Source organism: Mesoplodon mirus (genome assembly GCF_964341445.2).
Source record: "Mesoplodon mirus genome assembly, chromosome: 1".
NCBI classification, from domain to species: Eukaryota; Metazoa; Chordata; class Mammalia; order Artiodactyla; family Ziphiidae; genus Mesoplodon; species Mesoplodon mirus.
In genome coordinates this window covers 33263273-33335361 of record NC_138976.1, presented here as the reverse complement: position 1 = coordinate 33335361, position 72089 = coordinate 33263273, and positions in this window count along the sequence as shown.

The following is a 72089-nucleotide window of genomic DNA, read 5'->3' as shown; positions in this document are numbered from 1 at the left end:
ACAATGAGAAGCCCATGCACCGCAACAAAGAGTAGCCCCTGCTCGCTGCAACTAGAGAAAGCCCATACACAGCAACGAAGACCCAACGCAGCCAGAAATAAACAAACTTAAATCTTTAAAAAAAAGAACTTGGGGCAACATTTCTCCCGCAAATGCCATTCTTTCTACTACCACCATTGTTTTTATGTCAGCTATTCTAACACACAGCAAGGACCTCACTTTTAGAAATAGCCAGTAAAGATAGGAAAAGTAAGTTGCTCTATCTCGTTGGTTATCCAGGACTACTAATTAAAATGACAGCAAGACTCCATCTTTCACTCATCAGATGAAAATTGACAAAAATTTAAAAACTAATAATACCTAGTGTCAGTGAGGGAGGGGGAAAGGCATGCTCTTAAATACTGCTTGCAGGAACGCATATCAGTGGACTGTTTTGAGGGCAATTTAGCAGTATCCATAAAAATTTTAAACATGCATTCTCTTTGATCAAGCAATTTGATTTCTTGATACCTACCCCAGGGAAGTACTTTCACATGGCTACAAAGAGGTATACACTGCATTTTCTGGGAACAATGAAACATTGGTAGCACCATGTTACCCATTGGAAGGGAATGGTTAAAAGACCTGGGGTGCATCCAAACTCTAGCATCTGTGAAACCAGCCAAAAGAATGTGGTTGATTTGTATATTCTGACATAGATTGTTTTATTCAGTTAAAAAAAAAAGTAAACTGTGGGATATGTATAGCATAATTCTATTTATGAGACAAAAAAACACACCATAATGTCCACATTGTATGTCTACAAGTATGTAATTTCATTTAAAAAATCAAGGACACATATACATGAGGGGAAAGGGGAGCAAAAACTCTCTTTTGTTGTGAAAAATGTATTGATTGAGATTATACAGACTACATTCACGTTATTGTTTGTATAATTATAATAAAGAAATACATAAATAAAAGCATGGAAAAGAAGGTGCTTTCCTTCACAATGTTTCCTTTTTCCTTCTTCTAAGAATGATCTCGTGGGGTCAACAGGATAGGATGCTTGCCTCAACGTTCTTTTTTTAAAAAAATATTTATTTATTTGGCTGCTCGGGTCTTAGTTGCAGCATGCGGGATCTTTAGTTGCAGCATGTGGGATATTTTAGTTGCAGCATGTGGGATCTAGTTCCCCGACCAGGGATTGAACCCATGCCCCCTGCATTGGGAGCGTGGAGTCTTAACCACTGGACCACCAGGGAAGTCCTGATTGCCTCAACATTCTAAATAAGAGATCAGAGAGCCTGAGGGAAGAGGAACTTGTCTGAGTAACAAGATGTGTTAGTGACAAAGCCGGGACCAGGATCTGGGTCTCTGGACTCCAGTTCCAGTGTTCCAGGGATTATACACCCTCTGCTTCATTCACCTTCCAAAGTCTTCACTCCACCTTGCCCACAATCAAAGGAAGCCGTCTACCCATTCTTTCAAGAGAAACTCCAACTCTTAAAGAGTTAAAAGGCTTCAATACTTTTCTTCTCTCTCTCCTGTTTTTAAAGCACCACTGGGATTGGAGGTAGCATCCTCCAAATCTCTACTTGAAATCGGCAGGTTCAGTGTTGTGAAGGACTCGTCTGATGTTCCCTCCGATTTCCATCCAAGTAAATCTCATTTTGCTGATGTCTGTAAAGTCTGACTTTATAGCAGAGAGCTCTCCCAGAACTCTGTCTTTAATAAAAGGGGAAAGAAGTGGAACTACTAATTTAGTTTCTTTAAAAGGCATGTATTTTCATGCACATTAAGTCCATCTGTTGGTGAAATGGATGCCTTTGCACAGTGTATAATTTGATAAAACCCAAAAGAACTCAGAGCTCCCAGCTTGAAGCAGAAATAGAGAAAGTGGCTGGGAACCTGACTAAAGTGGAGAAATCCACCAAACACTATTTTTAGAACTAAAAACTGATTTTAAAAAAATACCCATCATGGAGACGGATTAGTGTTCTCCGTGTAAGTGTCTCTCAGCACATTTGAACTGCTTTAGGGCCCGAGATCAAAGGGCCCACTGTCTCTGCAGCTCATTTACTGGGGACATCTTGTTCACGGCACCGTGCAATGTCTGAGCACCTCACTTCCTGCCTTCACACCGTCCAGTGGCTCCCCACTGGCTACACAGAGCTTACAAACTAGCAGCCACACGTTATTTTGCTAGTGCACAGTGTTCTAAAATTTGAAATGTTGACAACATTTAAACCTTGGCATTTCACATTAATAATCAGAAATTTCACAGAAAAAAAATCAGAAGACCCAGCCATCTCGGACCCAAATTCCTGCCAAGCGTTAAAGGGCTGAGGCTGAGTAGCAGAGGCGTAATCTTAGACAGAATTCACTTCTTGCCACAATCCCTACCTGTACCTGCCTGGCCCCTATGGACACTTGAAGTTGCAACACCTGGTCTTGAGGATTATTGTCTAAACTTCTTAGAAGGACATTCAAGTTCCTTCACTATTGGCTTCTGGCCACCTCCTCCATCTTCATCCTCTCCCAGTTCTTTACCCATTTATTTAGTCAATAAACCTGCTTTGAGGCTGCCATGCACCAGGCTGTGTGCTAAGTGCGTACAGAGATGAATGAAAAGCACGTATCCGTCAGGGTCCCAGCAGATGGCACACACAAACTAGAAGAGTTCAAGCAGGACTGGTTGAATAGTAGGGGAACCACAAGGAGAGTGTAGCACCCTGAGCTCAGAAACTCTGGGACTGGTGGTACCTCTAGGCCTGAAGTGGGGACTTGCTTACTGGGAGAGAAGCTATGACCTATTGCTAGGAACACAGCCAGCCCAAGATAACCCTGCAGAGCAAGGGCTCAGGGGAAGATCATCTGCTCTCACTCTCCTCTCTACCCCCAGTCTTCTGTGGGGACTCCTCCCTTGGCCAGAGCCAGAAGCAAAGGGCAAGGAGGCCTCTTGATGCAGATCAGCTTCCCTGGACAGAGAACAGACAGAGTGCATCCAAGGGGCAAAGAGAAGACACTGAGCCAGCCCCGTTCTGTCCTTCAAGGAACTCAGTCTAGTGAGAAGAAAGACAAGACCAACAAACAATGCCAGTGAAATGGGGGCAGAACTTTGTTAATGAGAATCATGGCAGGCTATAAGAGCTCAGAGGGGATAACTACCCAGGCAGAGGCAGTCAGGAAGCCGCCCCAAAACAGAGATAGAAATCACTGAAGAACAATGATGTATTGATAGCCAGATAGAGGTGAGGAGGGAGAGGTGGGCTGTCACAGGAGAGGGACAGCCGATTGCTTAGGCTTCATAGCCATCTCATGCTCAGTCCCTGAGTCACCCAATGTTCCCCAAACATCTCTGGCTCTTTTGCACCTTTGTGGCTGTGCATAGACCCTTCCTCGGCTGGGAGAGCTTCCCCTCATCCTTTTTGGAAAGCTTTCTCATCCTCATCCTCTCTAAGCAATTCCACTTCTGTGTGTACCCAATAGAAATGTGAACATAAATGCACCAAAAGACACACATTAAAATGCTCACAACAGCACTATGCATAGTAACCAAAGGTCCATCAGCAGAGAATGGATCACTGAATTATAATATATCCATGGAATAGAATACTATACAGCAAGGGCTTCCCTGGTGGCGCAGTGGTTGAGAGTCCGCCTGCTGATGCAGGGGACACGGGTTCGTGCCCCGGTCCGGGAAGATCCCACATGCCGCAGGGTGGCTAGGCCCGTGAGCCATGCCGCTGAGCCTGCGCGTCCGGAGCCTGTGCTCCGCAGCGGGAGAGGCCACAACAGTGAGAGGCCCATGTACCACAAAAAAAAAAAAAAAAAAAAAAAAAAAGAATACTATACAGCAATGAGAACGTATGACCTATAATTATGTGCAAAAATATGAAACAATACACAAATATAATATTCAGTAAAAGAAATCAGACATAAAAAGAGTACATCTCATAAGATTCCGGTGATACAAAGTTCAAAAACAGGCAAAATCAATCTGTGGTGTTAGAATTCAGGATAGTAGTTACCCCTTAGGGGGTGGAAGTTACTGCAAGGTAGCACAAGATGGAGTGTCCTGTGTTGCTAGTAATGTTTCATGAGCTGTGTGCTGGTCACATGGATTCACAAAAATTCATTGAGCTGTATACACTTACTATATATATACATTTTTCATGTTGTACTTTGTCACCTTTGCTGGGAAGTCTTCCCAAGTTATTGAATAACAAAGTCTTCACGTCCCAAGAGCTCAGAAAACCCTTCTATAAAACTCACCCAAGACTTCTGAAAACCATCGAGGAAAGAGAAATGACTCAGGAGCCCTGGACCTGCCTTGGACAGGTTCTGGATGAATCCTGTCCACTCTCTCGTCTCCATCTACTGCTTTAAAATGACGCAGTGGAGCAGATGTGTTTCCAGTCCTTTCCAGTGATCGGGAGTTTTACAGGCATCAGAGATCAATGGGTCATCCAGCGTTTTCTGAACTCCCTTGCCAATCCCAGACAGCCTCTGCTTGTAAAACAACTCGGAAATGGCTGCAACTCTCAGCTGAGTGGCTCCCAACTTTCTCATCAAGGAGGAAGCCTGTCACTAATTTTCTCCCATGAGCCCCACGTAATGAAAGAGGATGCAATTTTTAAAAGATGTTTATGTAATGACCCATTTGTTTTAATCAAGACATTTATATATAGCTGCCAACCTGACCTTGTGACCAGTGTTAAATAACCAGTATACCTCCAATGGGCTGTGTCATTTCTGCTCAAAGCAGAATAATATGATAGTTTAGTTCACCCGGGAATACCCGTAGCAGGGGCTCAATGTAGGATTTCCATGATTAAGTTTGTGTGATAGACATTCACTCAGAACCCTTATTTCTTTTTCTTAAACCTCTCCAGATGGCACCCCTGAGTCAGCACCACCATATTAGTTCCCCATCCCACAGACAGAAGAGACTCTGGGTTTTGTCTATAGATATTTCTTGGAACTATTTCCTGACTTCTTTTCAATAATGATCTTAAAATGATATGGCCTTTGTGATGCTACATAAGCCAAGTGAAATGAAAGATGATTATTTTAATAATACCAATACTGGCTGCCATGTATGCTTCTTCTCTTACGCGCTGTTACTATCCTAGGCACCTTATATGGGTTCATGTGGGCTGTGAAGTCAGATAGCATGAGTTCAAATCCCACCTCTGATCCTTACTGGCCCAACGACCTTAAGTGAGCAGGTACTTAACCTCTCTGAGTCCCCATTTCCTTATCTATAAGATGGGACTCCTAACATAGGCCACTGACTTATTAGGAAGATCGAATGCATCTCATCCATGAGGATGCATGGCCTAGTGCTTGGCAAATAAGGATGGCTCAAAGAAGTTAGTTACTGATAGAAATTCTACTTTCTTCACAACAGCCCTTTCAAGAGGGCATTGTTATTCCCATGTTATAAAGGAAAAACTGAGGCTCAGAGACTTGCCCAAGATCACACAGCAATTGAATGGCAGATCCAGGATTTTTTTTTTTTTTTTTTGCGGTACACGGGCCTCTCACTGTTGTGGCCTCTCCCATTGCGGAGCACAGGCTCCGGACACGCAGGCTCAGTGGTCATGGCTCACAGGCCCAGCCGCTCCGCGGCATGTGGGATCTTCCCAAACCGGGGCACGAACCCATGTCCCCTGCATTGGCAGACGGACTCTCAACCACTGCGCCACCAGGGAAGCCCCAGATCCAGGATTTTTAACCCTCGTTGTGCTTGACACCAAGGCCTGATCTCTTTCCGCTAGTCAACCTCAGCAGACGTGGCTGAATGCCTCAGTACTTGCTTCTAGTCCCTTATAAACACAGATTATTTTTGAGAGAAAGGATATATTATTTTACTTGATTATTTAAAAGAAAAACAATAAAATTAGGTAAGACCTTTGCCCTTGTCGTAAAAACTTTTTTCCAAGTTCATTGTTTATGGACCCATTCAGGATTGTCAGCCCTAATTTTGTGACTGTTGCCAATCTTGTTTCAGGCTTTAGCCAAGGCCAAGAGAGCCCTGGCCAAGCCGTGTCACCTTGGACACCTCCCTTCCCTCTCAGCTGGGCCTCGGTTTCCCCTTATGTAGAACAAAAGAGGGGACGGAGGCTCCCCCAGTCCCTGCAGCCTTGACAATGGAAACCTCTCTCCTGATACCATCCCAGGGCCTTTTAAGCAGCTGGACTTCAAACTGCCCTATCTGTTTGATTTGTGCCCTGTCTTCCTGAACTATGTCAGAGGGGAAAGAAAAAAAAAAAAAAAAGAACCCAACATCTGTTTTCATACCATGGCTGGGAACTCATTCCTCAAACATTTTTCATACTTGACCAGAAGGGCATTTCGTCACGAGTAATAGGATCCGTCCCTTGCTTCCTGGCTTCCTCTGCACTTTGCTGATAAGACAGTAATGAATGTGCTGATGCGCATTTCCAGGAATCCACGCTTCTCCCTGGCCTAGGCCAGCACTGCTGCCTTCTCAGAGGCAGGTACCAGACCCCAGTGCCCGCAAGGCCTTCCCGGGCAAGCCGGCCAAGCCAATGTCCTTGGGCTCCCTTCCCTCCCCACCAGCACCTCCTCAGGCCCCTGCAGGCAGGGATTGGCCACTGGTGTGGCCATCAATCAAACACCCTTCTCTCTGGCTTCCTTGGTCCCCGGTCCAGTTGGGGGAGAATCGACCCTCCCTGCTAATTTCTGCATATCCCGGCATGGAAAGAGCTAAGCACACCCTCAGTCCCACCAAGTGCCCAGGGGAAGCTATGCCACTCACTCCCGGGGTGACCTGGGACAAGTCTCTTAACCACTCTGGGCCTCCATAATAGCTAATATTTATAGAACACTCACCATACTAGGCATGTTCTAGTGACTTTTTAGAGGAATCAACTCATATTTAAACTGCTCAACAACCTCACGTCATGTGTTATTGGTTTTATTGTTACCTGACTTCACAGGTGAGGAAACTAAGCCACCAAGAAGTCTTCACCTAAGACCAGACACAGTCGGGATTTGAACTCAGGCCACCAGTCTCCTGGGGGCTCACTCTTACCAGTAAGCAAGGACCTGCTTCCCTCCAACACTGTGGTGTCGGGCAGGACACCTTTACAGCTTTCAAAATCATTGAGGATCCCAAAGAGCTTTTGTTTCTGTGGGTTACGTGAATCACCATATTAGAAATTAAAAGTGGAAAAAATTTAAAGCCCAAGAATACACTGCACACATTCTATTAGTCATCAGAGCAACGATCTTTTCACACTCTGAGTGGTCTCCAAAACACTCTACTGTACGCCCATGACAGAATGGGGGTGAGAAAAGCAAATGACATCTTAGTATTATTACAAAATAGTTTTGACCTGGCGGACCCCCTGAAAGGCTGCCGGGGACTCCCAAGCATCCCCAGACCACACCTGAGAATTGACACACTGCACTGCCTCCTTTACCTTATAGAACATGTGCCCAAGAATGTCTCCCCTCCCCCTCACCGGGTTATTGATTCGGTCAATAAATATCAATGGAGCACCAACTGTGTGTGAAGCACGGTGCTAGGCACCGGGATGCAGGGATTAACAAGCACATCCCTGCTCTGTAAAGCTTTCAGTTCACTGGAGGAGACAGACATTAAGCAAAAAGTCCTTCCAATAAGTAATTTTAAACTATCAAAATTATTAGGAAAAAATGGGACACAATGGGACCATAAATCAGAGTCACGACGTAATTTGAGGCATCAGGGAAGAGTTTCCTGAGGAAGCAGCAGATCTTGCTGAGGACTTGGAAACTGGAACTCTGCTTTGCAGGAAGACCCTGCGGGCGGTCTCCCTGGCTGCGACGTAGCCTCCCTCTTCCCAGTCCTTCTGTTAAAGCTTTTCAGTCCAAAGACGCTCGCCCTTGGGCTCCTCTCTATTTCAGCCCAGAAATCCCTCCCTCCCAGCACTGGGGACCAGCACAACTGCTCCCAAGGCTCCTGTCTAGTGGCAGAAAGTGGTGGCCAGGGAGAGAGGTGGTAACTCAGGGAGGGAAAAGATCTCTGGCTTTGGGCTCCTCTCCTGTCTCAGGCTCACCCCTTCCTATTCACGTGACCCCAGTCAAGCCCTGGCTCTGGATTCTCAGCATCCCCAGCTGTACCCACAAAGAATAATAACACCTTCATCATGTGGTTAGGGTGATAACTTGGTGAGTCGGTGTGTGCAAAAACACCTTGTGAATGCACAACATATTCAGAAATTCGCAAACATAAAGTGCCATGTGAGCACAGCAATAATGATATTTAATTAGAATCTGACTGTCAGACACAGTGGACGAAGCAGCTTTATCTCTGTTGCATGTTGAACGCCATGCTTAAATATAGAGCATTTCAAAGAAAGTCTATAATTCAAAATATATATTCTTTGAAGGATGCATAGTGGTTTTTGTTCTTTTTCTAAATGTGGAGCCACAAATGCAAAAGAGTAGCTGTAATTTCTTCAAGACAAAAAAGCCTTGGTGATTCAGAGCTAGTCTTTGCTCATCTTATCTTTTAAAACCGAACTTTCTTACAAGATCCACTGGGGCTTTTGGTAGAAGGCACATCGAGTGGGGAGTCAGGCACTGAGTCTCACCCCAGCTCAACCACTGATCCATCACTGGCCTATTTTTTTTTTTTTTGGCCACGCCTTGCAGCATGCCGGATTTCAGTTCCCTGACCAGGGATGGAACCCACGCCCTCTGGAGTGGAAGCGTGGAATCTTAACCACTGGACCACCAAGAAAGTCCCCACCGTAGGCTTTTGAACAAGTTTCTTCTCTTGTTTGAGCCACAGTTTTCACATCCATGAAATAGGTGGGGAGGCGGTGGGAGACTTTATATCAATATTTCTCAAATATTTCTTTGACTATATCAGTATTTCTTCCCTACAGGGGTTGATTTTAGGAATTGTAGGCTTAAGAGAAAGTAACTCAGCTTGAAAAGAAGAATCACTTTTCAATTCTCGTTTTATCCTTCAGATTAAAGAGAAATTCTCATCTCGTTGCTTGTGTGTCCTCAACAGCTCTCTATACTTGCCACTTTCCTCGTTAACTGACGACATGCCTCAGGACCAGGCTTCAGCAGGAGAGAATGTTTAGCTAGAATTTAATTTCATTATTTGTTATCATCCTGCCTGTGCCATGGTTAACGTCTACTTTAGCAAGTAACTCTGTTGGTTTTCATTTACCATCGTGATATAATGTTTCCTTTGTAAATAAATTCATTTTAGTTTTAAAAAGTGAGTTATTAAAAATGTGGCAGAAAAATATAAAATAAAAAAAGTGGCAGATGTTACAGGAAGCACATGGCTACAGCAGCGATCATGGCCATGTTACCCAAGTTAGGGAACTCTTGTGTGCTGATGTCTGAGGTTAGTTCCCTCACTAGGCTAATCACAGCTCCCACTTGGTGACTGTGAGTGGCTTGGTCATGGGATGTCCCCCTTGTCCTCCATTTCTCTATTATCCAGGCTCCCTGGGTGCTGATCTTGTCCTAAACAGACTCTGGGTGAGGAGTAGAGAGATCCAGGTGGCTCAGAAATTTTGTTCTGTCACAAGTAGAAAAGCAGCAGGTAGATTCTCCAAGAATAATCCTACTTACAGCGAGGGAGGGCTATAGCTGTGGTTTTAGCTGTATTCAGAAGAAATTACCATAATCTTGAGTTCTGCATGGTGTAAGAGCTTACAAGGTGCTTCCTTGCATCTCAGCTCAGGAATTTTCACCACAGTTTAGGGATTATTTCTGACTTCATTTTACAGGATAAGGAAACAGAGGCTCAGAAGCTGAAATGACTTAAGAAGTCACACACCTAGAAAGAAGTGGAGTGAGGACTTTACATCTGCCTCTTTTGTCACCAAAGTTCATGCTCTTTTAACTACAAATGATGCTAAAGAAGGTTTGGAAATAAGTCAGGAAGATGAACCCAGATATTTTTATGGGTATAAATATCCTATTCTATGAATGTGCTATGTAAATAGTCCCCTACTTTGGAACACATATTTTGAATCCAATGAAGAAAAAACCTTGTGGCCAAACCCTGTGTACATCTATAATACATTTATAAGGTAAATTTCGGAAATTCTAACTGCTGTGTCAGAAACTATATGTATGTCTTTAAGGCTCCTGACACATATTGGCACGTATTGTCAAAATGCCCCTTGGAAGGGTTGCACCCTTCAATTCATGGGGCCTCTCATGAATGAGGGTGCCCATTCTCTTGCTTACCCTAATTCTCAGTATTTTAATTAAATTTCTTAAAATTTGAGAGAAATGGCACTCTAAGGTTTTAATTAGTATTTCTTTGATTGTTAGTGAAGTTAAACATCCTTCCATCTCTTCATTGACCATTTGGATTTATATTGGGAAACTTTATGCTCAGGTTCATTGTTGACTTTTTCAACACTTTATACATTCAGGATTCAGGGTAAGGGGGAAGTTCCCAGAAACACTCTGGGCCCCAGTTTTCCTAACTGTAAAGATGGGTTTTGGAGGAAATGCTCTCAAGATCCTTTCAACTCTAATCTTCACTTAAATCGGATCTTAACAACGTCTTAACATTGATGTTGCTGAAAGCCTGAGCACACTTCCTAGGCTTGGGTCTTAGCCCCACAGTCCCTTCCCACTTATCCCAGTAAAGATGGTCCAGGCTGCCAAATGTGCTGGGCAACCGCTGCCAGAATCAACACTATGACTCTGCTTCCCCACAGGGATGCCCCACTCATGATAATTTGTTAAGCCAATGACTATCTTCTGCATCCATGTTAAACAAAATTATTTGTAATTTAAGAAGTGATTTGGTTCTCGTTACCTTCATTTTTAATAACTCCTCCCTCCCCTTACATGCCTGCCCACCCCACCACGGATCCTATCCTTGGGAAAGCAGACATGCAGAAGACTTGACCATCTCCATGGCAACCAGAGGTGATGTTCCTGACATGTTTATAAAAGAACATATCCCCAGCTTATAAGAAGAGAACTGTAAATCTTAAGAGAAACCTCATACCTGTCTTTACCAAAAAAGTCACTGGAAGGATTATTTTCTTATTATAGACTCCCTTTCATGATGATTATTGTAAATTAGAAAAAAAATCTTCATTTTTTCCTCTTGGGTGGATGTCTGGTTAAGATGAATTTCATTTAGCTGAAAAAGAAGGAAGTTGAAATTCCTCCAAACTGATTAGTGCATGAAAATGAATGTGTAAGAACAGAATGGCATTGAGGAAAGTATTGGAAGTGCATGCCTTAATGCACTGGGGAGGCTCATATAATATGTTTTATATCACATGTCTTCCAGCAAAAGGAGGACTTGCACATTTTAACCTTGGCCTCCCTTTACGTCCCACATCCTGTCCTTTCAGAAGGAATGACCCACCCACACATCACGCTCATGATGGTCAATGAAGGTTTGCTGCAGGCAGAGCTGATTTAAGAGTTCGTGGAGGTAGTGTATATATGTCCATGCCACTCTCTCACTTTGTCACAGCTTACCCTCCCCCCTCCCCATATCCTCAAGTCCATTCTCTAGTAGGTCTGTGTCTTTATCCCCGTCTTACCCCTAGGTTCTTCATGACCTTTTTATTTTTCTTAGATTCCATATATAAGTGTTAGCATATGGTATTTGTTTTTCTCTTTCTGACTTACTCCACTCTGTATGACAGACTCTAGGTCCATCCACCTCACTATTGAAGAAACTCAATTTCGTTTCTTTTTATGGCTGAGTAATATTCCATTGTATATATGTGCCACATCTTCTTTATCCATTCATCTGTTGATGGACACTTAGGTTACTACCAAACGAAAATAGCTAGCTAGTGGGAAGCAGCCGCATAGCACAGGGAGATCAGCTCGGTGGTTTGTGACCACCTAGAGGGGTGGGATAGGGAGGGTGGGAGGGAGGGAGACACAAGAGGGAAGAGATATGGGGATATATGTATATGTATAGCTGATTCACTTTGTTATAAAGCAGAAAGCAACACACCATTGTAAAGCAATTATACTCCAATAAAGATGTTAAAAAAAAAAAAAGAGTTCGTGGGGGAGCCCCACCCTCTGTGTGACCGCCACCCGCCCTCTGCCTTTCTGAACTCTGGGCCCCATTCATGGCTCTACCCAGCTGGCCCTCACAGTTGGTGATGTCCTTCCTGACTGCCCACTGCATAGTTTCTAGCTTTACCAATCCCCACGTGCCGACAGCTCTAGATGTCCCGGTCCTCCTAATCCCCACTCCTCAACCCCACCCAAACTCTCAGAAGAGTGAGGATGGGTAGATGTCAACATGTGCCTAGTTCCATCTTTGGAGCAGGGGAAATCTGGCGGAGCTGAGTGTGGGTGTTTCACTAAATCATTGCATATATGCATTTGAAGCAAATTGTAGTTTTGGCCCATGTCTGTTTCAGTTTCCTTCAGAGCATTCTTGATCACAGAGAATTAAAAGTTAAAAACTGAGGGCCTCCCTGGTGGCGCAGTGGTTGAGAGTCCGCCTGCCGATGCAGGGGATACGGGTTCGTGCCCCAGTCTGGGAGGATCCCACATGCCGCGGAGCAGCTGGGCCCGTGAGCCATGGCCGCTGGGCCTGCGCATCCGGAGCCTGTGCTCCGCAACGGGAGAGGCCACAACAGTGAGAGGCCCGCATACCGCAAAAAGAAAAAAAAAAAAAAACTGGGCTTCCCTGGTGGCACAGTGGTTGGGAGTCTGCCTGCCTATGCAGGGGACACGGGTTCGTGCCCTGGTCTGGGAAGATCCCACGTGCCGCGGAGTGGCTGGGCCCGTGAGCCATGGCCGCTGAGCCTGCGCGTCTGGAGCCTGTGCTCTGTAACGGGAGAGGCCACAACAGTGAGAGGCCCGTGTACCGCAAAAAAAAAAAAAAAAGTTAAAAACTATATTTCCCAAACACCCTTGCAACGTAGAGCCTGTCTTCTAGAACTTCCAACATTATTTTTTAAGCTTCTATTTCCCTACTTTAAACTCTTTCTCTGCTTAAACCAGCTAGAATGTTTTCCATTGCCTGCACTGAATCCTGGCCAATACCTCTCCTCTCCAATAACTGACATTTAACGTGTATTTTAGTTTTATAAAGTACTGTCTCAGAATTTTTCTTTCTTCTTTCACTGGAGCTTCATAAGACCCCTAGGATAGACTATGCATGTCACTAGACCCGTTTTTCCATATAATTAAGCTGAGGCTTGAGGTGGTAAAGGGACCCACTCAATATCCCATTGCTAGAAGCAATACAACATTGCAAACCCAGATTCTCTGATTCCAGATCCCAAGCTCCTCCCTCCATATCCCACAACCTCAGAACCCGGCAGTCTCAGACGGGGTATCTTTGATGTAAATGTTCTCCTTTAGATGGAACTGCAGGTGCAATTAACATGTAACAGAGCTGGTTGGCAGCCAAGCCGGCACATGGACTGGAGCCAGGAAGACCATCATGGAAGCCCTGGCTCCGCACTGCCCTGTACTTACTGTGGACCCCTGGTCTGTCCGACTCCAGAACCCAAGCCTGCCATCCACAGGGCCAAGTGACACATTCCTCAGCCTCTTGCTCCATCAGTGCCCAGAGGCCTCACAGGACTTGGCTGCCCACAGGACTCCATTCCATCTTTCCACGGACTTGAGGTCTTTCCACGGACTTGAGGTCTTTCCACGGACTTGAGGCTGGGTGGTCGGCGCAATTCATGAAGGAAAAAAACTGCTTCAGCCAAGGTGTGGATGAGGGGCAGTGGCCACAGGACAGAGGCCAGCCAGGAGCCCAGCACCTCCTGTCCCTTTGCCTTGCCTCCCATGACTGAACTGTCACCCTCACCCGCCCCAGGATCAGGGCAGGAAAGAAGATGCAGGAATTTTGCACATGCTTCTGTGTTGGCCCTGCAGGGAAACATGATTGATCTATCCTTCTGAACCCCAAGTGCATGTCACTTGGGCACCTCCTAAGTGTGGAGAGTTCATTCCTGCCTTTGAAAACATTGGAGGCCATCAGATGAAAGCTGCAAATTCAGAGTCCCTCTAAGAAAAGAAAAGAAAATAAAACACTGATGCACAGACCTGGTAGAAGGAGAATGGAGAGGAAGAAAAGAACCAGATGCTTTTCTTTTAAAACTAAAAATCCCTCAGTAATTCTTTTCCAGGTTTCCCATTCTATCTCCATGGAAAATCACCCAACGACGTTATCTTGGGGAAGTGACTTGACCTCTTCTGTAGAAAGGTGTTGATAACACCTATCACAGGGTGTGGTGGGTTTAACACAGCACCCAATATACAGTAGGCGCTCAATAAATGGTAGCTCCCTTCTCTGTGGAAACAAGGCCTTATCGGAGAGAAGTCATGAAGCCTAAAGGAAGGCCTGGGGATGGGAAAGTTGGAGCCAAAAGGAGGTCGGGTGAGCAGGAGTCCTCTGAGCCTGTAGCCACAACAATGCTAAGAATGGGGAAGATGATGAAGCGATGATACTGACGAGGCATCTCTGCCTGAAGCATCCCCGCATGGAAGGCTTCTGGCCTCTTCCCCCAGACATGGCTCTGTTGCCTGTTGTACTCAATGGGATGGAGGAGTCACCCTGTGACAGGAGGTGGGTGCGAATGAGGAAGCAACCCCCCATCAGTCCCAGCCTATAGCGTAGCAGTAAGAGGGAGGGCTCTGGAGTCAGCCTGGATTCCCATCCCTGCTTTCCTGCCTCCTAAATTAGAACCTCTATAACCTCAGGCAAGTCAGCTCACGTCTCCAAGTCTTAGACGTCCCACCTGAAAAGGGTATAAAAATAATCCCTGACTCAAAATGTCACTGAGATGATTAAGTTGAATGAGAGACTTACGTAAAGTGCTGTGTGTGCTTCCTTAGAAAGCACTCAGAGGTTGCTTTGTTGCCCTTATTTATTTACTTACTTTTTTGGCCGCGTGGCATGTAGGATCTTAGTTCCCCTGTCAGGGATCGAACCCACGTCCCCTGCATTGGAAGTGCAGAGTCAACCACTGGACCGCCAGGGACATCCCCTGTTGCCCTTATTATGATTAGTTTATGTTGAGAATTGTTACAGGGTCCCTGTATGCAACTCTTTTCACACCGTTTAAAAAGTCTCTCCGACAGAATCCTGCATTGTTGTCCAAATCGAGTAAATGCTGCCAAACATCCAGGTTGGGGCTGCAGTCATTGCCACTCAGAGGACCGCTCTGAGCCTCAGTTTCCTCATCTGTGACCAAGGCATGCTCTGGACACTTCAGGGTTGTTGGGAGGATTCCACAAGGCAGTGGGTGGGATGTGGCCAGTCCCAGGCTTGGTCCAGAGGAAGTCTTGAGAAATGGGAGTTCCCTTTCTTTTCCTGTTCCCCTCCCCGGCAGGAAAGTGCAGAAAGCCAGGTTAAGGACCCCCTGGGGCTCCTCTGGCCACCTGACCGGAGGGACAGCCGGGTGGAGAGCAGGAAGGGGTGGTGTGGTATAGTGCAGCTCAGCTCCTTTCCCCTCTGGGATCCAGCATTTGGGTTTTGTTTTTTTTGTTTGTTTTTTAACATCTTTATTGGAATATAATTGCCTTACAATGGTGTGTTAGTTGCTGCTGTATAACAAAGTGAATCAGTTATACATATACATATATCCCCATATCCCCTCCCTCTTGAGTCTCCCTCCCACCCTCCCTATCCCACCCCTCTAGGTGGTCGCAGAGCACCCAGCTGATCTCCCTGTGCTATGCGGCTGCTTCCCACTAGCTATCTCTTTTACATCTGGTAGTGTATATATGTCCATGCCACTCTCTCACTTCGTCCCAGCTTACCCTTCCCCCTCCCCATGTCCTCAAGTCTGTTCTCTACGTCTGCGCCTTTATTCCTGTCCTGCCCCTAGGTTCTTCAGAAACTTTTTTTTTTTTTTTTTAGATTCCATATATATGTGTTAGCCTACGGTATTAGTTTTTCTCCTTCTGACCTACTTCACTCTGTATGACAGTCTCTAGGTTCATCCACCTCACTACAAATAAATCAATTTCATTTCTTTTTATGGCTGAGTAATATTCCATTGTATATATGTGCCACATCTTCTTTATCCATTCGTCTGTCGATGGACACTTAGGTTGCTTCCATGTCCTGGCTATTGTAAATAGAGCTGCAATGAACATTGTGGTACATGACTCTTTTTGAATTATGGTTTTCTCAAGGTATATGCCCAGGAGTGGGATTGCTGGGTCATATGGTAGTTCTATTTGTAGTTTTTTAGGGAACCTCCATACTGTTCTCCACAGTGGCTGTATCAATTTACATTCCCACCAACAGTGCAAGAGGGTGGGATCCAGCAATTTGGAAGCAGATTCCAATTGGTACAGCTCGGGGTGACCCTTCCCAGGACAATGGCAGGATGCAGGCCTGTGTTCACCAGCAGGGGCGTGCAGGCCTTTGCACATGGAGGACCAGCAGCCTTGGCATCAAGTGAGGGAACCCCTGGTGCGGCCCCAGGAATGTGGGAGTCCCGGGCGAGCTGGCCAAGAAACAGGAAAGGAGACTCCAGGCTCCCTGGAGCATTGATTTGAGGAGCTTCATACCCACTGAGTTCCCTCCCTCACAAGCATGAGCTTGTGTTTGGAGTCCCGGAGTCCCCTCAGAGATCTTTGCCAGACTCTACGCTGATCCTGATGATAATATAATAAGCTGAAATTTTTTTTACTGAGCACCTACTGTGTGCCAGGCCTACTGTGAAGGACCGTCAATCCTTGTCCAGGTTTCGTGTCTGCAAGTTCACCTACTCTGCTAAAATTTATTTGTAACCCCCCAAATCAATACTTGCAGGCTTTTTTGCACTTTCACCATCACTCACAGACGTGTGCAGAACAGCAAAAAATTTGAGTCGTCAAAGGACACACATGTTCCCAGCTGAAGTCCAACAAGACAAGCTCTGCTTTCTGGTCACAGCTCTCGTGCTGCAGCAAGTATCCGTTTTGTGGTCCACGTAGTGCAGTGTTGTTCACGTTTGGGGAGATTTTCCTTGACAGTTTTGCTGTCTGAAATGGCCTCTGAGCATAGTTCTGAAGTGCTAGCTGGTGTTCCCAAGCGCAAGAAGCTATGTTGTGCCTTAGGGAGAAAATACATAGATTAGATAAGCTTTGCTCAAGCACAAGTTATAGTGCCTCTGGCCTTGACTTCAATGTTAATGAATCAACACTGTATATTAAAAGAGGTGTCTCTAAAGAAGCATACATCCAACAAGGTTGTATGTTGATTGGCTGATGACAATGTAACCAGAGGCTCACAGGACCCTCACCCTGTATTTCTTCTGGGAGCAATGACTCAGTTTTCATGATTTGGTACCAGGCCCACCTGACTCTCAGCTTTTGCTCTTCCCTTTATCTGCCCCACCTCTAAGACACCAAAAGGTTTACTCTCTGATGGCTGACGTGCAATGGAGAGCTATTAGGGGCTGGGCTACACAGTGCCTGCAGCCCTATAATCCTTACCAGGAACTACATTTTTCTAGAAGCAGATTCCCGTGCTGCTTACTTGTTAGAGGAACCTGTATTAGTTATCTATTGCTCTGTAACAAATTGTCATAGAGCTGGCAGCTTAAAACAAACACACACATTTATCTGACAGTTTCTGTGGGTCTCAGCATGACTTAGCTCTGCTCAGGGTCTTACAAGGCTTCAGTCAAGGAGTCGGCTGGGCTACGTTCTCATCTGGAAGTTCGACTGGAGAAGATTCTACTTCCAAGCTCATTCAGGTTGTTGGCAGAATCCATTTCCTTGGGAGTGTATGACAGAGGACCCCAGCCTTCATCGGCCAGTGGCCAACACAGATCCCAGAAGCTGCCCACAGCTCCCTGGCACGTGGCCCTCTCCACAATACGGCAGTTCACAATACGACAGTGTGCTTCCTGAAGGCAGCAGAAGAATCTCTCCCTCCAGTCCACTAAGACAGAGTCATGTCTATGCAGCATAATCATGGGAGTGACAACCCATCACCACTGACATATGATGGAGAGATTTGTTACTTGTATTTCCATCGCCATCGTCATCTGTAATTAATATTATTGCTTATCATAATTGTCATAAATTCAGTATTAGTAGTGCTAAGTAAGTACTAAGTTCCCACTTACCTTTTGCATTAAAACCTTCCGTTATTCCCAAGGCCTATGGGGTAAAATCCAAGTTTCCAAGCCTGCCATTCACGCCCCCTGTTATCTTCCTGGCTTCACCTCTGTCCACTCCAGGCTTTTCCCCAGTTGTGCCCAACTCTTCATCTCCTTTCAGCACATGCAGCCCTTCTGCCTGGCCTGCCCTTTGCTTTCCTCTCAGTCAAGTTCATGTGCACATCTTGCAGACCCATTGGGAAGATGACCTTGACTCTCCCAAAGCCCTCAGCCTCTCTCTTCTCTGGGCTCCAGAGCTCTGTGACGTGCTTCTTTATACTGCTGGGCACACTACATTGCATAATGTCGTCAGACTGGGTTCCAGTTCATCTCTGAATTCCAGGACTGGGTGCATATCAGTTCTCAATAAATCATGCTGAGTAAACACATAATCAATATGATTAACAACAATTTTTCTTGGATGGTCCCTCATAGTGTGCAAAGTATATTAAGCTGATACAGAAAAGTCTGGCAGAGACAAGCAGCTGGGTGACCCAACTAGGCCCGGGACAGTTCAGAACTCGGTGTCCTCTTCTTATAGGCTGACAACTCCAGAAAGAAGCCACAGCTCCTCTGAAGAGCCCTGGGCTCAGCACTTCCCATATTCACGGCTGCTATTCTCAGTGCTCCTCTTCCCCAGAGCCTGCTTCCATATTTTCAGGTCTTTGAATGTTGCAGCCAAACCACTGCTGTTTCTGAAAGCAGAACCAAAACACCCCACTGGCCACCGCTCCTCACTGACTTCCTGCTCCTGGGGCTTCAATCCTGGCTTCCCGCCTCCTTGGGGGCCCTCTGGTCCCTTGCCCTGGGAGCATGGCCACTTTCTGTGCACTGGCCCTGCACCCCATCCCACCTCCGCCCTGCACCTCCAGCCTCCCGCCTCCTCTGGCCTGACTCCTGGGGCCTCTGCCTGTGCCCAGAAGCCCTGCTTCCCTTTCACTCCCCTTCTGTGGAGCCACTTCCCCATTTGAATACTTTATGTCCTTCCTCCCTTTCTTCTGGGGAAGCCTGGTCCAAAAGCCAGTTGTGACTTCTGTGGGTTAAAGGCCAGGATGAAAAAAAACAGAAGGAGCTACCATTTCTGTCTCCGTAGCTCCTTAGCCAGGAAGGGGCAACAAGGGTAGCACAACTTGACCAAGCAAAGAGGCTGTTAGCAATGACCGTGCCAGCCAGGTCCCCGGGAGGGGGGAGGTCAGGAAAATCCAAAGCCCAAGGCCTGGAGGGTGGGCTTCAGTTTCTCAGGAAACTGAAGGGATATGAAAATATGCCCACTTTATAGATGACGGCTCTCAATTTTGAATCTAATTGAAATCTAAAGGCAAGATTGAGTGAGGGAAAGGGGGACATGCTTGTGACCCAGGACAAGCCAGGTGAAACTGTATAAGGTCAAGCTTCTCCTAAAGATGAGGATACGGTCCTCCACTTGGGATGGGTGAGAGAATCAAATGAGATAATATTTAAGATGACTAGCACAGCATATAAGACAGAGGAGTCTCGCCAAACAAAGCCAATGACCTTCTCCTTTAAAATTGCTGTTGCTCCCTTTGGTGGAGGCCTGGGGTGAGGCTGTCTGGCTCTCGAGCTGCCCTGGCTGGAACGCAGTCAGTACCTTCAGCGCCCTGCCCTCAGAGGTCGTGGCAGGCCAGCCGCCAGTCCAGCCGGGGTGGTGGTAAGTGGTCCTGAGCCAGCGTCCTCAGCAACTGCAGGAGCTGCCAAGAAAGGGTGTCTTTGATGTGAAGCCAAAAGAAGACATGTTTCAATTATCTAAATTACTCAAGGCCCCCCCACAAAACTCAAAGAGCTGCAGGTCACTTGCAAATTTAAAATTCCCCGCCTACCACTCCCCATCACACCAGCCAGATTTTCGGTTCCCCATCAAGTCCTGTCATCTCACACCTCAGTGCCTTTGCACGTGCTTGAGTCTCTGCCTAGAATTCTCTTCCTTCCTCTCGGTATCTGCCCAGAAAATTCCCCCTCATGCTTCAGGTCTCAGCTCCGCAGCACTCCTTCCTGGAAGCCATCTCTGCAGGTCCCTCCCTGGTGCTTTTTATCGCTCTCTGCTAATACCGCCCATTGATGTGCCTGGGTCCCCAATAAACCGAGAGCTCATCCAGGGCAAGGAGAAAGCTTTGCTGTTATTCACACCTGGTGCTCATGCAACACCTACCACAGAGAGGTTCTCAACCAGTGTTTGTTGAAATGCACGTCTGCAATCATGCGGTAGTTGAAAGGACCAACCCTTTAAAACTAAAAGGCCTCTTTTTGAATTCTAGCTGTTCAGCTAAATAGCCCATGACATTGGCTTGAGTTCCTTAGCCTCTGTACCTCAGATTCCAGTTTGTAAAATAGGACCATGAGATAAGCCTTAGAGAATTATTTTGAGGAAACAAACACACACACAGACACACACACACACTCACTCACACTCCAGAGGCCAGGTTTCCACAGTTAGAGGGAAATGGAGAGGGAGCCATTTACACTGACACTCCAGGCCACAGAGAGATTGTCCATCGCCACCACTCAGGGGTGTTGACCTTGGTACCTTGGCCTCAGCCTCTTGTACATGCAGGTACTAAGTCCTGGGAGCAGTCAGCTAGGCAGGGAGACCAGGCTTCCCTCTCAAGGACAGAGCAACCTTGACCCCTGGCCAAGGTCAGAGCCCTTCACACAGACCCTCAGCTAGATCTTAGCTCCCTGTACAGAGTCTGCAATGACACTGAAAGGGGCACTTCTGGTGGGCCCTCTCTTGGGCCCAAATGGACAGACGCCCTGGCTCCTAGATTCAGTTTCTGGCTGGCACTTTGAGAAACAGGAGGGCAGCTGGAACCCTCAAAATAAGACTTGTTTTCCCCAGAGCACAAGCCAGCATTTCAAGCCAGGACACTTTTCCTGTCATTAAGAAGATTCACACCATGGGTTGAGGATTAGTTAGGATAGATTGGGTGATGCTTCAGTAACAAACAGCCCCCCAGATCTCAGCAGCTTACAGTCACAATGGTTTCTTGCTTGCAGCTCCAGTTTTATGGGTCCTGAAGACTCCCCGTGGCAGCTGCTCTCCATGTGATGGCTCAGAACGGCAATGCCATGTCAGCATGTTCTTCTGTATCCCCAGATCCAAGGAAGAGCAAGCACAGGCTCTCACTCAGCAGTGACACACCCCACCTGGTCTCACTCATGCGTGTTTACCTCTTAGACTGTAAGCTCCTTCAAATATAGATATATGTCTTTTTTTCCCCTGCTGTATGCCTGCTTCAGAGGAGGCAATAAATATTTGTTGCATAAATGAACAAGAGAATGAATATACTCATGATTCATTTCTTTCTCACCTAGTACCCTAAACCATGCCAGGCTCTGGGCTGGGCAAAGGGGACACACCTGGAAACATGACTCTGCTTCTGCCCCGCAGTGAGCTCCCGGTCTAATGAGGGAAGCTGATGTACAAAAACTCATTCAATGCAGCATAATAGGGACCATCCTTGAAATCCATGAAACCTGCTGTAGGAGCAAGTAAAGGGGAAAATCATCTTCCCGGGAGATCCAGGAAGGACTTCATGGGGAAGGGATATGGGAGCTGGCTCTAAAAATCTGGGTATTGCTGGGTAGAAGGGATGAGAAGGGGCGAGACGAGCCATAGCACAGACAAGGACATGGATGTTAGAACAAGCCTGGAGTGTTCAGGAAAGGGAGAGCCTCATTCTGCGTATTGCTGGAGGGTTGCGTGTAAGACGGGGATGGTGAGTGTACAGATGGAAAGAGAAGCAGGACCATGTCATGGAGAACCAGGGGGATACCATGGATGTCAAGCTTAGGAGTCTGACTTTTATCCCATTGGAAATGAAAGTCTCCAGAGGTTCTTCAAGAGGAAAGTGATACAGTCTCCTATGAGGATGTGTAAGCATGTCCTGCTTGCAGGGGAAGAATGTGTTGACAGGGGAAAACCTAGAGCCATGGGGCTGATAAAAACGCTTTCCAGTGGACTGAGCCTGCCCAGTCTCTCTGAAAGACAGGCGCTCTTACTCCTGGGTCTGCAGCAAGGATGTCTTCTGACGTCAACAGGTATATCTTATCTGTGTGTGTACATGTGGATACATATGCATATCACAGGTATTTAAGGCATTTCAACATTGATTTATGTATAAAACCTCTCCAAGGGAAGCAGATAATAAGTAAAACTGAGCTTACCCAGAGTTTAGTCTTAAAATTACAGATGATAATTGTCACTTTTTCTACAGAGAGCTAGAAGCATTGGAGCCCATGGTCCGACACCTATGTGCACAGGGTCTGGCATATGGTCTTCTTAGGGATGTCTGATACTTTCTGTTTCTGTGAGGAACTATGCCATGAGATGTCAAACATATCATGACAGTGTCAAAATGAGATGACCTCCTAAGTTCCTCTCTGCTCTGGCATCTATAAAACTTGGGGGTAGAGGGGCTAAGTGACCCATCCAAGGTTGTACTGCAAGGCCGTCAGAAGCCCAAGAAAGAGATGTCTGGGGCAAAACATCTGAGGTTGGTTGTTTTGGGTTTTGTTTTTTTGCCATTACGAGTCCCATCTCAGAAATCCACATAAGGGGCCACGCTGATTATTTTGCAGCAAAAATAACCAGTTATTTATTCAGAAATAATAGCATTTTCCAAATCATTAATATGAAAGCTGGTTTTTTTTTTTTTTGGCTGCATCGGGTCTTCGTTGCTGCGCGCAGGCTTTCTCTAGTTGCAGCAAGCGGGGGCTACTCTTTGTTGCGGGTGCACAGGCTTCTCATTGTGGTGGCTTCTCTTGTTGCAGAGCACGGGCTCTAGGCGCGCGGGCTTCAGTAGTTGTGACTCGCAGGCTCTAGAGCGGAGGCTCAGTAGTTGTGGCGCACGGGCTTAGTTGCTCCACGGCATGTGGGATCTTCCTGGACCAGGGCTGGAACCTGTGTCTGCTGCATTGGCAGGCGAATTCTTAACCACTGTGCCACCAGAGAACTCTGTGAAAACTGTTCTTAAGAATTTTTTATTGACTTTATTTATAAAAGAGCAAAATATAAGATCATCAGAATGAGTCTAGTGCTGGTCACTGCTCAGTCTAAGTGGGTGAGGACGTTGGTGTTTTCAGTCTGAATGGGTCAGGAGGGGGCAGGTGATCATGGAGGACCCCTCGATTTTGACTCCAAGCTACATCACAGAGAGCCGCCTTCAGCTATAGTTTTCATCTAATCATGAAAGAAGAGTGACTTTCACAGAAACAGGTGGGGTTTAACCACAGTCCAGAGTTTGGCTCCAGGATTCAGTAGACAAACTATCACTGAGAACTTTTCATTAGTGTAGTTTTCAGCTTCATTCCTTTTCAATGGAGTCAGGTTTAGCAGGGCAGGTATTTGGTAATCAGACCTCCCTCAGGAGCCCACTCCAAGGACATTGTAGAAACTTAGAATAAGCTGGCCTCTGATCAAAATCTGTGAATTTCTTCTGGATTGTTTAATTTCATTTATACTATATGTATCAGTGAGGATTCTCCAGAAAAATCATCTATCTATCTATCTCTCTGTCTCTCTCTCTATCTACCTATCTATCCATCCATCCATCTACCCAGCTATCTATCCATCCATCTCTCTATCTGTATGTGTGTATAGACACATATATGTATATAGTCTGAAATCCATAGGGCAGGCTAGAAATCAGGCAGAAATTGATGCTGTAGTCTTGAGTCAGAAGTTCTTCTTCTCCAGGAAACTTTAGTTCTTGCTCTTAAGGCCTTCAACTGATTGGATGAGGCCCACCACATTATCAAGGGCAATCTCCTTTACACAAAGTGAATAGATTGTAGATGTTAACTACACCTACAAAATACCTTCATGGTAACACCTAGATTAGTGTTTGATTAAATAACAGGGTACTACAGCCTAGCCAAGTTGACACCAAAAACTAAGCATCACACCCACTTTCTGCCATTTCTCAAAATATGTGGTTCCACCAGACTTGGTGCAAGTTAGCTACAGGAAAACCTCAGTTTTTCCAGTTGCCATAAGCTCAATCTATCTGTCCAAATCAGCCACACTCTTGTTTTCTTCCCTGGTAATTTTGAGCTCAGTGTGCCCAGATGTCTTGTCACATCCATTAGGAAGCACAAACCCATGAGTCATGGAGGGTCTGGCAGGATGAATTTTCAAATCCCTTGAACAGGTTTTTATGATCCAGCCATCTGATTGCCCTAAAATAAACCCAATTGCCATGCTCCGCTTCACCTCCTTCCAAATAACCCATGACCTGGAGATGACTCAGGGCCTGAGAATGAAGAAAATAGAATCCCAATCACTTCCTCTATCACATCTTCAGGGAGCCTGATTACAAAGCAGAAATTCTCCAGATGAGTGAGGAAAGTGGAAGCTGAACCCAGCAACCTTCTTTTGGACGTGAGTGAACGGTTGTAACATTCTTTCCCATCTGGGTCAAGGGAACTCAGTTTTTTTTGCTTTCAGCCTGCATTTCTCAGATGCCACATTGGCAGGTGGATAGCCCTGCTGTTTCTCGTGTGCTAGAAAATTGTATACAATTCTCAGACACAGAATGAAAAGGACAGTAAATCGCAAGTTCTAAGGAGACTGTGGAGGGAGCAGCCATCAGACACTGCTGATAAGAGTAGAAACTGGTACAACCACTTTGAAAACCTGTGTGGCAATAGCTGCAAAAACTGAAAACACCTCATTCCCCTGCAGGTCCTCTCCTGAGTATACATCCAACAGAAATACACGCACTGGAATAGTCACAGCAACGCTATTCATAATGTCCCAAAGCTGGAAACAACACAAATGTCTAGCAATGGTAGAATGAGTAAATAAACATATTCACACAATGGAACACAGCAATGAGAGTGATGATCTGTAGCTACAAGCAACATCAGGGAAGAATGCCATAAACACAATATGGAGCCAAAGAGACCAGACCCCAAAAAAGGGCATATTGTATGATCGATAGAAAGTATAAAACCAGACAGAACTAATCTATAGCATAGGAAGTAAGGAGAAAGGTTACCACTGGAGAGAACACTGTGACTAGTAAGGGTCACCAGGAGGCTTCTGCAGTGATCGATAATGTTTGATTATCTACTGATGCCTAGTAAACTACCCCAAAAGCTTGAAAAAATAACCAGTTCTTTATATCTCATGACTTTCTGGGTCAGGAATTCAAGCACGCCTCAGCTGGGTGATTCTTTGTACCCTGTGCTTTTTCCTTTTTTTTTTTTTTTGCCTTAAAAATGACTGCATTTTAAAAATTGAAATATAGCTGATTTACAGTGTTTCAGGTGTACAGCAAAGTGATTCAGTTATACGTACTTTTTCAGGTTATTTTCCATTATAGGTTATTACAAGATATTGAATAGAGTTCCCTGTGCTATACAGTAGGTCCTGTTGGTTATCTATTTTATATATAGTAGTTTGTATCTGTTAATCCCAAGCTCCTAATTTATCCCCCCTCCCCACCTTTCCCCTTTCGTTTGTTTTCTATGTCTGTGAGTCTATTTCTGTTTTGTAAATAAGTTCGTTTGTATCATTTTTTCAGATTCCACATACAGGTGATATCACATAATATTTGTTTTTATCTGACTTACTTCACTTAGTATGATAATCTCTAGATCCATCCATGTTGCTGCAAATGGCATTATTTCATTCTTTTTTCATGGCTGATTAATATTCCATTGTGTGTGTGTGTGTGTGTGTGTGTGTATACACACCACATCTTCTTTATCCATTTAACTGTCAACAGACACCTAAATTGCTTCCTGGTCCATGTGCTTTTGATGGAGGTCACTCAGTGGTCTCAGGGGGCAGATGGACTGGTGTGAGGTCCAAGAAAGTCGTGCTTTGGCCAGGAGCACAGGAAGTCGGGGCTCCACTGGAGCTGTAGACAGGAGGGTCTATCTGTGGCCTCTCCAACATGGCAATCTCAAGGTACTTGGACTTCTTATGTGGTGGTTCAGAGCACCCAGAAAGAGATTCCAAGGGCCGCAGGTGGAAGCCCCAAGGTTTCTTATAACCTAGCCTTAGAGTCATTTTCATTTTATTCTAGTGGTCAAAGAAGTCACTAAAGCCAGTCTAGACTCAAGCGAGGAGAAGAAGAGATTCCTCTTCTCTAGGAGAACAGCACACAAGTACACGGAGGGAAAGGATTGATGGCCACCATCTTGGAAACAAGCTATCACACGTAATGTTCTATTTCTCGATTTGGATGTTGGTTACAAGCTATATTCAGTTTGGGAAAATTTACCAAGCTGTATACTTATGATATGTGCCTTTTCTATACGTATATGTGCTATAGACTGAATAAGCATTCAGTTTGTGTCCCCCTCAAAATTCACATGTTGAAACCTAATCCCCAATGTGATGCCATTTGCAGGTGGGGCCTTTGAGAGGTGATTGGGATTAGTGCCCTTATGAAAGATACCCCCAAGACCTCCCTCACCCCTTCCTCCATGTGAGGCCATCCACGAACCAGGATGGTTCACCAGACACCGAATCTGCCGGCACCTTGATCTTGGGCTTCTCAACCTCCAGAACTCTGAGAAATAAAATTCTATTGTTTAAGCCACCCAGTCTATGGTATTCTGTTATAGCAGCTGCAAAGGACTATGACAACATGATTTTAATAAAAAGGTTACATTTAAAAAGAATTATCAAGTAGAATCAATGGCCCTGGGAACAGGCTGGTCCCATGTGAGCCCTTCTGTGCCACGATGGACACCCTTGTTTCATGGCGTCATGCAGCCCTTTACCAGCCCTGTGTTCTTGGGCTTTTTCCTGCAAGGTCCTCAGTTTCAGTGAGGAAGAAAAGCAACAGGTACCTTCCTGGATGCCTAAGACGACCTAAGAGAAACTCCCAGCATGTCCTGATTCTTAGTTAACTTAATTTCACTGCAAACACTGCCTTGAACCCCTGACTACTCAGCTGCAGAGGGAGTTAAGCAGCTAAGACTTCCTAGAAGACTGGTTACAGGTCCAGAGAGAGCTTCCCCTCCCTCCCCACAGTCCTCGCCTTGTGAGCAGAGGAAGGGGCACATCTCAGGCTCCTGCGCCCCACGGGGGCTGGGAGGGGAGCCCGGGTCCAAAGCCGATGGAAACACTGCAGGGCTGCTAAACAAGCCCAGAGTCCCCAAGCAGAGTGACAAGTGAATCACCTCGACTCATGCTTAGTCACTGCAAGGTACTTTCCACACGGACACATGGAGATGGTTACCAAAGAAATGTCTGCTGGCTGCTCACACATCAGCTCAAAGAAAATGTTGTTGTAACCTTTACTTTGGAGGGGAAAAAAAATAGCATCACTTTCCCTTTTCCTTTCCTTTCCTTTCCTTTTTGGAGAGAGATTTGTTGGCAAAACAGTTGAAGTGGTTGTTTTTATTTACCCTGGAGAAAGTTTTTCCAGAAAGCTCTGAATCCCGAGCCTTGTGTATGTGGCAGGCCCTTCGAGTCCAAAGCACTTAGTGTCTAAGTGTGTAAACAGCTCCTTCAGAGGGAACTGTCCCATCACACTCTCCGATCACCAGCAGAGTCCTCCGGGCTTCACGGATTAGAGAGCCAGGGTTCAAATCCTTACTCTGCCCTGTACTATCGGTATAAACGGGGGCGGGGCATTCCAACATCCTGAGCCCCTATTTCCTCATGAATAATAATGAGGATTAGTCATGCTTACTTAGTCATGCTTATAAGTAAATGAGGTGACGTGTAGCAGCACCACAAAGACTGCTTAGCACCCACAAAGTAGTTGATTAGTTAAAATGAGTTCCTCCCTCCTCCCTCCCTCCTCCCTCCCTCCTCCCTCCCTCCTCCCTCCCTCCTCCCTCCTCCCTCCCTCCTCCCTCCCTCCTCCCTCCCTCCCTCCCTCCCTCCCTCCCTCCTCCTCCCTCCCTCCCTCCCTCCTCCTTCCTCCCTCCCCCTCCCCTCCCTCCCCCTCCCCCTCCCCCTCCCCTCCCCTCCCCCTCCCCCTCCCCTCCCCTCCCCCTCCCCCTCCCCTCCCCCTCCCCTCCCCCCTCCCCTCCCCTCCCCCCTCCCCTCCCCTCCCCTCCCCTCCCCTCCCCTCCCCCTCCCCTCCCCTCCCCCTCCCCTCCCCTCTCCCCTCCCCTCCCCTCCCCTCCCCTCCCCTCCCCCTCCGCCTCTCCCCCTCCCCTCCCCTCCCCTCCCCCTCCGCCTCTCCCCCTCCCTCCCCTCCCCTCCCCCTCCCTCCCCTCCCCTCCCCTCCCCCTCCCTCCCCTCCCCTCCCCCTCCCTCCCCTCCCCCCTCCCCCTCCCTCCCCTCCCCTCCCCCTCCCTCCCCCTCCCTCCCCTCCCCTCCCCCTCCCTCCCCTCCCCCCTCCCCCTCCCTCCCCTCCCCCCCTCCCCTCCCCTCCCCTCCCCCTCCCCTCCCCTCCCCTCCCCTCCCCTCCCCTCCCCTCCCCCTCCCCCTCCCTCCTGATCCTCCTCCCTTCATTTCCCTTTCCACCTTTCTCTCTTTTTTTTTTTTTTTTTTTGTTCTCACTGTTGTGGCCTCTCCCGTTGCGGAGCACAGGCTCTGGACACGCAGGCTCAGCGGCCATGGCTCACAGGCCCAGCCGCTCCACGGCATGTGGGATCTTCCCAGACCAGGGCACGAACCCGTGTCCCCTGCATCGGCAGGCGGACCCTCAACCGCTGCGCCACCAGGGAAGCCCTCCACCTTTCTCTTTTTAAATTCCCTCCCTTCCTCTTCCTTCCCTTCACTCCAAACTTAATCAACCCTCAAGTCTCTCCTCCCCTCTCCGCTGTCTGCTTTTTTTTTTTTTTTTTTTTGCCTTGTTTTCAAGTCTCAAACGCCCTCTGCGCTCACAGCCATCCCTCTGGCTGGTACAGCCTCGGCATGGTAGCTGCTGAACGCCAGCCAAATTCTGGTTTAAAAACACTGCGATTTTTGGCCAGACTTTCTCTCCTTACAAATGAGGGTGATGTTTCAGGCACGGGAAGTCTTCCCATCCATTGAGGCCCCAGGCAAAAAAAAAATAGCAACGCCTCAGTGTGTGGCCTTAGGTGGACAGTGATGTGAGGCTCCGGGTACTGACAGAAATAAATCTGGTGTTTCTGAAAACTGTGAAACACGCACAGTGGATGTGTCATCCTAGCAAAAGTGAGTCAGTCCCCAGGCCTGAGCCCAAATCTGGCTGCACTGGCTTTCTAAATAGAAAGTATATTCTTGGCCAGCCTAAGATTAGCAAATTGGCGGTCAATGCGAGTGGAAAGAGAGGCAGAAGAGGAGACGTGCAAATCTATACTTTGCAAGAAATTTTACTGGAAAAATGAAGTTCTCTCTGTGATTTTTTTTTTAATTACTCCTTTTCTCTCCATCCTGCTGTCTGAGCCAAGTTTTTCCTCCCATCGCTATCTTAGCACAAAGTTCTAAAGACTTCTTTGAAAATAGGACCACAACATCCATGGATGAATGGATAAAGGAAATGTGGTATATACATATATGTATACAATGGACTATTATTCAACCATAAAAAAGAAGGACATCTTGTCATTTGCAACAGCATAGGTGAAACTTGAAAGCAGTCTGCTAAGTGAAATAAGTCAGACAGAGAAAGACAAATGCTATATGATCTCCCTTATATGTGAAATCTAAAAAAGAAAAAAAAAACAGCTCATCGATACAGATTACAGATTGGGGGTTGCCAGAGGTAGGGGGTAGGAGTGGGCAAAATGGGTGAAGGGGGTCAAAAGGCACAAACAGGGCTTCCCTGGTGGCGCAGTGGTTGGGAGTCCGCCTGCCAATGCAGGGGACGCAGGTTCGTGCCCTGGTCCAGGAAGATCCCACATGCCGCGGAGCGGCTGGGCCCGTGAGCCATGGCCGCTGAGCCTGTGTGTCCGGAGCCTGTGCTCCGCAACGGGAGAGGCCACAGCAGTGAGAGGCCCGCGTACCGAAAAAAAAAAAAAAAAAAAAGGCACAAACAATTAAGTCCTGGGGCTCTAATGTACAACATGGTGACTACAGTTAATAAAACTGTGTTGTGTGTTTGAAAGTTGCTAAGAAGTAAATCTTAGAAGTTCTGACCACTAGAAAAAGAAATTTATTGCTATTTATAATGACAGATGTTAACTAGACTGATTGTGGTGATATTTCATAATATATACAAATGTTGTACATCTGAAACTAGTATAATGTTATATGTCAATTATACCTCACTTAAATTTTTTTAAAATTATTGGATATTAAAGATTGTCAAAAGTTAAAAAAAAAAAAGGAAGGAGAAAAAAGAAAAAAACAAAAAACAAGACCACAAAGTTGCACTGAGATAGCCTGGGATAACTGGATGCTGTAACCTTTAGAGTAAAACAGGCCTGGGTTCAAATTCTGGTCCCACCTCCAACCAGCTGTGCGGGTGGGTGTGTGAGCCAGAGAGGGACCTTGGGCAAATTTCTAACCTCTCTTGAGGCTTAGTATCACTTCACCCATATGGGAGGACCCTGCCTCTTTCCTTGTGAAGATGTCAGCAGAGCCTGGCCCACAGTAGGTGCCCTTCATATCTGGGCACCTTCCTCTTCCCCTCCCTGGGAGGGGAAGTGCCCCGGTGCCAATGCCTCTTCATTCCCTGGTTCTCTGCGCACACGGGCTGCCTCTTCTGGAGGCTGTGAGCGCCGAGCCTGCGTGAGCAGCAGTAACAGCAGCTGCTCCATCAGCTTTGCCTCTCTGCTCCAGACAGATTCTGAAGAAAAAAAGCCACGCCGGGCCTGGGGCCTCCCATGCCAGCATCCCTGGCAAACACAGATGCCTGAGTCACGTGGGCTCGGTGGTGCCAGAGGAAGTGATGCAACCACCCTCTGGCTTTGGGTCAGCCAGGAGGAAAGTGTCCTGCTACAGCCTGGTCATGGCTGGCTTCAGGGCTCCAGGCCTGCACCCTGTCTCAAAGCCACAGCAAAAGGGGCAGCAGGAGATCCTGTCTTGTGCATACACTGCCTGCTGTTTACCCTGCTTTGTGCACAACCATCTGGGACCCACAAAGGACCCAGGCAAGCCAAGTCAGCTCTGGCCCTTGGCTTCTCCCATCCCCTTGCTCCAGCTTACAAGTTGCCCGGACTACAAACACCTGTTTCCTTTCGCCTGGACCCTGTGGGGTCCAGCTATTCTATTGACTTCATATACATAACAGGAATATAATTGAATTCAGTCATAATAACTACATTCATTAAAAACCTATGTAATGTTCATTAAGCAGCCTAGGTAATATGCAGTTAATAGCATTAACATATGAATTGTGCATTGGGTCACTAATATGCACATTATGTATGATGTTCAACCTATGTATTAATTATAGTACATGCCCAAAAAACACAGCATTCAAAACTTGTGGGCCTGTCCCAGTTACAAACCCTTTTGATCTCATCCAAATCCCTTTTATGGAACAGCTTTTTCATTAATTGGAACACTTGCTTTTCAGCTCTTTACACCAAGACGGGTGTTGGAGAGAAAGGACTTGGAGAAGCTGGTTAGCGCCACAGTTGAGGAAACTTGAGGAGTGTGTATTGGAGTTTATCCTGGAGAAGGGCCATGACCTTGAGGGCAGAGTCCAGACTTCTGGGATCCATCCTGGCCTCTGCGGAGACTTCCCCTGCCAATCACTACCACCTCCAGTGGACATCCATTATCTGGGAAAGGGCATAAGAGCACTTGACATCACCAGGACATTAAGGGGATTATCTCATTAGGGGGCTAACATGCAGTGGAAATGCAGAACGGCAATAGCATTGAGCATCACTGCCAGGAAGCTCCCAATGGAAAACTTCTCCACTAAGGAAAAGTATCTGCTCCAACACACCCAGCCTGCCCTTGACAGGAGTCCGATGGCCCTCTGCTACAGGAAGCCGGCATCAGTAATGGCTGCCCTTTAAGTGGAGCTCTCTCCTCGTTTCTTCTCAAAGCACATTCTTGGCATTGCCTAGTGCCTGGCGTTACCATCTCCATTTTACAGAATTTGGAAAGTGAGGCCCTGGTAAATGAAGTGAGCTACCCAAAGTCAACTCAGAAGGCCTCCCTGGCATGAAGGAGGGGATAGAAGATGGACAGGGAGGTGTGCATCCTAATTCCCTGTGATGGTTTCTGACTCTGCACCTAGACCCATCTCCTTGGCTGAAATGAGCCGATCCCTGAATGCTCAGACCACTTCATTCTGCTCCCTGTCTGTCGCTGCCTAGCAGGAATGCCCTGGGAATCCCACCTGTAAAGGATCTGCCAGCCCACATTTTGTTTCCCTCCAACACTCATTTGAGTATTTTTCGTTTCATATTTATTTATTTACTTACTTACTTATTTTGGCTGCGCCAGGTCTCAGCTGCGGCCTGCGGGATCTTAGGTGCGGCATGCATGTGGGATCTAGCTCCTCAACCAGGGATCGAACCCGGGCCCCCTGCTTTGAGAGCACAGAGTCTCACCCACTGGATACCACCAGGGAAGTCCCTCATTTGAGTGTTCATTGATCACCTACTCTAAACCGGGCTCTGAGCTAAGTACAAGTCATGGCCCTGCCTTCCAGGAGCTCAGTGACATGATCTTAGTTTGGGCCGTGGCTCCCTGGTCCACGGACCACCTACTGGATTCTTTGCTTTGAGTCTCACCTCCTTCCAATCCAGCTTTCCCACAGGCATCAGAATGTGCTTTCTAAACTGTGAAGCTGGCCCTGTACTCACTCCCCTGCTTGAATCTCCCTATGGGCTACTGTCACTCACAGAATAAAGCTGAAACCTGTGGACTTGGCACTCAAGGCTCATTAGAATGCACCTCCGTCCCTTCAATCTCCTCTTCTCCGTCACCTGATCTATGCACCAAGATTGCTGGATTTCCCACTTAAAAAATTCTTCCCATTCCTAAAGTAGGGCTGATTTCTCTACCCCTTGAATCTCAGTTGTCCACGTGATTGCCATTGGCTAATAGGACATTAGCAAACGTGAGGCAAATAAAGGCTTGAGAAGCGCCGTACTTTGGGTTTGCCCTTTCTTGCTGCTGGCCCTCTCGACTATCCTGTTTACAAGCCCCATCTAGACTCCTTGAGGATAAGGCCCACATGGAAAGAGATCCCAGCTGAAGATCCAGATGCATGGGTAACACCATCCTAAATCATCCAGCTACAGTTAGGCTGGCTCAAACCAGAAGAATAACTCAATCAACCCACAAATCGTCTTTTAAAGATGATAAATGTTGGTTGTTTGAAGTTACGTTTTTGGGCTGGTTTGTTATACAGCCAAAGCTAACTGATACAAATTCACAAATGCACAGGCTCTTTGTGCTCCTATGCTCTGCCACATGCCCTTGCCTTTGACTGGAGTGCAGCTCATCCTCCTGTGCCTGAACATACTTCTACTCTGCTCACAGGTTGATGGGGTTTTACCAGGGAGAGAAAAGGAGAGATAGCCCCATAGAAAGAAGTGGATAAATTGAAGTTTACACGGGAGGCACGTGTTGCTCTCAATATTCTTAGCCTCTCTTGTACTCATTCTCCAGGGCAGCAAAGAGCTCTCAATGGCACATGTCCTTTTCTTTCTCTCAGTACCTGTGAAACACTGGGTGTCTCTCAGAGCACAGACTAAAACCCACCTAACACCTGACTCATTATTCTCAATCATCATCCTCACCCCTCACCCACTTTGTCTCATTCACCTTTGTTTTTCTCACTGGCCTAAAAGAGCACTTTACCCAGTGTAGGTACTTGGCTCACCACTAAGTTTCTTGAAAAGATCCAAATGAAGGTCACCTCCTCCATGAAGCCCTCCCCAGCACCCCAAGCAAAGTTGCTTCCTCTCCCCACCCAGTGCCCCCACATCCGTTTGTGCTGAGGGCACTTCATAGGCATAAGTTATTTACCCATCTATCCTCCAGTGCTTTCTCTCCGAGCACGCAGTGTGACCCACCAGTGTGTCTTCTTTATTTCTGTGTCCCCAAGCGGGAGAATCATGAAGAATTGGTCAAACTCATTAACTAATTCATCACAAAGGGAGCTCAAGGGAGTCTTGTAGAAATTTGGAGTCAGACAGATCTGAACTCAATCCCTGCATTTACATTTTCAAAGTAGAGTGACCTTGGGCAAGTCACTTAGCCCTCTGAATCTTCAGTCATGGGTGAGTAGGGGAGGGAGGGCCATCTAAAGTGAAGACCATCATCTTTTCTTCACAGGATGGTTTGAGGATTCATGAGATATTGTACCTAAAACCCCTGGCCCAGAGTCTGACACCTCGTAGACCCTCAAGCCAAGTTCCGGTCATCTTCTCCCTTCTCTCCAGCGACCCAATGAGTTCTCCTGGTCGCTCTGGGAAGGTGAGGTAGGGCAGGACTCCCAAGAACCAAATGGGGTCCAGATCCCGGCCACCTCTTGGATCATAGGACCGTCTTTCCCACACCATGTGGGTGTCCTGAGCTGGAAGGAAAAGCACCTCCTGTTTGCCCAGCGCCCACTTTGTCCCTGGTGCCTACAGACCTTATGTCACCACCTTTCCCCTTTATGAAGGGAGATGAGATGGCCCTGCTGTGTGGTTTGTCAATCAAGATGCAAATGGTCTGTTTCCCTTCTAAGAGGGAACAAAGGCCTCAGGTAAAGAACTCAGGGCTCACCCCTATTCCCCTCACCCACCCTCCCAGAGCCTGAACCTGCAGATGGCAAAAGGCCTGTGGCCAGGTTTGGTTCACACCCACACTCCCTTGGGCAAATCAGTTTATTTCTTTGAACCTCCAAAAGGAAAAGAGCAGCATTCATGGGTCTCCTCACCAAACAGTAGGGCCATATTTTAAGCAGTTATAGCTCAGGGGTTAAGCAGGCCGGCACAGGGGTCAGACTTAGTTGACATGCTACCTGTTATTTTGGGACCACTTAACCACTTAGATCCTCAGTTTTCCCATCTCTAAAATGAGTATGATCATGTTTCCCTTGTGGTTGCGTGCATTAAAAAGGATAATGCATGTAGAAAGATGGCACAGTGCTGGCACACAGTAAGCACACCATCCATGAAATTATTATTATTATCACTGCCTCTTTATTAATACCAATAGGATCACTGCCTGACAGTGGGGACTCTACCCAAAACGCAAGCTCATTCCTTGTTTTTGCCTAACACACTCCCAAAGGTCTAAGGCCAAACTCCAAGTCCAGGCCCCCACAGGGCCCCCTCCCAGGGTTCCAATGCACATTTTGAGAAGGAAGGAACTGCCAAAGAAAATCCAACCGCATGGTTTCTCTATCAAAGAGAAAAATAAAAAATGCAAAACACTTGCCGGAGCCCACTGGTTTTTGTCCAGGGACTTCTTAAACGTCTGCAGGCCTTTCCTCAGCACTCGGGGCTCTGCCTGCCACCAGGATGGTCCCCGCAGACACCACGGGTGCCCCCAACCAGGCTCCGGGGAGAGTGCAGGGGAAGGCCCTGCCAGGCACAGACACGCCCAAGGTCATGCCATGCCCATCTTCCTGGCCTCGTGGCCTGCAGAGAAGGCAGAGCAGGCTTAGGGCTACATCCAGGGTTCTGAGGAAGAAGCCCATTCATCTCCAGAACAGTGAAGCGCTCTTGGCACCCTTGGCCACATGTTGCCACTCCTGGACATCCAGAGCATCCATTCCTTACCGTGGCTCCTGCCCCAATCTGCTCTCCCATTTGGGCAGAGCTGAGACTTCACCCAAAGTCCCTCCTGTGCCCTGGGGAAGGGCCCCGAATCCTCATGGTGCTGACAGGGGAGGAGGCTGGACCCAGCACTGGAAGTCCCTGAGGGCAGGAGTCACTCAGATTCACCACTGCGTGCTGGAAGCTGGCACCTGAGCACACAGTAGGCGCTCCCCAAATGGTAGATAATTAAGCAACTTAGATTCCTGCTATATTATTTCATTTAATTCTCACGCTAACCCTACAAAGCAGGTCTTCTTAGCCCCACTGTGAATACTCTTTGTAGAACTGAGGCCCAAAGAGGTTAAATAAGTTGACTGCGGTTCCAGGGATAGAAAGTGACAGTGCGGGGACTGGTATCAAGCCTGTCTGACTCCAAGGCTCTTTCCCTCTGCAGGCCCTGCCTCTCCAAGTCGACCAGCCTTCAGCTTCCAGCCTTTGCTTCCAGACTCTGCCGCACTGCTCCAGGTGCTGCGGGGGAGACTGAAACCCAACCACTGACATCTACGGCCCTGCATCTTGACCAGCAAGACAGCTCAGGGAGAAAATGCAGAACGGGGATGAAAGAAGTGGCATCAGTGGTGAGCTGGGGAGGGGCAGAGGCCCCACCATGAGTGTGATCAGTGAGTCAGCACAGAAGGGCTTTGAACGTCCAGGATCACACAAATACCAGGCACTAATTCCCCTCATCTCAGCCTTGATCAGGAAGACTCCATGTAGGAGGGGCTTCTGAAATCCAGATCCAGGGAGTAAAGCAATAACACTAAAAATGAGAGCTGCCATTTATAACTGCCTACACCTGTCCAGATACTCTGCCACACGGTATATACGTAACTGTATGTAGTCCTCACAACAAATCCAAGAGGTGTGAGCTATGATCCCATTTTACAGATGAGAAAAACTGAGGCTCAGATTACACAAATGAGGAAAGGGTGGCGGGCATCATAGGAAGTGGTGGAGTCTGGAGAGAGCCAGAGAGCTCATGCTCTATCATTTGAGAATGTGCCCCAACCGTGGTCAGATCTTCTCATTTGAAGACAAGCGAGATGTAATTTCTACTCCTGGGTGTAAATCCAACATTTAAATGTTGGGGATTAATTTTAGAAACATTTAAACACTTGGCAATCTAAACAAAGCCCGTCTGAAAGATAGATATGGCCCACGGGTCACCATTTTGCAATCTCTGTACCACAGTGTGAGTGGTAGAGAGCACCCCGTCACCAGAGGTACTCAAGCATATGCTGTACAACTGACCTCAAGGGTGGTGAAGAAGCAGTTGGAGGGGAAGTTGCTGAGGGTGGATCTTTACGATTCCAAGGCTGACACTGCGTGATCTGTGAATTGGCAGAGTGGAAATGGGCAGGTCCCTGAGCAAGAAGAAAGTTCTAAGCAGAGGTACAGAGCCAGGAACTGTCCTCTCATCTTCACTCACTCCAACTCCAAAACTTTCTATGGCTCCCCATTGTCCCCTCTCCTTGGCATTCAGGGATAGCTCTGCCCTCAAGGTTTTGGAATTTTTAGTGTTTTATTTGGAGAAAGCGCTTCTTACAAAAGGGCAGCTGCAAAATACAGGGACCTCTGCGACAATGTTTTGTTTTCTCTGAAAGGATGAGCGGAATCCCAGGAATCCAAGCAGTAGAGGGACAAATCAGGAGCCTCTCCAAGTCATTTTCAGGACACGGGGCAACAAGATGCAAAGCTACAATTTCTGATTAAGGAATTATTTTTCTTTATAGGAATTGTTTACTATTTGATACAGTGTGATGCATTCATCCAACTTCAGGAGTGTGCAATGGCACGAGGAAAGGCCACCCTCCATGCCTCCTGGACCTGCCTGCAGGACACCCACCTGCCCAAGCCTGCCTCTCCTCCTCTCCAGGCCACTTCTCCAAACTCTCATCACACTCATAATGTAACTCCCAACCTAGGTGACCACAAAGGATGGTCACCTCTCATTTGCCTTTTCTCCCCAAATGGTCCATAAACCCCAGCTGTTCGTTGCACCCCCAGCTGCATGTGGAGCTCTCTGTTGGGCATTCAGGCCATCACCATGGACCAGATATGCATTCATAGTTCATAGTTCTGTTGTCTAGGCAGTCCTGGCTGTGGAGGAGATCCTCAGCAAAGACTTGCTAAATGCAAACAAATGTTGATGAAATGGCGATAGTTTGGACCACCCCATCTCTCTCTCTCCAAGCCCCTGTACCTCCACTGCCCCTCAAACACCCAGCCCCCGTGATTCTTCCTGAATATCTCTTACAGGCAATAGAAGAGACACAGTTGTTAAAAAGAAAAAAGCCTTGGGAACCTATAAAGAAAGTAGTCAAATGTGGCGTCTTTTTTTCCCCCTAATGTTCTCACTCCCCCATCCACCATGGCAAAGGCCCACTTCCAGATACACTCCTCCTGAAGCTGGAAGCTGGCCCTGCCTCTGCTGTGGCAGGCAGCCCTGCATTGGCTGCCAGGGCCTGGGGGTGGAGTACAAATAGCCCCATCCCCCCTTCAAGGAGACCCAGCGCCAACAGCTCACCCCCTGGGAACCCAGCCAGGCTCCCTTCAAGCCAGGGCCTGAGCGCAGGGACCCTAATCAGCTAAAAACCCCACCCTTCCTTCTGCAAACACCCTCTCAGCCAGCCGCTGGGCGGGCCAACAGGCAGAGCTGATCTCCCGGACCTCCTCGCGTGCTTCCAACCTAGGGAGCCGACGCAGGACCCTCACCCCAGCCAACATCCGCTGGGTCATCTGAGAAGGGCTGTCAGCTGCCCCAGGGTGAAGGAGAGGTGCTGGATCAAAAGACGATGCTCACTCTCCTGGCCACCCTCCCCTTGCTGCCTCCAGTTCTCTGCTTAAAGCCACCTTATCAGGGAGGCCTGCCCTCACCTCCTACCTGTTACACACAGCTCCCCACCAGGGCTAGGCCCTTTACCAGGCTTTCTTCTTCTTTATAGGAATCATTTACCATTTGACATAGCTTTTGTTTGTCTGTTTGTTTTACTGTTTTATTTGGGGAAAGTGCTTCTTACAAAAGGGCAGCTACAAAATACAGGGACCTCTGCAATAATGACTTGTTTACTCTGAAAGGATGAGTGGGATCCAAGGAATCCAAGCAGTAGAGGAACAAATCAGGAGCCTCTCCAAGTCATCTTCAGGACACGGAGCAACTAAACGCAAAGCTAAAATTTCCAATAAAGGCATTCTTGTTCTTTATAGGAATTGTTTACCATCTGATACAGGGTGATGTCTCCACTTGCGGGAAATTCACTAGAATGAAAGCTCTGTGAGGACAGGGAGCTTTTGTTCTGTTTGCTACTATAGCGCATGTTCCTGGCTCCCTGTAGGTGCTCCACAAATGAAGAAGGAAGGGAGGAAAGAAGAAAGAAAGGGAGGGAGGGAGAGAGGGAGGGAGGGAGGGAGGGAGGGAGGGAGGGAGGGAGGAGTTTTGGAGCGGGAAGGCCCTGGTTGGCCTCATTTTCTTCCCAGTTGGCGTCTCTCCTTCAGAACTACCCCAGGCTGCTGGCCCATGGCCTCCCTTCCAAGAGAAATGACTTGAGCTACCACTCCTTAAACTGCCATTTAACCCAGGCCCGCTTGGCATCAGGCAGCACGGACACGTGACCACATTCATCTTCTCACCAACTCTGAGGTCTGTGTCGTTGCTTTGACTTGGCTTTCTCAGCCTCGGCACTCATTTCGGGGTCACGTCATTCTCGGTTGTGGGCAGCTGTCCTGTGTCTCGAAGGATGGTCAGCACCGTCCCTGGCCTCTCTCCACCAGATGCCAGGAGTGCCCCTCCGCCCTCCCTCGTGGCAACCAGAAACTGTCTCCACACATTGTGAGGCGTCCCCAGCGGGTGAGAACCTCTGTGTTCATCCTGCAGATGAGGAAACCGAGGCCCAGAGAAACTGAGTTTGCTGCCGGGTGCTCTATCAGAAGTTGGAATTCACCCCAGGTCTGTCCTGCTTGGGAGCCAGTGTTCCCTCCATCCCCTGGCAGGGCTGGCCACGCGGGGAGCTGTCACTGGGAAGACCCAGAGCCTCTTCCTAGGCCCTGCTGGTGTCCCAGCAACAGCAGAGAAGAGCCAGGCCTCTGACGTGTGGACAGAGCCTTCGCAAGCAGCCTGAAAAACACTTACTCGCTGGCCATGCCTGGGAAGCATCATCAATGATAAATCATATCTCTTAATTATGTGTGATTTCTAGGGCCAGCCAAGATTTCCTTTTCGTGACAAATATTTTCTCTGCAATTCCTTCCCTCCTCCCACTCGCCCCCCCAGAAAAGGAAAAGCAAAGCACAAGGGGAGCCTGGGGCTGTTCTCCTCTGTGGGAGCCCAGACAGCTCCGGTCAGCAGGCCAGTCCGGCCCAACCCTTCTAGAGCTGGGTTCTTGCCTGGGCCTGCCTCTTCCCTCCATGCTTCAAGCAGTGAAATCCCCAGGTTTCTGTTTTGGTTTTTGGTTTTTGGTTTTTGTTTTCTCAAAAAGGTTTCTGAATGTTCAGTTACTCAGCCGACTCCTGCTTGAGGTCACTGTCAGAGAGAGAGGAAGACAGAAAGTGAAAGGAAACAGGGTCAGGGGTGAAAAGGGCAAGGTTCAAGTCGCCTGAACCTGCTGCAGAAAAAGCTACTCCACCCCTCTCAGGCCCCTTTGCAGAGAGTCTCCAGGTTTCACAGCCTCCAAAACTTCCAGCTCTTCACCCTCTGGGGCCTCGTCTCTCCCTATTCCTCCCTATGCCCCAGTCAGGCTGAACATGATTTTGCATGGTATTGTCTTTACAGTGAATGCTTTTCACTCTTCTCTTCTCAGAAAACTCCTATTTATGCTTTGAAACCCAGTGTAAATATCCTTACCTTCTCCAATCTACTGCCCCCAACCCAGACCAAATTCATCCCTCCCTCTCTGGGATCCCTCAGCAGCTTATACAGACAGCAGTTTAACTTGGTTGACACTCTTAGAGATATTTGTGTAACAGGATTCCAGAGGAAAAGCTGAGTCAGTAACCAGAGCAACCAGAGATTGTCAACAGAGACATGAAAGACATTCAGATTATTTTCCTCCAGGGCCTTCCTTGCTACCCAGCATGGTTTTCCTAACATGTATGACTTTCATGGGTGCATCTTCTGGACTAAAATCTTCCAGAGACCCTTTCTAGTACTCAAAGACCCTCATCTATTTTGTTCTAGATTCTGAAGCAGGTGACTCGGGCCACCACTTCCTAGGACGACAATCTGGGTTGCGGTGGGTGCCATTGTCATGGAGCTACGTTCATTGAAGGCACCTGACCCCAGTCACTGCCTTTCCTCTTGTTGTAAAAACGTGGAGGGCAGGGGAGTGGGGTACTTGGTCCAGGGTGACATGGAGAGCAGAAAGCTGCAGCCTGCCTTAGCCAGTCAGCCTCCAGCCATAAATCCTCACCTCCCCCTCAGGCCACCCACAACCCTGCTGTGATTCAGGGACACCCCTCTTCTGCTCGGGTCCCCGTGGGGAAGGGAAGAGCAGGTGACAAGGTCTGCCTCGGGTGCCCAGAGCTAGCTGCCTGTCCAACAGTGACGTCCTGAAATGTCACACCCCATCCTGAGAGAGTGTCCCCCACCTCCCTGAATTTGCGTGGCCAGTGATAACCACGTATGTGGTTCCCCAGAGGCTGGGTTTGCAGATCTGCAGCGTTCTGCTCAGCAGACATGTGGCTGGCGTGCTGGGGAGAGCCCAGAGGGCACCCCCTGCTCCTTTGTCTCCCCCAAAACCCTGAATTTACTAAACAGCAAATATATTTGGAACGTTATCCCAGCGCCATCATTCAGAAGGTGGCCCCGAGCCCCACTCAGGAGTTCCCAGGCTGTTTTGGAGTAGAAAACCCAGAAACCTGTATTCGATGGTAGAGGATGGGATTAAGGATGAGGGTGGGTGTATAACATAGGGTCAGATGGCCTAGGTATTGAGGGACCAGTGCAGGAGTTTGACCGTAATTCTTCAAACAGTTTGCAGCCAGAGGAGTGGCATGAGTCTAATCTGGTCTTAGAAAACCCAAAGGGGCTATGCCAGAAGCCAGGAAGCCAGACAGTGGCTGCAGCTGCCAAAGGAAGAATTGCTGAGGACCTGGACCAGTGCAGAAGCTCTGGAAATTAGGAGGAAGGGGCAAATTTGAAAAGTATAAAATCAATCAAATCAGCAGGACTTTGTAATTTCTTGGATCGGGTGGTTGAAGAGGGGAGTCAGTCATCAAGATGAGTGCCCTGAGTCAGGCAGCTAGGTGACTGGTGATGCTATTAACCAAGACAAGGACCGGAGCAGGAAGGACCAAATGCGGGAGCCTGGGAAGGTGGGGAGGATGGGGGAAGTGATGGACTTTGGTGTGGATTTACTGAGTTAGAAGTACCTGGGCAACAACCAAGTGAATGTGGCTATGTGAGCCTAAACCTCAGGGCAGAAGTCGAGGCTGGACATGCAGCGTAGAAATTGTTGCTAAATCCATAGAAGAGACTTCCCTGGTGGCGCAGTGGTTAAGAATCCTCCTGCCAATGCAGGGGTCATGGGTTCAAGCCCTGCTCTGGGAAGATCCCAACGTGCCGCGGAGCAACCAAGCCCCTGCGCCACAACTACTGAGCCTCTGCTCTAGAGCCCGTGAACCACAACTACTAAAGCCCGCACGCCTAGAGCCCGTGCTCCTCAACAAGAGAAGCCACCGCAACGAGAAACCCACACATCACAACAAAGAGTAGCCCCTGCTCGCTGCAACTAGAGAAAGCCTGCGTGCAGCAACAAAGACCCAATGCAACCAAAAATAAAAAAAATTTAAAAATCCATAGAAAAAGATGCATCTGCCCAGAGGGAGAGGAGAAAGAAAAGAAGAGGCCTGAAGCAGAGCCCTGCGACTTGAAGCCTGTGAGGGGACATCAAGAGAAAAGAGATTTGTGTAAAAAAAACAAGAGGACTCAGCAAGGTAAGAAAGCTAGCAGATGAGAGGGAGAGCATCATGAGAACATCATGAGGGGCACAGCACCTGGCCCCTAGAAGGTGTCCTCAGTATTGGCAATTTTCTACCCACTGGCAGTCACGCAAACGATAATAACTCTTTCCAGACCAAACGCTAAGCACTTTCCCTAGAGGCTCACGCATTCTTCGTAGCCACTGGGAAGTTGGTACTATTATTATCTCCATTTTAAAGATAAGGGGGATGACACACAAAGAGATTAATAAGAGCAGGTAATACCCTAGTTTATAGATGGAGAATCTGAGCGCAGGATGACAAGACAGAGTCCATCTTAGGAAAGCAGGTACTTGAGCCATCAGCAAAGAAGTTAACCTGGTCCCCGGGCGCAAATCCCTATTCCACACCTACCAACTGCCACTCCCTGCTGCGCAGACTGTCGCTTGCCTGATGGGGGGTCCAGAGCCCTCTGGGCAGACAGCACAGCACATCTTGACTCCAAGTCTGAAAAAAGTCTCCAAGGCTGAAAGAAGTCTCCAAGGTCCCCTGGCTGCCAGACTGTGATTGCAAAACGACTTTTGATGATTTAACCGTAAATGAATCTGAAACATACAGACTGAATTTCCCTTGAACTACATATTAAAATTTTCATTTAATAATAGTAATAAAAGCTCTGATGAAAAATTGTAAAGAAGGAAAACAAGGTAGTAATTATGAGGGGGTCAAAGGGTATGGAAAGCAAGGAGCTGGTAGAGAGAGAACACTTTTCACATCTCCCTAGTGCAAAGCAAGTGAGAGATTTTACAGAGGGCTGTGAATTTCTTCCGCCTCTCATGCGGGAACTGGCCTCCTGAAACTGACAGCCAGGGTCGGGGTGTCCAATGACTGCTGAGAAGCTCGGGAAAGAAGGAATCACGTATGCAAGGTGGGCTGGACGTCTGTGTGTGTGTGTGTGTGTGTGTGTGTGTACAAGTAAGTACTTGAAAAGAAGGGATATATATATATAACACATATATACATATAAGTATATGAACCACCTTCTCTTTATATAGTTGTAAATATATATATAATTTAAATGATTTAAAGAACCATTCTATACATAAAATTAAAAGTTAATTTATGTACATGTATATATATATACTATTTAAATTTTATATATAGAATGTTTTCTTCTCAAGCACTTATTTGGAGATATATATATATATATATATATATATACTTATAGGTATATAAAGAGAAGATAGTTCATATACATATATATGCGTGTGCATGTGTATGTATACACACATATATACGTGTATATATAAATATATATATATATGTACATATTATATACAAGTAAGGTAAAACTTTAATGTATCTGATATGCCCTAAATAGACATATTCTAAAAATATGTATTTAAATATGTATATTCTATCAATCAATATATATATTTTAAAAATATTTATAGTGTAAATATGTATATTCTAGAACAAAACACAGAAGGAACAGAATCTCGCAGGAGAGCAGTAGAAGCTTAATAAACCTGACCAGCTCCCAATCTCAATCCGTGGGTGTTGGCAGTGTCAGGGACAGCTACTGGGATTTTAAGAGCTGAGCTTCTGGTGGCCTCTGAGCCAGTTGACTTAACTCAAGATCATATGAGAAGTGGGTTCCATCATCAGAGCTGAGCTAGACAAGTGGGCAGGGAGCTGATTACTATGCAGAATGAGGTGCTTCTCCCCTGGGACCCAGCAGTCCTCCACATCTTCACACCTGGCTTCTTCTATGACTGGATATTTCCAAACCATCCACTGTGAACAACTTCATCTCCTGGATGTCACAATTGGCTGAAACTTCCAATGAGGTGAAGACAATTTCCCTTACCCAAAGAAAAACAAAAATCACCTTTGCCAGTGAAAGACCACCAGCTCAGAAACTCTGGTTTCAAATTATGAAGAACCCAGCTACAGTCCAGGCTTTTTACTGGTGGCAGTGGTTTAGTCTGTGTTTTTCCTCCCCAGTAAATTCTACAGTCCTGTTCTCTCCTCTCCGAACCCCTCAGTGCTGTTGAGAAATAATTTGGGGAAACACTTGTCCAGAACACAACAGCAGAAACTGGGTTAGCAGCCAATACATTTTTCAAGAGAACTGTTTGGCAGCACTGAAACAGATTACCACGCTGGTACAAACCTTGGCTGCAGGGTTACAGATGTCAGAGTTGTGGGCATCCAGAAATATGCACAACAAATGGAGTCTCCATCATAACGCCTGACCCTACCAACATTGCAAAATGCTGGCAAAGAGGAGGAAGACCATTAGTTCACAGGCTTTTCCCTGAGTGGAGGTGGGGCTCTGCAAGCTGCAACTCAGTTGTCAATAAGGACTGGAAATTCCTTGACTCAACCCAAATAAACCGGACCTTTCCATGAGTGTCTCTGTTGAAAACAACTTTCTTTTACGAGAGCCCTGTCAACAAAAGGGTATGGGAAACTTTGCCAAGGCTGTGATGGGATGGATAGAAACTCTGCCAGGAATCTGCCAGCTCTTCTTCTGGCACAAGGCAAGAGTTAACCCTTGACAGGGTGCAGAAAGTGAGACAATCCACAGCTGCCGTTAAGAGCTCTGACTCAGGAGCCAGATTGCATCTATTCAAACCTCAGGTCTAAAACTTACTTGTTATGGTGCTTTGAACAAGTGATTTAAGCCTCAGTTGCCCCACCTGTAAAATGGGCATGATAATAACTGTAACTATATTTAAGGACAGTATGAGAATTAAATGTAATAAACATGACAAACAATTTAATTATGCATAGTACTTCTCAAAAGATGGTAATTATTTTTGTTTCTTTGTTGTTATTATTAGTTTCAACTAACTAAAATTAAAAAGAAGGAAAAATCTGCTTTACCTAAATTGGCACTAGCAAAAATTTACTAAGAGCTATGTATGTATGTGAACTCCTTCTATTAAGCACCATGAGGATACTTCTTAACTATGGAAACTATGCCCAAAATCACACTATACTTATTTCATCTAATTACGAATTCATTCCTACCTCATTTAACATTAGCACTGAGGGACAGTCATTTGCATAAGATGTGGCTCCTACTGTAATAGGATTCATAGCCTGGTTAAAAGATAAGCATGGGGCTTCCCTGGTGGTGCAGTGGTTGAGAATCCGCCTGCCAATGCAGGGGACGCAGGTTCGGGCCCTGGTCTGGGAAGATCCCACATGCCGCGGAGCAGCTAAGCCTGTGCGCCACAACTACTGAGACTGTGCTCTAGAGCCCATGAGCCACAGCTACTGATCCCGTGTGCTGCAACTCCTAAAGCCCGCGCGCCTAGACCCCGTGCTGCACAATGAGAGAAGCCACCGCAATGAGAAGCCCACGCACCGCAGCGAAGAGCAGCCCCCGCATGCAGCAACGAAGACCCAACACAGCCAAAAATAAATAAATAAATAAATAAATTACAAAAAAAAGTTTTTTAATAATAAATTAATTTTTAAAAATAAATAAGCATGGACAGAATGATGATACAAGGCGCAGCCACCCCCATTCTACATAGGAGGGTCCATGTAAGGCAGAGGGAGGAGCACTGCATTCTTTTTTTTCTTTTTTTTTTAGTTTTTGTAGTGTGTTTTTTTGTTTTTTTTACATCTTTATTGGAGTATAATTGCTTCACAATGGTGTGTTAGTTTCTGCTTTATAACAAAGTGAATCAGCTATACATATACATATATCCCCATATCCCTTCCCTCTTACGTCTCGCTCCCTCCCACCCTCCCTATCCCACCCCTCTAGGAGGTCACAAACCACTGAGCTCATCTCCCTGTGCTATGTGGCTGCTTCCCACTAGCTATCTATTTTACGTGTGGTAGTGTATATATGTCCATGCCGCTCTCTCACTTTCTCACAGCTTACCCTTGCCCCTCCCCATATCCTCAAGTCCATGCTCTAGTAGATCTGTGTCTTTATTCCCGTCTTGCCCCTAGGTTCTTCATGACATTTTTTTTTCTTAGATTCCATATATATGTGTTAGCATACGGTACTTGTCTTTCTCTTTCTGATTTACTTCACCATTTATAAACAATAAATGCTGGAGTGGGTGTGGAGAAAAGGGAACACTCTTGCACTGCTGGTGGGAAGGAGCACTGCATTCTGACTTGAGGAATCTGGGAAGGCTTCATGGCGGCTGGATTGAGTTTAGGCTTGGAGATGAGCAGGATACCCATAACTATAGAGAAAAAGCACTTCATGCAAGGAAAGCGATCAGAAGAGAGGCTGGGAGGCGTAAGAGAGTCTCACAACCTTAGCAGAGAGCAAGTCTTCAGCGGGGTGCTTGGACCATGGTGTTTGTCACAAGCTACATGAGACTGGACATGGAAACAGGAGACAGATAATAGAAGAGTCGAATGTCCTGCTCAGGGGGTCTTCAGGACAAAAGAGGGAAGAAATACAGGTCAACTTGATTCCTACTTGTTGATTTTGGCTCAGCTCACCTGTCACAGGGCACCGTCCTGGACCCCTCCTCTCACCCTCAGCCTGTGATGCCCCTTCTTTGCTTTGGTACTCACAGCACTCAGGTGGGCTCATCAGCCACCCTACCTTCTCCTCTAGATCGGGCTCCTTGAAGGCAGGGTTGACACAAGTCTTGAACATCATTTTACTCCCAGTGCTAGCCTACGACTGTCATTCAGAGCATGAATACGGCAATGGATGAGAGAGTGGAGGAAGGAATGAATCAGTCTGTCCGTCCATCCACAAGGGAAGGTGAACTGAAGACGATCATTCTGAATTAGCAGCCGGAGATCTGCCGGGAGGCAGCAGGACTGGCCTGGGTCCTTTCCTTGAACAAATACCATCTAAACGGCAGAAAGACCTCCGCAGAGAAACAACTGTCTAAGCACACAATCAGTCTGTGTTCATCGTGAAGACATGTGTCAGTGCTGAGATCTGAGGCTCCCGGGGGTGAAATAGCACTATGTTTGCCAGAGATCCACGGAGCTAGAGGTCAACTTGTACCATGTCAGAGTGACAAGAATATTGATGTGGTAACATAGTGTCAATTACCCATGGACACGGGCCATGGGGAAACTTGCATAAGCAAAGCCCATGGAAAGTAGCCTCTTAGTCTTGTTTTTAGATCTCAACCTTTCAACAAGCAAGGACCCAAAGCAGAACGGAAAGGAAAAGGGACGCTGATTAGAATCCCATGATATTCCAGGGACTGTGCTAAGTCCTTTGCACAAAGTCTTAGAAGATAGGCAGTAGTATCTCCATTTTGCAGCTAAGGCTCCTGAGGCTCAGAGAGGGCAAGCAATTTGTCCAAGCCACACAGCTAGTAAGAGTCAAGGATGGGAATTAAGCCCGGTTTGCTGACTCCAAAGCCCATCCTCTTGCTTTTAAATCACACTGTCCCTCTTCTCTTTTATGCTATTATGGGATCACTCCAACTCCCATCAAACACCCATTTATTTCTCAAAGGAAACCTTAACATTTTTTTCACTATCATTTGGCAACTGCACACAGTTCTTCAGGGAAATCAGGGAGCTCAGGATGAAAATCCTGCCCACGGATTAGCTGAGCGTTTCCTTGAAAAATGCCTGGCACTGCCAACAACTCTGGTCTGGTTTCCAGCAGTGGCCAGGGCATTGTCCAGCCAAGAGGCTCTGAGAATCAATTGGCTGTGGTCTCACTGACACTGACGCCAACAGATGCTATAAATCAGAAGTTGCCATCTGTCCATGACACTCAGCTTTAAGGGGGCTTCCAGAGCTCCCCAGCCTAAAGAATCAGCCCCAGACCCATTGGGATCTGGCGAATCCCAGGCACCAGTAGAATGCTAGCTTTCTAGTAGGAAAACCTCATTGGGCCTTGGGGTCCAGGGTGTTCTCCACCACAGCGTGGAAGATAAAGGGGGTGCAACACTCTTCTGGAGCCCAAAGGCATGGCCACCCGCAAAAGACAATAATGGTGTGGGAGAAGGGGGAATATGCAGGTTGGTCGAAGGAGAGAATTAGTGGGGAAAACATCAGCCTTGACATCACTCGCAAGAACAGGGAAATGGGGATGCCATGTCCCAAGTACACTGTGCCACCCCTGGAGTAGAGAGGACACTAGATTTGGGATTGGGAACCTAGGTTCACCCCCGCTGCCTCACCAAGTACGAGTTGGATTACCCTAGGCGATCACATACCCTCCTTCTCCCGCCGTCACTCACACCTCCCCCCATCACCATGGTATAGTACAGCTATCTGTTGGTGCTTCTACCTCCCAACTAGACTGTGAACTCTGTAAGGGCAAAGAGATCGTGCCTATCCATGCCTGCATCCCCAGTGCCCAGCACTGTGCCTGAGGCATACCTGGCATTCTGCAAGTATTGTGGAAAGAGAGCAAAAGATGTGGTTTACCAACACTGCGTGGAATGGAGTCCACGATCATGGATCCTCCATTCTGAGACTTTTTCAGAATAACCTCAGGAATAACTTCTTTTGATGGAAGTTTCTGAAAAAGTGTCTTACAAAAGAAATGGGGAGAACCAAGGTGGATGCAGGGAGGGACCACTAGCTGGAGGGCACAGAGGACGATCTTGAGCCGATGGCTGAAGGACCCCATGAGTATCAGGGGATCTGCATCACCCAATGGGAAGAGAGAAAGCCACCAACTGGAAGGTCACAGGAGGAGCTAGCTCTGTTGGAGACTATGCAGAAGTTCCCAACACAACCCCTTCCAGGGGAAGTAAGAAGGATGCTGTATCACTCCCCTAAACAGGAGCGTGAAGATGTGAATCTTAGTCCGCACACCCAGATGAGCGAGAAAGAGCACAATACTGTACACAAATCAACTTAGTTTTGATTCTGAGCTCCCTCCTACCAGGATGAAAGAAATTCAGCCCGTCTTTCTTCACTCCATTTCCTGAGGCTGTATCAGTGACTCTAAGGCCTCACTTAGTACCCAGGCATTATGGAGGTCCTTCTGCGGTTATAAATGGTTTGTCCAGAGCACTCCCTCCTGAAACCAACCCCCATCGTCTTGCCCGCATGGTCCCACAGGTCTAAACCCCTGCCATGTGTCATCAGGTTCTCTGGTTGGGGAGCCCCACGTGTACTGCCTGGTGAACCACAAAGCTATTCCCTCTGAGGTCTTGCCATGCTCTTGGGGTATTCAGGGATTCTGCTCAAAGAATCCATAGACACATCCCTCTCTGCCCACAGCCTGGGGCAATCTCTCTTTCATCTGGGGGAATCCTTCTCCCCCTAAACCCTGTACCCCATGGCTATACCAGAGGCCTGCCTTCAACTGTCAGGATGGCTTTTATCCAGCAGAATGTAGATGGGCACCTCTCTTAAAAAACTAAATTGAATTCATTGAGATTCAGAATTGTCTCTTCTTCAGAAAAGTGAGAAGATCTGGCATCTCTCAGGCCAGAGCTGGTAGCTGATCCCTTCTGAGTGACTAAGCCCTCTTCACTGTGTCTGACTCTTCCACGACTACTAATTTTATTTCCACCCAGCCTGTTTCCTCCTTGTTTTGCTTTTGTCTCATCTACCCGAACCCTGCAAGAGTCTGGTTTTTCAACACAGAGCTTAGCCACAAACCTCCAGCTATAACCCTCTGAGATAAAGAAGCACAGGCTTTCTACCTGCTTGAATGGGGAAAAGTGAAAGAGAAAGGAAAAGAGGAAAATCCAGGGTGATAAAAACAAATTAATACTTTAAATGACCCTGCCCGGGAAGTACTAACGAGGATCATGCTAGGGGCCCAATAAACATCTCTCTGGGCTTCTCAAATCTCTCAAAGGCCATCGAGGGAGCTAGAAAAACATTCATACCCCTACCACTCAATATGACAAAAGGGCTGAACACCTAACAGTGCCTGGGGAGCCACTTACTGCTGTGAGGGCGTGTGGGAGTAGGTGATCTCCGTGTCTATAAAGTGCTAGGAGAGGGCCTGGCACTCGCTGGGCAGCCAGTCAATCAGTCAGTACGAGTCTTCATTACATTAAAAGTCAAAACACCAGAGCCTTATTTAATTCTCACCATAACCCTGCAGGACCAACAGAGATATCCCCGTGTTACAGCGAGGGAAACCAAGGCTTCAGGAGACAAAGTTAACTTGTTCAAGGTCCCAAAGCTAGTTGGGAGTGGGGACAGGACGGGGTGCAGAGAGAGGATTTAGATCGCAGAGTCCAGTTGGAACTCTGCCTTATTTCCGTCAAGTTAAAGAACCAATGACTCCAGTGGGCTTGGGGGTCTCAGATGTTCTGAGCAGGGGGAGGGGAGTTTGAGCACCAGCCGAGTAGCCCCGGATGAGGAGAAGCAGTCGGCGAGCAGCCCAGAGTGGAGGTTTGGAGCACAGACTCCAGCTGGAGGGCTTGGGTTTAAATCCCTGTTCTGCTTCTTTTTACCTGTGTGACGTGGGGCAAGTTATTTCACTTCTACCTGCCTCAGTTTCTCCATCTGTGAAATGGGGGTAGCCACAGTACCATCCTCACAGAGGTGCTGAGTGTTTGGAAGGAGATGGAATTTGTGATGCACGCAGGATAGTGCCCAGTATGTAGTAAGGGCTGCCCTCGTGAATGCTGGCTCTGTGTTCCCGTGTTGCGGCCACAGGCGAGGCCACACCTTGCACCTGGGGAACATGGCTCAGCGCAGTTCTGGTGGCCTCCCGCGGGTCTTGGGCCTGGCATGCTCCTCTGGACAGAGGCTGTCTCTGGAGCACTTCCCCCTGCAGGCCCCTCTGATGTGGCCAGGGCTCACCTATATCTTTCCCCACTCTCAGAAGTGCCAAGCCTCAAAGGGCAGACGCACCACAGGGACCAATCCTCATGATTAATGCCCACACAGCATTCAGTTCCAATGACTCCTTTTCAGCTTTCATGGAGCAGGATGGCCCATAAGCAAAGGAGAAACACAGATAGGGTTTTTGAAGTGTGTGAAATTCAGAAGCTGGAGAGGCAGTGGGAGAGGCTGGGGGCGGGGGCAGGGCGGAAGGAGCACAATGCTTAGGGGAGGTAGATGCGGGGCGTCCTCGCAGGCAGGCATCAAGGGAGGAGGGGATGGGTTTGCAGCAGGAGGAGACAGCGGGCATTGGCATGGGGGTGGCCGGCATGACCAGGGAGCAAAGCCTTCTGGAAGCAGGTAAACTGCTATGGAGCAAATGACTCTGCAGAAAGCCTAGGAGACAGGTAAGCTGGGCTGCAGGAGCTAACTTACTGGCCAGGTTAGACTTGGAGGGGGAGGGGAGGGGGCAACCACCGGGGCAGGAGGGCATAAATGGCCCTCTCTGCCCGTCCCTAATCTTCCCATCTATCCAGATGCTCTGGTGGTTTAGACTTTAGAACACAGTTCTAGGCATCAAGTTCACTGATAACTGAGACTCAGATCTTCCGTATGCTAGCTATGTGACCTTGAGTAGGTAATCCCTGCCTTATAAGGTTGCTGTGAAAATTCAGTCAATTAATCTAAATTAAGCTCTTGGCAGCAAAGAGCAAATTATGCATAGAATATTACAGTTATCATGTAAGCAGATAAGGTAGGGGATCCCCGGAGGAGAACCAGGCATGGCTTTCTTGATGTAAGAGAAGCAATTTTTGGCCTAAGCCATTTTGTGATCTAAGTCTGGTCACAATGCTTGTCCTTGAACAGATTTCAGTAATCATGATCTTAAGGGAACAAAAAGAGAAACAGTTATCAAGCAAGAGAAGTAACAATAGCAAAGATAACAATTCCGTTGTGAAGACTCCCAGTGCCCTTTCAATGGTAAAGACTAGCCTGAAGCACTTTCCTGAGCTGTTTTACAGAATTTTAACCCCCCAGGCGCTCAGCCCTCAGATCTACTGGAACCTAAGGGATGATGATGTTGATCTTTTCTGACCCTTGTGACTTCAGTCAACACCTAAACCCCTTCATGAATATGCTTGTACCCTTAGCTTAAAAATTCCTCACTTTCTAGGGGAGATACTGCTTTGGGAAAGATCCCCGGTGTTCTCCTCACTTGCTGCAAGTGATAAATCCTTCCTTCTTCCGCTCTTTGACTTGGTTGTGTCTTTTGACTCTGCACCCACCCAGAGGTGAACCCAGACTTCAGGTAACAGTTACACACGCACGGGCCTCCATTGTGGGGCTCACCTTCTGATTCCTTGACCTCTATCGCTGACCTCCCTGACTCCAGTTTTCTCTCCTTCCAGTGGTTTCTCTGGGCTGTAGACAGGCTGCCTTGTCTCACTGGTCCTAGGACTCCTCTGCCTGAGATCTTCCAATGGCTTCCCAAAGGCACTGCATCTTGGCAAGACCTGGTGCCCTTTGTTCTCTCAGCAGGGAACACCTTCCTTAGCTGGCAGCCCAAAGACTTCCTGAGGAATCCGGACTCATCCTTTTGAGCCACTTCTGAGTTCTCTGCCTCCATCAGATCTCCAGCCATAGTCCTTTGTGGAGTCCTGCTGGCCCAGAGTGTGCCTCAGTTAATGCATTTAACATACTCCTTCCAGGGTGGTTCCTACATCATAATCTCCCTCCAGGCGGAAGCTATGCCCTGGGGACTTCTTATCTGCAGCAGCAGCTTTACCAACACACAGTAAGTGCTCCGTGAATAACAGTTAAATGAATGCATGAATGAATGAATGAATGAATGCAAAATAAAAGTGCGTGAATGGCTTAGTACTTGACTTCTCCCTAAACTCAGCCACATTTCTGGCTTCACAAGGACTCCTGAGTGTCCCTGCAGCCAGAACACAGGACTTGACTTTCTGGGATCTTGCCTGTGCCTGACCCTAAGGGTGGGGTGAGGGGCGGCGGGTGGGGGGGGGGAGTCAAAAAGGTTAGTATTTGAGAACATGGTATCTAATTTCTTTGTGATTAGAGAGGAGGGCGGGTTGTTTTTTAAAAGTCAGAAATGGCTTTTAGACATTCAAAGAAGGTCCCCTAATGTATGCCTTCCTAGCGCCCAAAGGCAGTTCCCCCGCCTCCCCTGCACCATGCTGCTGCTACTGATTTGTCTATAGCCCAACACAGCAGCTGCAAAACTTTGATTGTCTTTGCAAACTGCAAAGCCCAGTACTTGAACCTGCGTCACATAGATTTGGAGCCTTGGGTCCCTGGCCTGGCCGGGGAGGTCATCTCTTCTCCCGGATGGAGCTGTGGCTGGTATGGGAATACAAGCAATAGAAGCAAAAGCAAAGGAGACTCAACTCCTGGGCACCTGAGCCCTTACTATGTGCCAGTCACGTTATATACATGATCTTATTTTACCTTCACAAGTGGAAGGGCAACCTGATAAGACAAAGGGTCCGATTCCCACGTACCAGGAGAGAAAACCACGGCTCCGTAGGGACTCGCCTCAGGTCTCATCACTAGTGACGAGGGGACACACAATTTGAAACCACACAGTGTAGCTCTGAATCCTATGTTCTAGGCTCTTCCCTTGCAGTCTCTGGAGGACTTGATGAGCGCTATGTATCTGAAAAGTCTCAGATATTTACTGCCTGTTTGTCCGTTGTGAGTATCAAACGTGGATTGAGCAGTTCTGTGCCAACCACTATTCTCAAATCACCCCAGGGGAGGTGGACTGTACCACTCGGTTTTACAGGAGAGAAAACCAACCAGCCAGGTGATAGACGTTGTCTCCTTGGCGAAGACTTCTGCCAGTCTGGACCACCAGCAAAACCACTGCCCCGAGGAAGGAGGTGGAACAGCAAGGCCTGGGTTTATCTACAACACACACATTTGCACTTCTTCCCTCCAGCTACGTACTGGCGTCCTGTGTGGACAGAAGCATATTGGAGACAGCTTTCAGCTGCCTTCTCCAAATCCTCCACACCCCAAGAAGTTACATGCTCTTCTCCCATTTTCCCAGATAGAGAAACTGAGAGGGTGAGTGGGAGACCACACAGGAAGCAAAGCCCACAGCTTCCAAAAAGGGGCCCACAATTCCAGGCTGAGGGACCTCCTCGCAAGCGCGTGTGTCCCTCGCCACTCAGGGTCCTCCTGCGACAGACCCCACTGCCCACGAGAGAGGCAAGTAGGCACTTTTACTTACCACACTGAGAGGTGTGGACACAGCCTCAGTGAAGCAACTGGGGCCCCTTCACTGTGGACAGTTGAGATGATCATCTACAGAGCTGAGTCAGATAAGATGGAAGTTTAGACCAGGGAGGCCCAGGAAGGTTGCTGAGCCAGGAGGGGCTCCTTTTTCTCCACCCAAGGAAAGATGTATACCTTCATACATGCAGCTCCTTATCTGGCAAAAGTGAACTCTCAAAATCCAAATCTAACCAAGAAACTCCTTTCCTTAAGATCTTTGAAGGCTCCAACCCCAGTTACCACCAGGATTCTGTCCAAGCAGCATGTGAGCACTGTCCACCAGGACAAATGGCTCTCCCATCCCCAAACCCTCCATGCTGCACAGTGACTCAGTCTTTTTGCTCTTGTTTTTCTCCATCTTGGGAATTCATAGCCTTTCTTCTATAAACAGAGAACATGTCCTCAAGCCTCAAGACTGATGCCAGAGCATCCCCTCAATCCACTGACACCATCCCTAACGCGCCGCCCAACCACCATCATTGCGACTCAACGAAATCCACACCCATTGCCTTGGATGCTCCCCTGCCTCCCACTGGTCTCTCCACTCTGGCATTTCACACTGTAGTTTTTCTTCACTTGCCTATCTCCCCACCAGACTGTGAGCCCTCAGGGCCAGGGACTGGGTCCAATCAGACTCCAATTTCCCAACTGTTTGGGCCAATAGTCTTTTTCTCATGGGTAGACTGAGATCAAGGGTATGTTCGTCTCTACTGAACCTGCAGGATGTGTGCTGAGAGCAGGATGTGTGCTGAGAAGGGCCGGGGAGGGGGCGGGGGTGGGTGGGTGCGGGGAGAGAAGCAAGCAAAGAGCCTTGGATACAGTGGTCCTTTCACTTGGAATAAGATTCCTGATGTCTAGCACTACACTGTGATGTCCTGGTTAAAGAAAATAAGTGACTCAATGTTAGCACTGTCTAAAATATCCCCTTCTCTTGTCTGCTCTCACGCCCACCCCATGTCCAATCTTGCATCAAGTCCTGTGGGGTCCACGGATACAAATACATCTTGAACCCAAATACTTCTCATTATTCCCGGCACTGCCACACTGGTCCAGGCCACCCTGTCTTTCATGTGGTTTGCTGCAGTGACCACCAAATTGTTCCCCCTGCTCTTGGCTTTGCCCTCCTATGGCCCATCCTCCACCCAGCAGCCAGAGGGTGGTTTTTTACAAACTGAAAATCAAATCATGTTTTCCTCTGGCTCAAAACCTTCCAGTGGCTTCTACTCCCATTTAGAATAAGATCCAAACTCTTTCCCACGGCCTGCAAGGCCCCTGTAATCCAGCTCCAGGCCCCTCTCTGATCTCAGGTCCCCCACTCTCTCCCTGCCCCACTCTGCTCCAGACACACTGGCTGCCTTGACATCCAAAACATGTCCCAGTCATTCCCGACATGGCCCCTCTGTGATTGCCCTCCTCTTTTCGCCTAGAAATCCAATGTCCCCTACTCCTCATTGGTCAAGACTGCTCTCGAACTTCCCTTCCTTACAGCAGCTTTCTCGGTCACCTTACCCCAAACGGTAGAGCCCATCCCTCCAGCCCCTTCCTCAGTTGTTCTTCAGAGCAATTGTCCTCACCTGAAATTACACATTGGGTTTTCACATCCATGGTCTGACTCACTTGAATGAATGACAACTTCATGAGAAGCAGGGACTTGCTCATATTTTTACTGAAGAAATCCTAGTCCCTAGACGAGTGCTTAGAACCTAGCAGACATTCAATAAATATTTGTTGAATGAATGAACAAATGAGAAATTAAGAAAATGACTGTGATGTATGTTTTTGGACAAACTTCTGAATCAAAACATCACTCCTTACTGATCCAATGACATGTCACAGGTGACATAACTCTCTGAGACTTATTTGCCTCACATGGATATTTTGAGGATTGAGAAAGAGTACTAGGGGGAGGGTGTGGTTATAAAGGGGCAACAAAAGCTATCCTTGTGGTGTTGGCTCCATTGTGTTTCATGAAAACAGCAGCAGATACACAAACTACACGTGTGATAAAATTGCATAGAACCATATACACACAAATGAGTCCAAGTGAAACTGGAGAAATATGAATACAATCAGTAGATGGTATCAATGACAATATCCTATATATGTATATGTATAACGGATTCACTTTGCTGTACAGCAGAAACTAACACAACATTGTAAATCAACTATACTCCAATAAAAAATTTTTTTTAAAAAAAGAGAGAGAGACAATATCCTAGTTGTGATATCACACTACAGGTTTGTAAGATGATACCATTGGGGGAAACTGAGTATACAGGATGTCTCTGTATTTTTCTTTTACAACTATATATAGAACTACAATTATCTCAAATTTTTCAATTAAATATTAATTAAAGTGGTGTGCGGCTGTGTATTGAAGCACTCAGCTCACAGCCTGGCACATAGAATCCACTAATAGTGAGTCCCCGCTCCTGAATATTTATTTTACCTTCTGTTGGCTTCTTCCATGTTCTATCACTACGTGATTTATGTCTAGCTGTTAGAGCTTGCTGGCCCAACCCATAGCCCTGACTGAGGGTATAGCTTCAGTCTCCACCTTGCCCTGGTGGATCATTTCTCATAAAGTTGCACATTCCAACAGTAGGACTGCTGTTGCATGTGTGTGTGTGTGAGAGAGAGAGAGAGAGAGAAAGAGAGAGAGAGAGAGAGAGAGAGAGAGAGAGAGAGAGTTTGAGAGGTATATTGAGCTAGGTGGAGAATTAGGGATTAGTAACAGCTGAACAATTAGTGACCCCTGGCCACCCCTGTGCTTTTTCTTAACCATTGCCATTTCCTTTTTTTAAAAATTTTTATTGGTGTATAGTTGATTTACAATGTTGTGTTAGTTTCAGGTGTACAGCAAAGTGAATCAGTTATACATATACATATATCCCCATTTTTTTAAAAGATTTTTTTCCCATACAGGCCATTACAGAGTATTGAGTAGAGTTCCCTCAATACAGCAGGTTCTTATTAGTTATCTATTTTCTATATAGTAGTGTGTATACATCAGTCCCAATCTCCCAATTTATCCCTCCCCGCCTTATCCCCTTGGTAACCATAAGTTTGTTTTCTACATCCGTGACTCTACTTCTGTTTTGTAAATAAGTTCATTTGTACCCATTTTTTTTTAGATTCCACATATAAGTGATATCATATGATATTTGTCTTTCTGTGTCTGACTTACTTCACTCAGTATGACAATCTCTAGGTCCTTCCATGTTGCTGCAAATGGCATTATTTTGTTCTTTTTTATGGCTGAGTAATATTCCATTGTATATATGTACCACATCTTCTTTATCCATTCTTCTGTCGATGGACATTTAGGTTGCTTCCATGTCCTGGCTATCGTAAATAGTGCTGCAATGAACATTGGGGTGCATGCATCTTCTTGAATTATGATTTTCTCCAGGTATATGCCCAGGAGTGGGATTGCTGGGTCATATGGTAGTTCTATTTTTACCATTACCATTTCAAGAGACTTTTGTCTCATATTTTCTGCTTTGCAGTGGGAATCTTGGTATAGAAGTCACCATGGTTAGCCCAGCCCTGCTGTCCTGCAAAGCCCTGACATATTCCTCCTCCAGAAACAAAAGTCCCTTTCCCCCAGCACAGTCAGGACCCCACACCCAGAGTCTTGACCTGACCTCTCCCTGCCCCACCCAAACCTAAGACCCTTGAATCTGGGCAGCACATTCTCCTTGGGAAGCTTGAATCAAGTTTGCATTTACCAGTGTCCATTTCACCTGCATTTTACTCAGTTTGTCCCTGAGTCTGGGGAGCACTGTACCCCACAGTGAGGGCCCATCAGAAAGGCTGGTGAGTTCCCTCCTGCTCTTTCTACCTGCTTCTATCTCTTCTCCTTCCCCGCGGTCCTGCCTGAGATTCCAACCTGCCCTGAGGTTAAAGTCCCAAAGGCTTCCCGTGAGTCAGGCTATCTGATAAGTGCTGGGTGTTCAGAGAACAATAAAACACATTTCCTCTCTTGAGGCTCCTACAGCCTCATGCAGAAGAAGGAGGAGAGACAGGTGACTCCAAAAACTGGATATGGCAGTGTTACAAGATGCTATGGGATGCTAAAAGGAGGAAGGAGCATCTAACTCTGACTAAAGATGTCAGGGGAAGGGAGTCTTTGAGCTGAGACCTGTGAGATGTCCAAGGACTAGGCAAGGAGACGAGGTGAGGAAGGGCTTTTTAAAGAAAGGGATCAGGGCTTCCCTGGTGGCGCAGTGGTTGAGAGTCTGCCTGCCAATGCAGGGGACACGGGTTCGTGCCCCGGTCCGGGAAGATCCCACATGCCGCGGAGCGGCTGGGCCCGTGAGCCATGGCCGCTGAGCCTGCGCTTCCGGAGCCTGTGCTCCGCAACGGGAGAGGCCACAGCAGTGAGAGCCCCGTGTACCACAAAAAAAAAAAAAAAGAAAGAAAAAGAAAGGGATCAGGATTTCCCTGATGGTCCAGTGGTTAAGATCCCAGCCTTCCAATGCAGGGGGCGTGATTCGATCCCTGGTCGGGGAACTACGATCCCACATGCCAGCGGCACGGCCAAAATTTTTTTTAAAAAATAAGGAAAGGGATCAACAAGAGCAAAGGCCTGGATCGGCACGGCTGCTTCTGGAAACGCCAGGATGTCGGTACAGCTGGAGCATGAATTGCAAAGGATAAGTGTCTGGAGATGAGCTTAAGAGAAAGGTCAAACCATGGACAACACAGAGGTGCCTTTAACAACGGCTTAGATTTGTAACTTGAAAACCAGTGAGGAAGAGGAATTAGTAGTGTAACTCTTAGACAGAAAGAAAAAAAAAAACTTGGAAAACTTGGACACCGATCGTCTGGAGATATTAGTAAGTCAATCTACGTGATCCCATAAACAGCTGAATTGTACCTGGGTGCTGATTAACCTGGGTCACATGACTTCCCGGAGGTTCCATATGTACCCGGAGGATACTGCTTAACAGAATTGCTCTCCTGGATTGCTAGGGCATATACAGTAGGAGCCACAGGTGAATCTCTATGGCTCCTTAGCTGAATTCTCACAAAGAGAACAACCAAGTGACTCGTGGTGAAAGCACTTTGGCCATGGGGTACTTTCTCGAGATTGCCACACCACCAAGAAAAAGCCATATTCCCATGGCATTTGGCCAGTGTACCCGGGCATCTGCTCAGCAAATGCTCTTCCCTCAGACTGCATACAACTGGCTTCATTGCTTCCTGGTTCACTGTGTGTAGAGAAGAAGACCCAGTGCAGGCATTGGGGTCGGGCACGCCTGTGTTCACATCTCAAGTCTACCACAGACCAACTCTTCCATCAGGGGCAAAGGATTCCCAAGCCTCAGTTTCCCCATCTGTAACACAGAAATAATCATCCTTGCCTCAAAGTCTTGCTAAATAATAGAAAACAAGGAAAGCACTTGAAAAAGAAGAAATTCTCAAAGACAGAGATAGGTATGATTACTATCAAGTTGGAGGTCAAGTTCTGTTTTTAGCCTAGAGCTGGAGAGCAAGGCACTTAGGACCTCTGAGAGCCAAGCTTTCTCCCAGCCACATGGCTATACCTCATTCCAGGACACACAGGGACTCAGCCAAGGGGGAGCTGGCATGGGGCTGGTCTTCCTGGCATGAGCATCTGTCTTCCTCTGGCTGTTTGCCTCACCATTCAGTAATGGGGATGACTGCCCATCCCCTGGATGACACTTTTATCACTGCCAAGGAGCTTGACAAGGGACCTGAGGTTGGAGGATTGAAGGGCAATCCTGGGAAGAAAATATTTGCCCTGATCCATTTAGAAGTCTGAAGTTCCAACCCTGACACTTCAGTGACAGACAGAAGCAAATATCTCCCAAGTCCATTGCCCATGGGCTCAACCCAGCAGGAAAAAGCAGGGAATGGCCATGAAGCGGCTACTCTATGTCAGTGTCTTGGGCCGGGATTGACTCAACAGCATTAGTCCTAAATTAATTGTAAGCCCAGGTGCCAGGGAATGTTAAGTTCATTACACAGGAAGTGTAGTAGGACTGCAACGGTGTCCTGCTCACACCTCAGTGGGGAGTGAGTCTTCCTGCCGACTGGGACTCACGTGCTCTTCCTAGGGTGACAACAGAGCACAGTCACGCTGAAGCAGGACATATTCTTCCAGAAAGAGTGTAGACCAGAGTGTTCAAATTAGACAAAGGCAGCTCCTCACATCGCTGGTCAGCAAGCAGGGGACATAGGCAGCGTTGTAGCGAGGACACAAGAGGGGGAATTCAGCTTCCATCAAACTCAAGTGATAAACAGGGAGGGCTTTTAGACTCTCCTTTGAGTAAGTCCTCAGGTGAAGACTAAGGACCGTCTAGGATTAGCGAGAAAGACTCTGAAGAAAGAAGCAGGCGCCTCAGTGCTCACTGCCTGGGATAGGATGGCATGGAACACACCAGGGGCCCCTGGGAGAAGAAGAATGAACATGGGATCAGAGCTGACTCCTCACCCACACTGGGTAAGCTCCAGCTCCTGGAGGACCAAGAGAGAAGCTACCATCAGTGCCGAAGGCAGAGCCCGTATGATTAGTTGACACTCCATTCATAGACTCTACATTATCTTCATAATTATCATTATTGTTGCTGCTGCAGCGGTTGTCATTAACATTATCACTATAGAGTATGGATTCAATCACCAAGTCGTTCTTTTTTTTTTTTTTTTTTTTTTTTTTTTGCGGTACGCGGGCCTCTCACTGCTGTGGCCTCTCCCGCCGCCGACCACAGGCTCTGGACGCGCAGGCTCAGCGGCCATGGCTCACGGGCCCAGCTGCTCCACGGCACGTGGGATCCTCCTGGACCGGGGCACAAACCCGTGTCCCCTGCATCGGCAGGCGGACTCTCAACCACTGCGCCACCAGGGAAGCCCTCAGAGTAGTATTTTTAAATGCATCAAATGAAATATGTCAGATTGTAAGGGAGGCCGATTATATTAAAATAAAGCTGCTAGAATATTTTTTAAACCTGCAATATGGTAATATATGTGCCTCTTTAGTAATGCATTACATAACAAGATCTAGCAGCAGGTCTTATAAGTACCATAATTTTGAAGTAGTTTTGAACTTGAAAGATATTTTGACATGTCTACAATGACTCCAGCGTGATGTGAAAAACCCATGGTTTGTATTGGCAACAAAGTCAAGGTCATGCTAATATTACTGTGACTTGTTGCTTACATTACAATTGGAAAACATGCCAAATTTCAGTTAGAGATTAGTGAAAATAAAGATGTAATTTATTCCCATGCAAGTTCACAAACCCTAGATTAAGAAGCCCTTCAGGGTCTTCACTGGTGACGCAGTGGTTGAGAATCTGCCTGCCAATGCAGGGGATGCGGGTTCGAGCCCTGGTCTGGGGGGATCCCGCATGCCGTGGAGCAACTGGGCCTGTGAGCCACAACTACTGAGCCTGCGCGTCTGGAGACTGTGCTCCGCAACAAGAGAGGCTGCGATAGTGAGAGGCCCGGCACCACGATGAAGAGTGGCCCCCGCTTGCCACAATTGGAGAAAGCCCTCGCACAGAAAGGGGGACCCAACACAGCCATAAATAAATAAATACATAAATAAATAAATTTAAACAAAATCATATCTTTAAAAAAAAAAAAAAAGGAAGCCCTTCAGTAACTTCTGATTGTACCTGACAAACTGTGTGGCAAATTCTAACTCACTCAAAACTATAATCATTCCCAAATAGGTAGTATGTAGACACTTAGAGAGAGACCAATGAGCTCTAGGAGCCAGTAAGGGATTCCCAAGAATAAATTATAGCAAGTAATCCTATTTCGTTTTTGTGATAGAATCAGAGACTAATAGGTTGGGAAGGCCTGTGTGTGACCATATTATGCCTGAAAGGCCTTTGACCCAAACCCTCATGATATCTTTTTAATTGAGATAAAGAGATGTAAAGTGGACAATAACGCAGTTGGTTGACTGCCTAGTGAGTTCAGCCAGTCTCCAAAGGGTCAAAGCCAAGATGGAGAGTGTGTTCCAATAGCATCCTAGAGGACTCAGGCCTAAGCCCTGGCTGACCCAACAGTTTCTTGCAGAGACTTGGATGAGAACCTAGAAAACCAGCTGAGCTGATTCTCAAAAGACATGAAGCCCTGAGGCTTGGTAAATACTCTGGATAGCAGAGTCCAAATCCGAAGCGACGCTAGGGAGCCAGAAATAAAAATGAACAGAATTTCTCAAGAAGGAATTTAATAAAGATGGCTGCATTGAGATTGACATATATACACTATTGGTACTATGTATAAAATAGATAACGAATGAGAACATACTGTATAGCACAGGGAACTACTTAATGCACTGTGGTGACCTACCTGGGAAGGAAATCCGAAAAAGAGTGGATATATGTCTATGTAGAGCTGATTCATTTTGCTGTACGGTAGAAACTAACAGAACATTGTAAAGCAACTATACTCCAATAAAAATTAATTTCAATAAATAAATAAAACCAGAATTGGAAAGTAAAAAAAAAATAATAATAAAACAATGTTAGGACAATTGATGAAACATTGGTGAAAAGTGAAATTAGACCTCTATCTCACAAGGTATATTAAAAGAAACTCCAATTATATTAAAAAAAAAGATGGATGCAAAGTCAGACTTGGAAATTTACAATATCAATATAACTGCGAGCGCAGAGGATGAGGGCAAAGAGCTTACGAGCAGTACACGTGGTGCTAAAGACCTAGGGATGCTACCTCTGTCACAGATGTAAGCCTGTGCTACCCTAGACTGAAAGCTGTTGTCCAGAGTAAGGGAGGTGAGACTCCTCCTCTTCTCAAAGCTGAATGGCCCAAATCTGGGGATGGGGGTGGGGTGGGGATGTGTGCTAGGAGTCATACTCAAAGGACTTGTAATGAACAGGATTGCACTCAGAGGAGCGTTGGAAAATCCAAACTCTAAGACATAGAAACAGTGGTTGAAGCCACCAACAGCATTTGGTCTGATAAAAAGCACTTTGGGAAGGAAAGGGACAGGGAGATAAGATCATTTTTCTCAAAGGCCATTACGTATAACCGGGATCTACAAACATTTTCTGTAACGGGAAGATAGTAACTATTTTCTGCTTTGCGAACCTGTGGCACATCTGATTTCTGTCACAGCTACACATTGTGTCATTGGACACGAAAGCAGCCATAGACAATATAGAACTGAATGGGTGTGGCTGTGTTCTAATAAAACTTTATTTACAAACACTGGTGGAGGGTCAGATTTAGCCTGCGAGACATAGTTTGCCGACCCCTGATGTAGAAGGAGGAAAGTAACATTTCCTTAGAGTCTACTCTGTGCCAAACATCTGCACATTATCTCATTGATTCCTCATAGAACTCATAGAACCAAAGTAGGTACTATCTCCCCATTTCAACATATGGGAAAACTGAGACTCCATATATTCCTATACCTGTATACTTCTATATGCGTTATTAAGCAAATACGCCCCAAACCCCACACCTAGCATGAGATGGCCCTAGAATTCTAATGAGTTTCCATCACAGCACTCACTCCCTGGAGAATTGGTGCCTGGCTGTGGGGGGATCTACACGTGGAGCGAGTCATCACCCAAGTGATGGCAAATAATACATCTGGAAGGGCCACCAAGTCCCAGAAACATCCTGAGAAATGCAAAGGCCGTGATTCCAGTCACGAAGAGGAGACCTGGGTCACTGAGTTGAAAGCTGTGATGAAGTGACCTATGGTAGCCGCTCTTCATGGGAACAAATCAGCTAAAGGTTTTCTCATTGTTTTAAGTATTTTTTAAAATTAGATGATTCATTAGCCACAGAGGTATTTTCCATAGCACCACTTACCACAGCGCTTCCTGCCAAGAACAAGGTCAGAGGCAAGGGTCTCTGAAAAGCTGCAGCATCAGGGTTAGAGCGAGGCAGTAACACCTCCTCCCTGTGTGGGCAGAAGGAGCGCCTTCCCCCTCTCCCCTCTCCCTTCTCTCCTCACAATACAGCCCTTGGAAGCCTCCAGCCAACCCCTAGGCAGTCACTCCCTGATCTGTACTCTCTCCACACCTCCATCATCACACCTACCAACACTCTTATTTCTCAGAAAGACCAACAAAATGGCACAAGCTGCAAATTACGTGTCACCCAACCCCAGTGCTCAGAGGGTGTCTGATACATAGACTCGCTCAATAAAAGTCTGCTTTATTAAACTTCACTTAAACAGGTCTCAAGCAAATGCACTCACCTACATCTCCCATTTAACTTCCATGGCAATCACTTAACAAATCACCCTCTGTCTTACTTGATAGATGAAACAATAACAAGCCCCTAGATTGAGGCAGAAAGAACTGTTGGTGCCTGTTGGAAGCCAAACCTGCTCCTGCTGTGCTCCCTGAGTTCTGTGTCACTCCTCCACCTCAGGCCAGGAAGAACATTGACAAGGATGTCAGCCAGGATGCCAGCCTGCATGGCTTTTCTTTAATGATTACTGGAGGACATTGATTTTTTTTTCTAGTTCAAATCAACTTCTATAGCCCACTTCTAGAGCAAACTGAGAGTAAACTAACCGGATAAGCCAGTCCTGCCCTGGACCCACTCTGCTATTTTATAGCAAGAATCACCTTCCTCATGAGTGCTCATTGATCTGTGTCTACATAGACCCAATACAGTATAAAGAAGAAAGCAAGGCTCCAACGTCAGACAGACCTGAGATTAAATCCTGTTTCTGCCATTGATCGGCTCTGTGACCTTAAGCATATTGCTTAATCTCCCAGGGCCTTGATGTCCTCATCTGTAAAATGGGGTTAAGAATGCCTACTTTGTAGACTTGTGAGATTGAGAGAAATAATGGGCCAGAAAAAGCATTTGTAAAGTGTTGATACAGATGAGATAGTTCAATGGTAGATTGATAGCTAGGTAGCAGCAGGTAAGCTTATTTTGTAACAAGAGAAATTGAGTGTTAAGAGTAGGAAAAGGAGTAACGATACCCTCATAAACACCTATCCTCTTTCTGGATGAGGGATCGGAGACTCAGAGATATGAGATAACTTGCCTAGTGGCACACTGCTAATAATTGACCTGGCCTCATCACACATCCTGCACTTGGATGGTGTCCGGCATGCACTAGGCCCTCAGTGAGCATTTGCAGGCTAATTAACTGAAGGAATGATAGGATATGGTCTAAAAACACAGCAGCGTAATCCAGGAGTACAGTGCTCTGGTCTCCTTCAGGCAAGGCCATTCTTGATGCTTTTTTTTTTTTTTGGCTGCATTGGGTCTTCATTGCTGCACACAGACTTTCTCAAGTTGCAGCAAGCCGGGGCTACTCTTCGTTGCAGTGCCCGGGCTTCTCATTGCGGTGGCTTCTCTTGTTGTGGAGCACAGGCTCTAGGCATGCGGGCTTCAGTAGTTGTGGATCATGGGCTCTAGAGCACAGGCTCAGTAGTTGTGGCACACAGGCTTAGTTGCTCCGCAGCATGTGGGATCTTCCCGAACCAGGGCTCGAACCCGCGTCCCCTGCATTGGCAGGCGGATTCTTAACCACTGTGCCATCAGGGAAGTCCTCTTATTGCATATTTTTGGGATGCATAGTCCTACATGAGTTCTAGTGTGTCCAATGGGTATTACCACCATAGCCTCGAGAACTAACTTAACTCATTGTCGACAACCTTCTAAGGAAGAGAAGCTGGGGTTCAAGAACACAGAAATTTTAACCACCCATATCTAATGTTTATGATTAGTCTTAAGCAAATAAGGTCAAGTTCTCTTGCCCTGAGACTATTACAGAATTCAGTTTACTGATATTCCATGGACCATCAGTTCCCATTTCTTTTAATATTATAGAACAAGGCTCAGTTCTATAAACATAGAGTCACGCTGGTATAATGGAAAGAGCACTGGACGAAATGTAAGGAGACATGGGTTCAAATCTCGGTCCCTATGAATAGGCATGAATCTTAGCCTCTTTGCCTCTGATTCTTCATCTATAAAATGGGAAAATAATACTAGCCCCTCTTCATTATAATAGTGAGGATTAAGTGGGATCTTGTATGTTAAAGTGTCTGTCTTGATGCTTAGCACATAGAAAGTGCTTAATAAATATTTATCCATTTGATGGAATGCACATGTGGTATCTGGTATACTAAACACTCACAATGAGAGGCTATTTAGTCAGTTCATTTTTAGCATTAGACCTGGGTCCCTAGAAGGCACTTAATAAATGCTCTTTCACTCAGTGGAATACTTGCCCAATGACTGGCATAGTAGTTGCTTAATGAATGTTCATTCATTCAGTGGAATCTTAGCACAGTGCATAGCACATAGACAACATTCCATAAATGTTGGTCAAGTCCAAGTAGGGAAAGTGGAACTTCATTCACTTAATGAGATTTTGCAACCCCATAAATATTATATGTTGTTGCCAGCGCTTTACAAAGCAAATCAACCATTGCTGAAATGTTCTCAGCTTGTGCTGGTTAACAAACCGTTGTAAACTATTTTCAAAACATACAGCATTCCATGAATGTGCCATAATAACACTGGTAATGCTAAGCACCCCCAGATCCTAAACAAGTGGTGGGAGAGTGCAGCATATGAATTAATTCAAAAGTCAACAAAGGATCCATCTTCACAGAGACAAACACAACAAAACAATCCTTCCTAAGCTTGCCCAGAGCTCAGCTTGACAATCGTTCTGACAGATCCTAGAGACACTGAACCCCAAGGAAAAATTCCCAAGTGTAGGCAGAGTCTGTCAGGAAGTGGAAATGCACATATGCAAAGGTGTGCCTATAGGAGAGTATGTGTATATATAAAATCTTCTTTTAAAGGATTCATCTTTGAAAGCTTTGCTGTATTTAAGTACTCTGCAACATTAAAGCATTATGTTCCTTGGGAAAAAGGCGAATGGCTTTTAATGGTGTAATTTCTCCCTTTTAGAGACCACATTCTCTAGAAAGACCATCAAAGAAAGACTTTTAAGAAAGGAGGGAGAGATGCCCTCAACAGACACTTGGTTTTCCCAATCAGAAGTTCAAGAGGGAGAGACAAACTCTATATAATTCCTGCACAGAGTAGGTGAGTGATACTGAAGTTTAGTTCTGAAGAATGTACATGAATTCTTTAGGCATGAAAGGTGGAGGAAGAACATTCCAGTTCTGAAAGGGAAAGTGACACTTAAGTTATGGCAATGAGTTCGACATGGCTGGTGATCAGTGTGTGGGGTCCAGGGGTTAGTAGCAGCAAGTGATGCTAAAGAGGTGGGCCAGGCTGGGAGAACTTTAAGCCCTGGTCCATGACCTGTGAAGAATGTTATACTTGCCTCTCTTTCATAACACTTATCTCCATCTGTCTTATTTTGAACTTGGTTGTTTATTAAGGGTTTTTTCTCTATTTCCTTCTTCCAGTCTGGAATTCCTAGAGACCAGGATTGCATGTTTGTTACCTTTATTCACATCTGCAAGTCTAGCTTAGCACACTGCCCTTAATATGTACAAAACAAGTTTAAAAGTAAATAAAAAGCAAAGACACCTTTCCAGAAGTTAATATCTGTTGCCTACTGTCTAATCTTCCTTCATATACAAGGCCAGTGTGCCAGTTAGGAGTTAATACAGGATAAAGAAGTCCCTCCAGGTACTTTAAACAGAAGGGCATTTAATACAGGGAATGAGGTGCTTATATAATCCTTGGAGGCCTAGAGGAGCCACTCTGGGGGGCTCCTGGCTCAAGTGCACAGCTCTGAAGCTGACATGCAGAGGTCAGTGAACCTCTGATGCTGCTGCTTCTGACTTCAACTGCCAATCTCTCTCATTCTCAAAAAGCTGGTAACTGCATTAAACCTGAGTTTAATGCCTTTAATGCCTTAAACCTGAGTCAGTCCACAGACATGTGTGTGTCTATCACCTCACTGGCCAGCAGCAATGGCAACAAGACTGTGACTTCCAACTCACTGTGAACTTCCAAGTTTCTTGGAATTTCATCTCATCGGTGGAATTGAATTTGCTTCCAGAACCCCAGCTGCAAGGGAATCAGGGAAATGTAGTTTCTAGCCTTCCTGCCCCTGGGATAAAGAAAGATCCCTAAGAAGCAGGTAGGGATGGATGCCTGATTCTAATCAAAGATATCCAGTACAGTCAAGAATAATTCTAATTGCCTGCTGAATACTTGAAGTATGGGCTCTTTTAAAAAACAAACAAACAAAAAACCTTTTTATAGCCTGGATAACATTTCCTAAGAAATGAAGAATTTTTTCTAGCGCCCCCCCCCCTTTTTTTTTTGGCAGTACCAAGTGGCATGTGGTATCTTAGTTCCCCAACCAGGGATCGAACCTGCGCCCCCTGTATTGGAAGGGCAGAGTCTTAACCACTGGATCAACAGGGAAGTCCCTAGCAGTCTTATTTCTTAACTAAAATCAGAAGCACCTCCTTTTTTCCCGGTCCCTTTCCTCTTCCTCTTTCTTTCTGAAAAATTCTGTCCTGAATGGTGGAGAAGTGGATCCAGCTGGAGGTGGGAAGGCCATGGAGGTTAAGAGTAGGGTGTCAGGGCTTCCCTGGTGGCTCAGTGGTTGAGAGTCTGCCTGGCGATGCTGGGGACGTGGGTTCGTGCCCCGGTCTGGGAAGATCCCACATGCCGTGGAGCGGCTGGGCCCGTGAGCCATGGCCGCTGAGCCTGCGTGTCCGGAGCCTGTGCTCCACAACGGGAGAGGCCACAACAGTGAGAGGCCCGTGTAGCGCAAAAAAAAAAAAAAGAGTAGTGTGTCAGAGCCTGGGAGGGAGGAAAGATCATCCTTATGGGGTGGATGGCCCGAACTGGGAGTTAAAGTCCAAGAAAGGTGAAGAGAATATCCATTTGGGGGGATGGCCAGTGTGGGGTGTTAGCCTGACCTGGGGTGATGAAGTCCTCTACTCAGGGGGAGGAACAGAGGCAACAATGGAAGATAGGTTACATGCAGGGGACTTAATAAGTAAATACATGGGGAATCGTGGAAACCAGGTTTTTCACTGTGGAGAAAGGAGTCACAGCGTGGAATAGGAGAAGAACAGGATGAATCCTGTGGTGTTAGTCTGGAATTAAAACTATAAGTGTGAGCTCATTATTTTCAATGTATATGTAGATAGACAAATAGATATAGAGACAAATATAGATGTAAATATGAATCTCTGTGTGTGTGTGTGTTTCCTGCCTCTGTCTACATAAAGGACCTGGGAACTGTGACACCCCAATGGCAATAATCATAACTAGCATCCAAATCTTGGCTTTCAAATAAGATTTTTCATTAAAAGGAACCAGAGGGCTTCCCTGGTGGCACAGGGGTTGAGAGTCCGCCTGCCGATGCAGGGGACACGGGTTCGTGCCCCGGTTCGGGAAGATCCCACATACCGCGGAGCGGCTGGGCCCATGAGCCATGGCCGCTGAGCCTGCGCATCCGGAGCCTGTGCTCTGCAACGGGAGAGGCCACAGCAGTGAGAGGCTCGCGTACCGCAAAAAAAAAAAAAGGAACCAGGGCTCCTTGGAGAAATGGCTGATTCCAGGACTAGGGCAGGGAAAGTACAAGATGAGCCTGGAACATCTTGTGCCATAAAGTAAGGAAGGACTCAGAGAATGATGGGGACAAGTCAAGAGGACACAGAATCCAGACCGAAAGGATTCCCACTGGCCAAATCTAGGACACTATGAACATCAAAATAAATAATAACAGCAAAGGATGATAACTCATTGAATAAAATAAGAAGCCATGAGTGCAACTGATAAACTACTTAAAAAGCGAAAATTTGATCACAATCAAGATATTTAGATAGTTTCAAAGTACATGCCCATAAAATTACAGAGCGAGTACCACAATGTTCATTGCATCTCTGTTTACAATACCCAGGACATGGAAGCAACCTAAGTGTCCATCGACAGATGAATGGATAAAGAAGATGTGGCACATATACAATGGAATATTACTCAGCCATAAAAAGAAATGAAATTGAGTTATTTGTAGTGAGGTGGATGGACCTAGAGTCTGTCATACAGAGTGAAGTAAGTCAGAAAGAGAAAGACAAATATCATATGCTAACACATATATATGGAACCTAAAAAAAAAAAAAGGTCATGAAGAACCTAGGGGCAAGACGGGAATAAAGACACAGACCTACTAGAGAATGGACTTCAGGACATGGGGAGGGGGAAGGGTAAGCTATGACAAAGTGAGAGAGTGGCATGGACATATATACACTACCAAACGTAAAATAGATAGCTAGTGGGAAGCAGCCGCATAGCACATGGAGATCAGCTCGGTGCTTTGTGACCACCTAAATGGGTGGGATAGGGAGGGTAGGAGGGAGGGAGAAGCAAGAGCGAAGAGATATGGGGATATATGTATATGTATATGTATAACTGATTCACTTTGTTATAAAGCAGAAACTAACACACCATTGTAAAGCTATTATACTCCAATAAAGATGTTAAAAAAAAAATTACAGAGGGAAAAATGAGTGTAACGTTACAGTGAGAAGCCTGGCAGGTGCCACCTTAGGAACTGAACATCGTCAGTGATGGAACAAACTGGAATTTCACACCTCGTGCCAGGATGCAATGAGAAGAACAGCATCGCTTCTGGGATAGTCCTGCCAGAGCTGCACAACTGGGATAATGTCATGAAGAAACATCAGACAAACACAATTGAACTGATGTTCTACGAAACAACTGGCCTCTAATCTTCAAAAGTGTCAAGGTCATGAAAATAACGAAAGACTGAGAAGCTGTCCCATGCTGAAGGAGACTAAAGAGCATTGACAACTGAGGACAATGATTCTAGAGTGGAGTCTTCCAGCAGGACTAACAGGACGTTATCGGGACCATGCGTGAAATGTGAATGGAGCCTGAGGATTACATGGTAGTATTGGATAGATGTTAATTTCCTGAGTTTGATGGTTGCATTGTGGTTATATAGGAGAATATCCTTGTTTATAGGAAATACTGACGTCACTATTTGGAGGTCACAGGACATCAGATTGGTAACTTATTTTCAAATAATTCAGAAAGAAAAAAGGTTATTTGCATTGTATTTGCCACTCTTTCTTAAGTTTGTGAATATTCCGAAATAAAATTTATTTGTAAAAAATGATAAGTACCCAAGCTCCAGGGGAACGCAGATTTATTAAATCAATAACCAAAAACCTCACCTGTCTTACAGCTTCAAAAAACTCTATTTCACCTTTCCAAACAGATGAGAGTCCTTCTTTTTTTTCACATTGGATCTGGGAAATATAAACTGAAACTGTACAAGGTTTCTGGAACAAGCAGTATTCCTGGAGGCTTCGTTGGATATATACCCACCTCCAACCTTCCAATGTCTATCATAATGTATAGAAAGAAAACCTGGTGAAGAATAAGAAGACCCAGGCTCTGAATGTCATTGTCACCACTTCCTAA